Raw genomic sequence first — 72,089 nt, forward strand, 5'->3', positions numbered from 1 at the left:
GATGTAAATATACCACAACTAAAGAAATTCTTTCTCCAGTGAATGAATATTTATAATACCCCCAAATTGCCTCCGATTTGGGAGTCTTATAAATAATGCTGCTATGAACATTAACATGCAATTTTGAACACAGGTTTTTATTTCTCTTGGATGAATTCCTGGGTTATATGGTTAAAGTGTGTTTAGTATTTTAAGACACTGCCATTTTGTTTTCCACAACAACCATAACATTTTTCATTTCCACCAGCAATATATGAAAACTCCATTTGATCTGTATTCTTGTCAACACTGGTACTGGTAGTTTGTTAATTTTAGCTCTTTAGCAGGTTGTGAAATGGTAGCCCAAAATACTTTTAATTTTTATTTCTCTGATGACTAGTGATATTAAACATCTTTTCATGTATTATTGGCTAATTCATATAACTTCTTTTGTAAAGTGTCTGCTCAAATCATTTATACATTTTTACTGAGTTGTTTATTTTCTTATTAGAGTTGCAAAAGTTTTTTTATTTATTCTCAGTACAAGCTCTTTTCAACTGCATTTTGTTAAAGTTTTCTCCCAATTCTATGGATTGCTTTTTTATTTTTCGATGATTGCTTTGAAGAGCAAAAGCTTTTAATATTGGTAGAGCCCACTTTATCAATATTTTCTTTCACAGTTTGTTTTTACTGCCCTATTTAAAAATTTTTGCCTTATTCAGTGTCATATTTTTTTTTTCTTTGTTTCTTTGAAAAGTTTAATGGCCTTAGCTATTGATTCCACAGAATTTTAAAAAGCAAAGCCTTTGCATTCACAAAGATACCACTTCACATCCACAAGGATAGCTAAAATGGAAAAAATGAGGAATAATGCAGGACAGTGTTGTATAAAATGAAGAATAATGCAGGACAGTGTTACATATTGCTGATACTAATGCTTCTTCAGGGAATTCCTATGGTCCTACACTACTTGCACATTTCTCCTGTCCCTCTTCCTGTATCCTGAGGGGTGGCTTGACAGCTTTGAAGAACAGAGATTTACAAAGAGAAAATGCTGTCACCACACTGCTTTCTCAGGGTTTCCCCCACTGTAGCAATGGGAAAGCCAAGCCCTCTCTTTGTCTCCCCCGCCACCTGGGTTTCTTCAGACTTGGGGGTGTGGATGAGGTCTGAGAAGACTTTGTTGGTGGATGTCAAAGTTTCCTTGGAGACCAGGTAGCTGCAATGAGTTTACAAATCTTTCACAAGTTTTCTAAGCTGCTTTGTACCATGACCTGGGGGTGGATTGTTGTTGCTGTTGAGTCATTAAGTCATGTCCGACTCTTTGCTACCCCACGGACTGCTGCACAGCCAGGCTTCCCTGTTGTTCTCCATCTCCTGGATCTGGCTCAAACTCATGTCCATTAAGTCGGTGATGCCATCAACCCATCTCGTCCTCTTCTGTCTTCTTCTCTTCCTGCCTTTAATCTTTCCCATAATCAGGGTCTTTTCTAATGATTTGGCTCTTTGCATCAGGTGGCCAAAGTATTGAAGCTTCAACTTCAGCTTCAGCATCAGTCCTTCCAAAGAATATTCAGGGTTGACTTACTTTAGGATTGACTAGTCTGATTTCCTTGCAGTCCAAGGGACTCCCAGGAGTCTTCTCCAACACCACAGTTCAAAAGCATTAATTCTTTGGAGCTCAGCTTTCTTTATGGAGGCTTCCCTGGTGGCTCAGAGGTTAAAGGATCTGCCTGCAATGCGGGAGACCCAGGTTCGATCCCTGGATCGGAAAGATCCTGGAGAAGGAAATGGCAACCCACTCCAGTATTCTTGCCTGGAGAATCCCATGGATGGAGGAGCCTGGTAGGCTATAGTCCACGGGGTCGCAGAGTCGGACACGACTGAGCGACTTCACTTTCTTTCACTTTCAGCTTTCTTTATGGTCCAATTCTCACATCCATACATGACTACTGGAAAAACCATAGCTTTGACTAGATGGACTTTTGTTGGCAAAATAATGTCTCTGTTTTTTAATATGCTGTCTAGGTTTGTCATAGCTTTTCTTCCAAAGAGCAAGCGTCTTTTAATTTCATGGCTGCAGTCACTGTCTGCAGTGATTTTGGAACTCAAGGAAATAAAGTCTCTCACTATTTCCATTGTTTCCCCATCTTTGCCATGGAGTGGTAGGACCAGGTGCTATGATCTTCATTTTTTAAATGTTAAATGTTAAGTGAGCTTTTTCACCTTCTTCTTTCACCTTCATCAAGAGGCTCTTTAGTTCCTCTTTGCTCTCTGCCATAAGGGTGGTGTCATCTTCATATCTGAGGTTATTGATATTTCTCCCTGCCATCTTGATTCCAGATTGCGCTTCATCCAGCCTGGCCTTTCACATGATGTACTCTGCATATAAGTAAAATGAGCAGGGTGACAATATACAGCCTTGATGTACTCCTTTCCCAATTTTGAACCAGTCCTTTGTTCCATGTCCAGTTCTAACTGTTGCGTCTTGACCTGCATACTGGTTTCTCAGGAGGCAGGAAAGGTGGTCTAGTATAACCATTTGTTTTAGAATTTTCCAGGGGTTTTTTGGCTCCATGAAGTCAAAGGCTTTAGTGTAGTCAATGAAGAAGTAGATGTTTTTCTGGAATTCTCTTGCTTATTCTATGATCCGATGGATGGTGGCAATTTGATATCTGGTTCCTCTGTCTTTTCAAAATCCAGCCTGTACATCTGGGTATTCTTGATTCACGTACTATTGAAGCCTACCTTGGAGGATTTTGAACATGACCTTGCTAGAATGTGAAATGAGTGTAATTGTGTGGTAGTTTGAACATTCTTTGGCATTGCCCTTCTTTGGGATTGGAATGAAAATGGCCTTTTCCAGTCCTGTGGCCACTGCTGAGTTTTCCATATTTGCTGGCATTTTGAGTGCAGCACTTTCACAGCATCATCTGTTAGGGTTTAAAATAGCTCAGTTGGCCTTCCATAACCTCCACTAGCTTTGTTCATAGTGGTGCTTCCTAAAGGCCGCTTGACTTCACACTCCTGGATGTCTGGTTCTAAGAGAGTGATAACACCATAATGGTTATCGTGTCATTAAGATCTTTTTTGTACAGTTCTATATATTCTTGCCACCTCTTTTTAATATTTTATGCTTCTGTTAGGTCCATACTATTTCTGTCCTTTATTGTGCTCAACTTTGCATGAAATGTTCCCTTGGTATCTCTAATTTTCTTCAAGAGATCTCTAGCCTTTCCACTCTATTGTTTTCCTCTGTTTCTTTGCATTGTTCCCTTGGGAAGGCTTTCTTATCTATCCTTGCTCTTATTTGGAACTGTGTATTTAGATAGGTGTATCTTTCCTTTTCTCCTTTTCCTTTCACTTCTCTTCTTTTCTCAGCTGTTTGTAAGCCCTCCTCAGACAACCATTTTGCATTTTTGCATTTCTTCCTGTTGGGGATGGTCTTGATCACTGCCTCTTATACAATGTTATGCACCTCTGCCCATAGTTTATCAGGCACTCTGTCTATCAGATCTAATCCCTTGAATCTATTTGTCTTCCACTTCATAAGGGATTTGATTTATGTCATACCTGAATGGTCTAGTGGTTTTCCCTACTTTCTTCCATTTAAGTCTGAATTTTTAATAAGGAGTTCATGATCTGAGCCACAGTCAGCTCCCAGTCTTATTTTAGCTAACTGTATAGGGTTTCTCCATCTTTGGCTGTGAAGAATATAATCAATCTGATTTTGGTATGGACCATCTGGTAATGTCCATGTGTAGAGTTGTCTCTTGTGTTGTTGAAAAGGGGTGTTTGCTATGACCAATGTGTTCTCTTGGCAAAATTCTGTTAGCTTTTGCCCGGCTTCATTTTGTACTCCAAGGTCAAACTTGCTTGTTACTCCAGGTATCTTTTGACTTCCTACTTTTGCATTCCAGTCCCCTATGATGAAAAGAACATCTTTATTGGGTGTTAGTCCTAGAAGATCTTGTAGGTCTTCATAGAACCATTCAACTTCAGCTTCTTCAGCATTAGTGGTTGGGGCATAGACTTGGATTACTGTGATATTGAATGATTTGCCTTGGAAACAAACAGAGATCATTCTGTCATTTTTGAGACTGCACCCAAGTATTGCATTTCAGACTCTTTTGTTGATTATGAGGGCTACTCCATTTCTTCCAGGGGATTCTTGCCCACAGCAGTAGATATAATGGCCATCTGAATTATATTTGCCTATTCCCATCCATTTTAGTTCACTAATTGCTAAAATGTTGATATTCACTCTTGCCATCTCCTGTTTGACCACTGACCTTGATTCATGGACCTAACAGTCTAGGTTCCTATGCAGTATTATTCTTTACAGCTTTGGGCTTTACTTTCACCACCAGACATGTCCACAGCTGGGGTTATTTCCACTTTGGCTCAGCCTTTTCTTTCCTTCTGGTGCTATTTCTCCACTTGTCTCCAGTGGCATATTGGGCACCTATTGACCTGGAGAGTTCATCCTTCAGTGTCATATATTTTTGCCTTTTCATACGGTTCATGGGGTTCTCAAGGCAAGAATGCTGAAGTTGTTTGCCATTCAGATAACATTGACCCAGTTTACACATAAGAAAAGTCACAAGACCTTGCTATACAGCTGTCTAGAAAGTGTCATAACTAAGATTTCAACTTCTGTCTTTTAGCTCAAATCCACTCTTCTATCGTGTGTGTGTACGCACGCAGTCATGTCCCACTCTTTGTGACCCCATGGCCTGTATGTAGCTCACTAGGCCCCCCTGTTCATGGAATTTTTCAGGGAAGAATACTGGAGTGAGATGCCATTTCCTACTCCGGGAGGTCTTCCTGATCCAGGGATCGAACCCTCATCTCTTTTATCTTCTGCATTGGCAGGTGGATTCTTTACCACTAGTGCCACCTGGGAAGCCCCTATTCTAACATACTATTCTGTAAAGTATTACTAACATCCTTTCCCATATATTTAGCTTTAAAATGCCCACATCTTTTATTCACAAATGTTCTGTGAAGGAGGCAGGCTGAATGCATATTATATGTCACTCCATCTAGAGCCAGCTCTGGTGAAAATACTCATTACATCCTAGGACATGGTCATTATCTCTAAATAAGCTTAAATAGGCATCTCAGGTTGCAATTGCACCCAAATGTAGATAGCCATAATATTGTAAACAGGGCATTTGGATAGTAAAAGAGACACTATTATTAATGATAGTGGGACAAGGGATATAAACTAGGACCGTCCAGGAAAATTAGGACATAGGGTCATTCTCCCCATTAGAAAAGAGGAAGGAAGAAAAGAGGAAAGAAAATTAACAAATTTAAAGCCCCAATACATGCTAGATTTTGTACTAAGCATTTAACATAGCTTAGCTTAACAGATACATATGGTTGTGTACACTGTACAGATTTGGAGAAATCAAGACACTTCTGGCAGACAGTACAGGTTAGTGGTTAAGAGCACAATGAGAAAAAAGGTTTCTAGCACATTCATTCATCAATCAAATACTTACTGAATGCATATATGCTGTGTACAGTTTTAGTTTCTGGGGACAGAGCAACAACAAGTAAGAAGTTTCTATTTTATTAAGGGGAGGATAAAATTAAATAAATAAAAATATAAGTATATGTATCTGTATATACAGATGTATTTTTTCATAACCAGGTGATATTGAATGTGATGAAAGAGCATAAAGCAAGGTAATGGGCTAGAGAGTAATTGGGGTGCCATTGTAAAACTGACTGGGAAAAGTTATTTGAACAAGTCATGGAACAGAGTCCTGCAGGAAATAAGAAACTGGACTACGTGGGCATTTGGGCAAGAGTGTTTGGGCAGAAAGAAAAGCAAAAGCAATAGCCGTGAGCAGGAGTGTGCTTAATGTGCATGAGGACAACTAGGAGGCCATGGTAAAAAGAGAAGAAGGAGGGTGGTGGGGAGGGGTGAGATTTGAGAGGTTACAAACGGCTAGATCATGGTTTGATTTGTGTGTTTCGAGAATCTCTAGAGGTGTGTGGTAATCAGTGGTTAGATTCTGGATGTATTTTGATGTTAAAACCAATACGTTTTGGTGGTCCAGTGGCTAAGACTCTGCGCTCCCAAATGCAGGGGGCCCAGCTTTGATCCCTGGTCAGAGAACTAGATCCCACATGCCGCAACTAAAAGATCCCATAGCTGCAACTAAGACCCAGTGCAGCCAAATAAGTAAATGTTTTTTTTAAAAAATAAGTTTTCCTAATGGATTGGGTATTAAATAAAAGTGAAACATATGAATGAGGCTTCCCATGTGGCGCCTGTGGTAAAGAGCCCGCTGCCAATGCAGGATATGTAAGAAACACAGGTTTGATCCCTGGGTTGGGAAGACTCCCCTGGAGGAAGGCATGGCAACCCACTCCAGTATTCTTGCCTGGAGAATCCCATGGATAGAGGAGCCTGGCGGGCTACAGTCCACGGGCATGACTAAAGCAATTTAGTAAGCACACACACACACATGCATGAAGCATGGGAATATATGCTACTATGATTTTTAACATGAGCAACTTGAAGACTGGAATTGCTATTTTCTGAGGGAGAGAAGATAGAGCAGAGTTAGGGACCAATATCAAGAATTCTGTTTGGGGCATGACAGGTCTAGGATTCCTGTTAGACTTCCAAATGGAGATGTCAAGTACTGTGTCCTTCATATTTATTCTTTCAACTGTATTTGTACATATTAGTCCCTCTTCCTTATGTCCAATATACTTTCGATGAAACCAACAAACAACACTTCGAAAGGAGAGGAGCAGACTAGGAGATGACTATAGATAATGCTTTCAAAAGTTTTGCTCCAAGGTGAAACAGAAAAATGGGTGGCTAATTGGAAGGGCTTGTGGGTGGCAAAGGAGGGTTTTATCTTAAAGATGGAGAGTATGTTTGTGGACTATTAGGCATTACTGAGCAGACAGGAAAAAAATGGTTAATGCAGAAGCAAGAGGGATGAAGTGATAGAGAAATGTTCTTGTGTAGGCAAGCAGGATTGGGTTCCAGTGTGCAAATGACTAGCTGGCCTTTGCCAGGAACTCATGGAAAATTAACTCATGGTGAGAAGAGGAAAGGCACAGAATATGGATACAGATTCGGATAGGTGAGTAGATATTTTAGGGGAAATTTCCAGAAATTCTATTTTGACTGCTTTAGTTGCCTCAATGAAATAAAAAGCAAGGTTATCAGCTGACTTGAAGAGCAGGGAGGAAATATAAGTTAGAGGAGAGTGGAAGATATGAAATAGAAATTTAGGAGAGTAGGGAAATGAATGGACTGGGTCCACATAGAAGCCCAGCTGTGATTTGTTGTCATGAATTAATGCAAGATTACTCTGTATGCCTATGCATTTTTCTCTAATCATGTGCTCGGAGTGCTGCAAAATAAACAGAGAGCTGGATTTGCCAAATTAGAAGCTTTGCTAGGAGATGGAGTTGCCAGGAAATTAATATATTCTGTAGAGTGAGTATAACAGCATGTTAAGGAGGGGAGTGAATTTACGAAGTGGGTATGAGATGGCAGTGGTAAAAATGCTATAGATGTGGTGGATTAGAGCTCTCAGTGGAGTCACAGCACTGTTGGAAGCAGGGAATTAGTGAAAGAGAGCACATAGATTGAGTGTAGGCTGCATGAAATTAAGATCACTGAGAGACTGTAGTTATTACTAAAGACAAAGTTTATGGTGTCACTGAGAAAGGTGATAAGTGAGGTGAGGTGAAAGACAAGATAATTAAAAGAGAAGCAAACTAAAGAATTAAGAGGTCAGGGTTTTGGAAAGACTGTTTATATGTACATTAAAATAACAAAGAGTGATGACAGGAGTGGTGTTGGATAAAAATCAAATTATCAGGAAATGAGGGAGAGTGGTTCAGAGACCTGTAGGTTTTTGCTACAAGAACATTATTGGGCCAGCAACAACTGCGTCACTGGAAGCTGGTTGGAAGTGCAGAATCTGGGACTGCCCTGGTGGTCCAGCGGTAAAGACTCTGTGCTTCCGCTTCAGTGGCTCAGGTTGACCCTTGGTCAGGGAACTAAGATCCTGCATGCTGTGTGCTCCCCCTCCCCCACAAAAATGCAGAGTCTCTTCATTTCAGATCCACTGAAGCAGAATCTTCAGACAACTCATATGCCCATTAAAGTTGAGGAGCACGTCTGTAGATGGCTCCAGCAATGAGAAGAAGCAGTAGGTCTGATGAGCTTCAGAACAGCTGAGAATATTAAGAAGGAGAGAGAAACTGTTGCCTGATCATATTGGTGAGGAACAAGGACACGTACCCCAATCCAGAGGCAGAGTTTGGAAGAGATGTTGGAGAGAAAAAACAGCTGCTACTTGAGAGGGTTGTGGGAATTCGTGTCCTCAGTGGGGAGAGCTGGGTCTCTGTCAAGCAGATGCTGAATATGTAGGCCATTTTGCTACTGAAGAACCATGAGTTCCACATGCCCCAGTGGGAGGATCTGGGGGTCAAGGAGGGTGGGGTATGGGGGTGAGGTTTGGTGATAAATAGAGTCACATGCAGGTAGAGGGCAGGAATGAGAGATAATTCATGGTCTTGGGCCTACCCAGAGTGACCGAGGGCAACAGGAATAGAGCGCATGACTGGATTAAAGCTGACACTCTCTTAGGCAGTTGTGAGCATTAGGGTGGAAAGATGCATCTGGAGTCTTGCCAGCACAAAGTGGGACTCCATGGACTTCTCATGTTCAGAGCTCAATGGATGGTGATTTCCTTTCTTCCTACTGCAAAACTGCTCACCAAGTAAATGGTGGAGTCAGGGTTCCAGTTCAGATGAGCCTCACCATGGAATCTGTGCTCTCCCCACCACACTCGTGGTCCTTAAACTTTAGTCTTCATCACAATCACCTGGAGGACTTGGTCAGCCACAGAGTGCTTGTCTCCACCCCCCGAGTGGAGGTACTGATCAGTAGGTCTGGGGTGGCAGGAGCATTTGCATTTCTAATGTGTTCCTGGGTGATATTGATGCTGTTGGTCCAAGGACCATATATTGGGAACCACTGCCCTACTCCACACTGCCTCCCAGAACACGTTACTGTCTTTCAGAGCCAGGCTGTATCAAAGAGCAAGTGTTTATTTGTCAAAGGAGAAACTGAGGGCCTCAGATTACCCATGGGTTTAGAATCCTCTTCTATGGAATTTCCATCAGTGTTCAATGTTCAGAGTTCTGACTGTCGGGAACTCTGCCACCACAGAGCAGAGCTCTTGACCTGTCAATGAAAGGGCAGTGTTTCAATGCCCTGTTCTTCCCTTCACTGCTACAAACTTCATTATCCACAACCAATTATTGGTTAAGTACATGATCCAAGTTTACTCACTCTTTTTTGTTTCCTATCTAATTTTAGCTCCTGGACAAGACCTGGGCTCTTCTTTCTGACTGGGGCACATGAACCTTGGCTGTGGTCAGGGTTCTTGGTGATTCTTAGAGCTGTAGCCAAGAGCTTGACGATCTTCATAATCCTGAAGGACAGTGTTAAGACTAACAGGAGACCTTGGGCAGACTTGGGGAAAGATGGATGGGAGGTACAGAGGAGGAGATGATGGAAGTCATTGCAGACTAAAAAGACCTGAGTTTAACTCCTGACCTCATCTCTTACTGGCTGTATAAACGTAGGCACCGACATTTCAGCTCTCTTGGCCCCAGTTGTCTCTACTATAAAATTATGATAATAAATAATTAAATTGTGATAATAATAGTTATGATAAAATAATCTTACACCTTCCCAGGTGGGGCAGTGGTAAAGAATACACCTGCCAATGCTGGAATCACAGGAGATGCAGGTTTGATCCCTGGGTCAGGGAGATCCCCTGGAGAAGGAAATGGCAACCCACTCCAGTATTCTTGCCTGGGAAATCCCATGGACATGGAGGGGTACAGTCCATAGCGTAGCAAAAGAGTCAGATACAACTTAGCAACTGAGCATACATGCGGTAATCTCACAAGTTTGTTCAATAGACATTGAATGTCTGTCTCATACTAGGTGTCATGAGATGGTAGAGCAAAACCTGTAAGATGCAGTCCTTTTAACAGCTATGATGGAGGAACATGGAGTGAAATATGTACATGTATTAATATTACACTGCATGATCATGAAGTGCAATAATTAATGGGAGGATGGGAAGAAAATAATGCAGAGACTGGGATTAGTGGAATACACTGAAGACTTTGTTAGTAGGCAATTACCTATCAAAATTACCTACTTTGTCAGTAGGCAATTACAACTACCTGGAGAGTCTTTTGAAAATATGAATACATGGACCTAAACTCCAGACATTTGAATTGGTATGAAGGTGCAAGGTGTGTCGTCTGGACCCCGTTGTTGTTTTTTAATTTTATGTATTTATTTATTTGGCTTCTCTGAGTCTTCGTTGCTGTGCTCAGACTTCTCCTAGTTGTGGTGAGCAGTTCAGTTCAGTTCAGTTCAGTTGCTCAGTCGTGTCCAACTCTTTGCGATCCCATGAACCGCAGCACACCAGGCCTCCCTGTCCATCACCAACTCCTGGAGTTCACTCAAACTCATGTCCATCGAGTCGGTGATGCCATCCAACCATCTCATCCTCTGTTGTCCCCTTCTCCTCCTGCCCTCTATCTTTCCCAGCATCAGGGTCTTTTCAAATGAGTCAGCTCTTCGCATCAGGTGGCCAAAATATCGGAATTTCAGCTTCAACATCAGTCCTTCCAATGAATACCCAGTACTGATCTCCCTTAGGATGGACTGGTTGGAACTCCTTGCAGTCCAAGGGACTCTCAAGAGTCTTCTCCAGCACCACAGTTAAAAAGCATCAATTCTTCAGTGCTCAGCTTTCTTTTTTTTTTTTTTTTTAACGGTATTACTTTTTTACCCCCTGTTTTCTTTTTTTGTTTGTTTCTTGTTTTTATTTTATTTTTTAACTTTACAATATTGTATCAGCTTTCTTTGTAGTCCAACTCTCACATCCATACATGACCACTGGAAAAACCATAGCCTTGACTAGATGGACCTTTGTTGGCAAAGTAATGTCTCTGCTTTTTAATATGCTATCTAGGTTGGTCATAACTTTCCTTCTAAGGAGTAAGTGTCTTTTAGTTTCATGGCTGCAATCACCAGCTGCAGTGATTTTGGAGCCCAGAAAAATAAAATCAGCCACTGTTTCCACTGTTTCCCCATCTATCTGCCATGAAGTGATGGGACCAGATGCCATGATCTTAGTTTTCTGAATGTTGAGTTTTAAGTCAACTTTTTCACTCTCCTCTTTCACTTTCATCAAGAAGCTGTTTAGTTCTTCTTCACTTTCTGCCATCAGGGTGGTGTCATCTGCATATCTGAGGTTATTGATATTTCTCCCAGCAATCTTGATTCCAGCTTGTGCTTCCTCCAGCCCAGCATTTCTCATGATGTACTCTGCATATAAGTTAAATAAGCAGGGTGACAATATACAGCCTTGATGTACTCCTTTTCCTATTTGGAGCCAGTCTGTTGTTCCATGTCCAATTCTAACTGTTGCTTCCTGACCTGCATACAGGTTTCTCAAGAGGCAGGTCAGGTAGTCTGGTATGCCCACCTGTTTCAGAATTTTCCAGTTTATTGTGATCCACACAGTCAAAGGCTTTGGCATAGTCAAGAAAGCAGAAATAGATGTTTTTCTATGTTCATCCATGATCCAGTGGATGTTGGCAATTTGATCTCTGGTTCCTCTGCCTTTTCTAAAACCAGCTTGAACATCTGGAAGTTCACGGTTCACGTATTGCTGAATCCTGGCTTGGAGAATTTTGAGCATTACTTTACTAGCGTGTGAGATGAGTGCAATTGTGTTGTAGTTGAGCATTCTTTGGCATTGCCTTTCTTTGGGATTGGAATGAAAACTGACCTTCTCCAGTCTGTGGCCACTGCTGAGTTTTCCAGATTTGCTGGCGTATTGACTTTCAACAGCGGGTACTTCTCTTCTCTGGAGTATGGGCTCTAGACTTCAGTAGTTGTGGTTCTTGGGCTTTAGAACGCAGTGTCTGTAGTTGTGATGTGTGGGCTCAGTTGCCCTGAAGCATATGGCATCTTCCTGGACCAGGGATGGAACTTGTGTCCCCTGCATTGGCAGGTGGATTCTTAATCACTGGACCACCAGGGAAGTCCCTGGACACAGGTTTTTAAAAAAACTATACCAGATGATTCTAAAGAGAGTCCAGGGTTAAGACCCACTTGCGTAGGGATGTGCCGTCTTGAAGGGGGAAGAGATTTTTTTGCTGAGTACTGGGGTTGGATTTAACCATAGCGAGCTCTCCTGGTCCCTTCTTACCTGGCCTTCCATCTCTGTCCTCAGCTCCCTGAAAGACTGGGAGATTTCTACTCCATGTGTGAATTAAAAGAAAGGTCCTTGAGATCAGGAGGTGATGAGAATGCCAGAGGAGTCAGCCTATTATTTATCACAATCCCAAGACAGATGGAGCGCTTCAGAGTAATTCTTGCAACAACTGAGCTGCCAAGGGAGGAAAATGAGCGAAATTAATCAGCAGCAGGGGAAGGATGTCCTGCAGGAAGGAAGCAGTTGGAGACTTGTTTCAGATGAAGAGCCGAGGCCCTCGGACCAGCACAGGGAGCAACAGGAAGGGGCTGCAGATCCAGCTAGAAGCAGCATCTCTCACTGGGACCTGGGGAGTATGAGATCTTGCTGGCCAGGGATCAAAGGCGTATTCTGAGCCATCTTCTGCCCTGGCATTGGTGGCCACCTCTGCTCACTCCAGTAAGAGATGCAGCTGCCCTATCAGAGCGGGCTCCCCCTGGGCTCTGTCCCCAGCCTCCCCTGTCCATGGCAGGAAGGAGAAAACAGCCAGCATGAGGCCAGGCAGAGCCAAGATGGCAGGTCACCTGTATGGTCCACCTGGCCCTCCTCCTCCTCCCTCTCAGCCCACTTTATAGGCTGTGGTGTCTCTCTTGGTTTCTCTTGGCCTAACTGTCCCGTGCTGGGGCTGGAGTCCTGTTCTGAACTTGGCTGTGATGCTATCCATGGGGGAGAGGGACCGTGCCTGTATCCAAGTCCTGAGAGTGGTTCCATTGTCATGGTAACACCACCCTTCACTCTGATGGCTACATCTACCTGCCTTCTTCAAGGTAATATAGCCACTACCTTGGACTCCTTGGATTGTAATATTTTCAGAGCTTCCTGTTGCCTGAAGCCCAGAGAGCAAAGGTTTGAAACAGGCTGACTGGAGATGTCAAGGATGAGCCTCAGGATGTAAGAATAAGAGTCAGCAATCGATGGATATACTCACTGGATCCCCACGGCTCCTGGGGTAGGAGTTGCACTCACCTGCAGCCAGGCGAGTGTTCCCAAGCCTACCTGCTCTATCTGGACCAGAATCCTTGTCTGGTAGAGTGGTTGAGGATGTGCACTGCATCTTCTACAGACATTACTCCAGGGCACCAGCATCTATGCCCAGAGCAGCATCTGTGCCTAGCCAGCCTCTGAATGCAGATGAGAACCTGAGAGTGCTTTGTCAACAGCACAGTGCTCCTGGCAGGCAAATCCTTGTTACAAATGGCACACATTCATTTGTTTCCCATGAACTTTCCTTATCCACCCAGCCTTACACTGAAATTCATCAACCTGATATCTCAAGTGGGATGACTCATCGCCAAAATGTTTTAAATGTCGTAGATTGTGCAGAGTGGGGGCCACCAAGCTCATCTCCCTCCCACCAAGTTCGCTCTCATCAGCTCTGCTCTCTGGCCACATTTTCTCTCTCACTCCTCCTCACTGTGAGTGAGGAAATGTGGAGGGTGAATTTTCAAATTTCCTTTTACATGCACATCATTTGACCAATTTGGCTTCTTCAGCCTCAGGTCCGCTTCCTTCCCTTTCTCTGGAGCTCTGTTGTTGTGACCAGGACTCTGCATCTGAAATTGGAATGTCCAGGGTTAATTAAATCTTAGCTGTGTGACCTCAAGTCAGTCTCAGATTTTTTTTTTTAATCTGAAAAGTACACATGGTGGTATCTTACAGGTGGTAGTGTAGTCAGTAACTGTAATACAAGGCTTACTTGTCTAAGGTGTTAGAACTGGACATGGAACAACGGACTGGTTCCAAATAGGAAAGTACATCAAGGCTGTATATTATCACCCTTCTTATTTAACTTATATGCAGAGTACATCATGAGAAACGTTGGGCTGGAAAGAAGCACAAGCTGGAATCAAGATTGCAGGGAGAAATATCAATAACCTCACATATGCAGATGACACCACCCTTATGGCAGAACGTGAAGAGGAACTCAAAAGCCTCTTGATGAAAGTGAAAGAGGAGAGTGAAAAAGTTGGCTTAAAGCTCAACATTCAGAAAACTAAGATCATGGCTTCTGGTCCCATCACTTGATGGGGAAACAATGGAAACAGTGTCAGACTTTTATTTTTCTGGGCTCCAAAATCACTGCAGATGGTGACTGCAGCCATGAAATTAAAAGACGCTTACTCCTTGGAAGGAAAGTTATGACCAACCTAGATAGCATATTCAAAAGCAGAGACATTACTTTGCCAACAAAAGTCTGTCTAGTTAAGGCTATGGTTTTTCCAGTGATTATGTATGGATGTGAGAATTGGACTGTGAAGAAAGCTGAGCGCCGAAGAATTGATGCTTTTGAACTGTGGTGTTGGAGAAGACTCTTGAGAGTCCCTTGGACTGCAAAGAGATCCAACTAGTCCATTCTAAAGGAGATCAGCCCTGGGTGTTCTTTGGAAGGACTGATGCTAAAGCTGAAACTCCAATACTTTGGCCACCTGATACAAAGAGTTGACTCATTGGAAAAAACTCTGATGCTGGGAGGGATAGGGGGCAGGAGGAGAAGGGGACGACAGAGGATGAGATGGTTGGATGGCATCACCAACTCGATGGACATGAGTTTGAGTGAACTCCGGGAGTTGGTGATGCACAGAGAGGCCTGGCGTGCTGCAATTCACGGGGTTGCAAAGAGTCGGACACGACTGAGTGACTGAACTGAACTGAACTGAACTTGTCTAATAAGCCTTACTCACTGGTTGTGGTAAAAATTACCAAAGTTCATCCATACAACAGTATTATTTCTGGGTCCCTGCCCCTTCCTGGACATTTGGAAGACTACATTTCTCAGCTCCCTGCATGAGCTAGAGGGGAGAGTGACAAGTGTCATTTATGGGCTGAATCACTAAGGAACAGGGACCCAAGTTCCTAAATGGCCATCATGGAGCACGTGTTTTGATAGGGGTGCCACAAGAGCCACCCCATGGGGGACAGCTGCCCTGAGAAGATACCCAGACCCACAGGAGACTTGGTATGGATGAGAAAAAGCCTTTTGTTAGACTAAGCAACTGAAATTTGGGGAAGGTGTTTGTTACACAGCATAGCCTATCTTATTCTGCTTCATCCATTTCTTGCCCTCACTATGACAGGGGTTTTCAATGAGCTTCATAGCCCTTTGGTTCCTTGAGGGTACGATGGGGATGCCATGATGGAGGGAGTGAGGAAAATAAGGGAATTGAGTAAGCAGGCTCCTAGTCAACCAGAGCTTCACACTGATCTCATCTATGTATCAGTGTTTCCAGAAAGATGACTTTTGAAAGAAGAATCCAGTTTCTAAAATGTTACTTGACTTGTGGACACAGGAGGGAAGGAGAGGGTGGAATGAATTGAGAGAGGAGCATTGAAACATATGCATTACCATATGTAAAGTTAGATAGCCAGAGGAAATTTGCTACTGTATGATGCAGGGAGCTCTAGTCCAGTGCTCTGTGAAGGGGTGGGATGGGGTGAGAGATGGGAGGTTCGAGAGGGAGGGGACATATGTATACCTATGGCTAATTCATGTTAATATATGCAGAAACCAGCACAATATTATAAAGCAATTGTCCTCCAATTAAAAATAAATAAATAAATTTAAAAAAACCTTAAGGAAAGCTTCTTGATAAGTCACTGCTCTGTTGCAATGATTCTGAACTCTGCTCTCTTCCAGCCATTACTGTTATCTTCTGTATTCTTTTTGAGTTCCACGTCTCATCTAGGTTTTGATTAGAACCAAGACTTGAGCTCTTCGCTGTGATGCCCACCCCTGCTACGGTGACTGTACTCACCTCATCTGCAATTCTCTGCCCTGCTCCTTGATCCAAAGCCGCCTCTGTAATTGCAGATGGTCTGGAGCCATTGTAGGGTGCTGGGCTGGAAAAAGGAAGGAGTGAAGACTGAGAACAGTCAGGAGATACCCAGGATCAAAACCTGGTCTTTGAGGAGGGAGACGAGGGGGAATGATGCTTTATGCATCAGGTTATATGATTTGGGAGTGTCTTGTTTATGGGGACCAGAAGATTGAACACAGGAAACGTGGGTACCATTCCCTGTTCCATCAGTGAGCAGCAGAGGACTCGCATAAGATTTATCTTTCCAAGGTCCTAGTTTCTTCTAAGCAAATGAAGGATCAAACTAAGTGTTTTACAAACAGGCCCACCGAACCCTAAGCATTAAGGTTTGTTGGGAAATGCAGGCGGATCTCCCTGGACAGGACTGAACTCTTCACCTCAACACAACCGAAGCTACTCCACATTTATCATATGATTATGGTATGGACTTTTAGGTAACATTTCACTAAAAGAAAGGTTTGCATTGATGTTAGACTTGAGGATAGTGAGATTAGATAATTGTCAAGGATTTTTTAAAGCTTGAATACTGTTTTTTTCCTCTTTTATACATCTATGTGTCCTTGGGAAGGTTACTTAATTGTTCTGAGCCTCACTTTCCTAATGTATAAAATGAGACTTACTTACCTCATGGGGTTTTTTTGAGAACTAAACATTAAATATATAATTTCTGTGCAAAATAGCTTATTAATACATAAAGATGATAATAATGATGATTTAAGATATATATGGTCATTCCATTTTATTGGACGAGCAGAAGGAAGTCCAGAGAAATTGTGACTTAACTAAAGTTATATCACTATGGGGTACCAGAGCCTAGATCAAAAGGCTGGTGATGCCCTCGTATCCCAGCCTCTTCACACCAGCTTACTGATCTGGACCTTCTTAAAGCTGTAGCCTCTGTTCTTTAGTCTTATCCTTCCCCCTTTTCTGCTTTGAGTTGTCTGCCCAACCTCCTAACAAAAGTTAAATCAAGTCTCTTCTGATTATATATGGATAATCAGGGCTTGACACCCAGGAGGTGGTGAACATTCCGTAAGTGACTGAAAGAGTGGATCCCATTTTACAGATGAGGAGACTGAGATTCAGAGTTTGCTTGCCTTGCCCAGGGTCACTGAGGGGTCAGAGACAACAGGCCCACAGCATGGCTCTGCCCTGGTAGGTACACCTCTGACCCTCTAGATTACCTGCTTCAGAATTTGTCCTGGGGCATGTGTATGGTCCCCACACATTCAAGCATTTGAAAAAACTTTTAGGCAGTGCCCCATAACATATGGGGCTTCCCAGGTGGCACTAGTGAAAAAGAATCGCCTGCCAATGCAGGAGACATAAGAGATGTAGGCTTGATCCATGGGTTGGAAAGATCCCCTGGAGGAAATGGCAACCCACTCCAGTATTCTTGCCTGGAGAATCCCATGGACAGAGGAGCCTGGCAGGCTGTAGTCCAAAGGGTCGCACAGAGTTGGACACGACTGAAGTGACTTAGCATGCACACGTGGCATATGGAACTAGGGATCAAACCTGAACCCTCTGCAGTGGAAATGCAGAGTCTTAACCACTGGACAGCTAGGGAAGTCCCAGTCATGTTGTTGATTGTTCTGGCTGGTGATGTGATGTGATGCCATTCCCCCAGAGCTGGCGTCTTTCCTGAGATCTGCTGCTATTCTCATTCACCTCATATTGTCATACTTCTTGCAAATAAAGTGTGAGTGTGCAGTAAATCCCATGTTCCAGCTCCTCCCTGGACTTCTTACTTTCTGCTTGGAGGCCTGGGCTTAGGAAGAAGGAAGGGAAGGGGTGGGGATGGTACCTTCATCCTTCTAATCGACTCTGGAATGGAGCAAGCTACAGTCCTGCCTTTGGGGAGTGAATAATAACCAGAAGGGAAGGATGATGGGCACTTTGGACTTTGGGATCCTGTGATGGCAGAGGTAGCTGTGATTTCCTTTCTTCCCTGGATGGCAGTGATATCATTGTTTGACCCAGAACCAGCTCTGATGCTGGGGTACCTGCCGTTACAGCCAGATCATCTCCTACTTACCCAAGTCTGCTGTTTAAGATTCACTGGGTGCCACTGAATCTTCTGATGAACAAAACAGGCTGAAGGGGAGGGGGATACTGTGGGAGTAAAATCAGACTTCTGGCGTAAATCACAAAATGCAGTCTTCTCACCAGCTGAGACTCACCCAGCACGGAAACCTTTACCAAAGGGTGATACAGATAATCAGAGCCCCGCCCCTGATCCAGCTCCTGGCAAGTTCATCGTTTACATCTGAGAACAATTTCTGCATCCAGGCAAAACTCCTGACTGCAGCAAGAAGCTATGATGAACACTTACCTGGAGAAGGCTGCAAAACCCAGCAGTTCGACTGTATTAAATGTTTGGTTTTGGTTTTTCTGCTTATAGGTCAGCTGTGGGGCCCGGAGCGTCTTCCAGTTTTCACACAGATGCAGACAGTCAAGACTCAAACAGCCATGACTAGGCAATGCTGTGTTTGTCTTAATAACTGCTCTCAGTCATTAAGACGCCTCTGTTGGATTTATCACCAACGATTGGATCGATTACTCGGTGCTCAACTGCAATCTGAGCCTTTCTGTGCTTCTTCTTCAGTCATTTCATTATGATGGATAGGCTGGTAATGCCACCCTCATGGGAAGTTGGGCTGGAGGGTTCTGTGTGAATGGAGCCTTCAAGATAAAAATACACCAGGCATATGAGGAGCAAAGGATCAGAGAACTAGGATGCTTTCCTCCTACCTCCTGGTGCCCGGGGATCCACCCAGACTGGCGAGCAGTCTGTCTGCAGCTGGTGGTAATAGCTCACAGAAGGGGACCTAGGGCACCGACAAGGATGCCCCCTTAGAGGTGTTTGTCTTGGCCAGACGTGAACACAGGTTCATGGAGCTCTTCAGGGATCTCTTTTCCAGGCCTGGCCTACCCATCCCATGCAAAAAGAGGTCTTAGCTACTGGGTCTCTGTCAATACCGGGAGGCCTCCTAGGTCATGACTGGGAGCAGACTTTGTTGGAGAAACTAAGATGTCCTTCAGGCCTTGGAGATTGCCCATAGGTCCTGGTGGGTCTCCTGAAGCACCTACGACAACACAAAACAAAAGTGCAAGGAATAAACCGTTTCTGGTCTATTTGCTACTGATTGAAATTCACCAGCCTGGTCTTCTAGAGAGGTCCTTGTCAACTGCCCATTTTGTGATGCTCTAACTCCACCCTGTAGAGCCAACCTGCTCACCTGGGACATCCCACAGACCCTACTGCCCACCAGCTCATGTCAGCACTGCCCTCACCCTGCAGGACATCGGGGCCCCCGGAAACTCCACGCTCCCAAATCAAACACAGTCCCAGCCTTGTGTGCATTCCACGTGACACTGAGTGTGCCCTGCACGGTCACTTATTTCATATCTCCTATCTGCCTGTTGGCAGTTTTGGGGGACTTGGCTGCCAGAAGGAGATTCAAGTAGAGCTTGGAGTTGGTGCAAACGTTTCCTGCTGCTGCTTCTCAGGCCTTCTTCACTCAAGGGCAGCCCCGTGTCCTTGGCTCCATTCTGGGCCTTCACTCCACGCCACCCTTCTTGACCTGTGCTGCGCTCTGCAAGGTCAGTGCAGCTGGTCATCTGGAATTTTGAATCTGGAGGCAGACTTTTATTCACAATATCATTTCAAACTTCCTCTGCATTTTATATTTCCCTTTTCTCTTCACTGGGCTCCATATGTTGGCAACTCCAGGTAAATAATCTGCTTGGACCTGCCAGGTGCCCATGTGTTATCCCTGCCTTAGCTGAGGGCCTGTGGGAGGTGAACTAACCAGTGTGTTGCACTCTCCAAGGGAAGAGGAAGCTGGTTACTCCTATGTGTTTCTTGACTCCTTAGCGCTTTCTATTCAGTTAGACAGATTTCTTTCTTTTCTTTTTTAAAGAAATGGTGTGTTCAATCTTCATGATTCCACGTTTCACTCCAGGGGATAAAGATATTGATTGCAAAAAACCATTTGATGTTCATGAAGACTTTGGAACTTTTTAATGAGCTTTTGAAAGTTCTTTAGATCATAAAGACTATGTTTTGCTGAATCTGAACAGCCTCATTTGAAAGAGGTTGGGAGGTTGTTTAGACTGAAGTTTTCTTCAGGCTGAGGAGGCCATCGCCTTGTGTGTGAAGGAGCAAAACTCCCTGTACCTGGGGTCCCAGTTTGTTGCTGTTGTTCAGTCGCTAAGTTGTGTCTGACTCTTGGTGACCCCATGCCCTGCAGCACACCAAGCTCCTCTGTCCTGCACTATCTCCTGGAGTTTGCTCAAATTCATGTCCTTTGAGTGGGTGATGCTCTTAATATTTAGCCGTCTTGTCCTCTGCTGCCCCTTCTCCTCCTGCCTTTAATCTTTTCCAGCATCAGGGTATTTTGAGTTGGTTCTTTGCATCAGGTGGCCAAAGTATTGGAGCTTCAGCTTCAGCACCAGTCTTTCCAATGAATATTCAGGGTTGAGTTCCTTTAGGATTGACTGGTTTTATCTCCTTGCAGTCCAAGGGACTTTCAAGAATCTTCTCTAGCACCACAGTTTGAAAGCATCAATTCTTTGGCATTCAGCCTTCATTATGGTCCATCTCTTACATCCATACATGACTACTGAAAAAACCAGAGCTTTGACTATACAGACCTTTGTCGACAAACTGATGTCTCTGCTTTTTAATATGCTCTCTAGCTTTGTCATAGCTTTTTTTCTAAGGAGCAAGAGTCTTTTAATTTCATGGCTGCAGTCACCATCCAAAGTGATTTTGGAGCCCAAGAAAATAAAATCTGTCACTGCTTCCACTTTTCCCCCTGCCATGGGGTAGTATTAATTGTGGAATGGTGTATACTTGCTATGTCCTGGCACTATTCTCAGTACTTTACATGTATATCATCTTACACAACTTTTCTGACACCACCAACCAAGAGTGGGTCTTAGGAGATGGAGAACTGACCCCTTATCACATGTGCAATTCCTACTTCTTTCTCTCTCTTTTTTAAAGTTTGAAGCTTGGGGAATATTATTTATTTATAGTTGATGTACAGTATTGCATAAGTTATAGATGTACAGTATAGTGATTCACATCTTAAAAAATTAACTTATTTATTTTAATTGGAGGATAATTACTTTATAATATGGTGGTGGTTTTTGCCATACATCGATTGAATCAGCCATGGGTGCACATGTGTCCCCCCCATCCTGAACCCTCCTCCCACCTCCCTCCCCACCCCAGCCCACCGCTGAGTGTTGTCTCAGAACACTGATTTTGAGTGCCCTGCTGCATGCATCGAAGGTGCATGATCATCTATTTTACACATGGTAATATACATGTTTCAGTGCTATTCTCTCATATCATCCCGCTCTCACCTTTGCTCACATAGTCCAAAAAGTCTGTTCTTTACATTTGTGTCTCTTTTGCAGTCTTGCATATAGGATCGTTGTTACTGTCTTACTGTATTGCCTACTACACTGTATTTCTCTTTGACTTATTTCACTCTTTTTAAAGATTATACTTCATTTATAGTTATTACAAAATATTGGGTATATTCCCTGTATTGTAAAATATATCTTTGTAGCTTACTTTAAAAAAAAAATTATTTATTTTAATTAGAGGCTAATTACTTTACAATATTGTATTGGTTTTGCCATACATCAACATGAATCTGCCGTGGGTGTACACGTGTTCCCCACTCTGAACCCCCCCCTACCACCTCTCTCCCTATATCATCCCTCTGGGTCATCCCAGTGCACCAGCCCCAAGCTTCCTGTATCCTGCATCAAACCCGGACTGGCGACACATTTCTTATATGATATTATACATGTTTCAATGCCATTTTTTATACATACGTTTGTTTTTCTTGACCCCCTACCCTTACCTTACTCTTACCTTACTCCTCTCCCCTTCCTCCTCCCAGCTGGTAACCACTAGTTTCTTCTGTATAACTGTGAGTCTGGTTTATTTATTTATATTTTTTGTTATATTCACTAGTTCATCATATTTTTTAGATTCTGCACATTAGTGATATCATACGGTATGTCTTTGTCTGACTTATTTCACTTTGAACAATGCCTTCTAAGTTCATCCACATTGTTGCAAGTGACAAAATTTCATAACTGGAGTGGTGAAGGAACTCTCCCAGTTTCTCTTGTCTCTCAGTTTAAGCCTTATAAATAACTATTTTTTCTAAAAGTCCCAGAAAACATAGTTTTAGAGAAGACAGACCACAGAGATGGCTTGGGTTCAAATACCAGCCTTGACATTTACCAGCCAGGGCAAGGCAGTTAGCATTTCTGTGGCTTGTTCATTCGCCATGCGTGGGTGCGTGTGAAGTTGCTTCAGTCGTGTCTGACTACTTGCAACCCCATACTGTTACTATTGTCGTTGTTTAGTTGCTAAGTTGCGTCTGACTCTTTTGAGATCCCATGACTGTAGCCGGCCAGTCTCCTCTGTCCATGGGATTTCCCAGGCAAAAATATTGGAGTGGGTTGCCATACCCTCCTCCAGGGGATCTTCCTGACCCAGGGTTGGACTCCACGTTTCCTGCATTCTTTACCTCTTAGCCATTAGGGAAGCCCATGCACTATGAACACCCACTAGCTATGACTGAATGTCCATTATTTAAGGAACTGTGCCACGTTCTGTGCAGATGGTGGTGATGACAGTTTCAACAGCAGTTATCGCTTATAAGCTTAGATTATGTGGTAGGCCCTGGACCAGGTGATTTTCATGCTGCTTTTCACTTAGTTCTTCCATAAACCATGATAAGCAGGATCCACATGGGGAAGCTAGGGTGAAGAGGCTTTAATTAACTGGCTTAAAAGCTACATAGCTTGTAAATGACAGAGAGAATCAACCTCAGTTGTTGGACATCAAAGCCCATGTTTCCAACCAGCAAGTCACCAAGATGACTCATACAGTAATCCTGAATTCAAGGCTTTAGAGCTGCAGAGGGGGAATTAAATGGTATATGACTAAGACTAGGTTATCAGATGACAGATGTAAGGTACTAAGAGTTCAGGCATCAGAGAGAGGGTTTTCATCTGTGGGGATCAAAGAATACTTTGCAGAAAAATGGTTATTTTAACGCGGAGCCCAGTTACAATTTGAGTATGAGATATGCATGTGGGTGGTGCTTAGAAAGGGGCCTCTTCCATTCCAGGTGCTATAGTAAGTGTGCTATGCTAGAAGTTTTTGAGAAGGAGAGATAGGTTCTGTATGGCACAGCACAGTCTTAAATAAGTATATTGATTAAATATACATGTATTTACCTTTGCAATCTGTATCTACCTATACTTTCATATCTCTATTGTGTTTTATAGAAACTATTATCACTCCTAGGAATATGTCCCTAAAAATATAGTCATCCAGATCCATAAAGAAATATGTACCATGATGTTTTCCACAACACTGTGTGTATGGAGCAGAGGTCATGGTGCAGGGTGAGAAAACCAAGGGGCACGAGGCAAGGGATACGTATTGATGCTGCTGATGAACCTAACCCCAGTCAGGATCCTCTAAACCCTCAAGGCCTCAACCTTAGGTTCTGACCTTGGCCCACCTATCCTTGTCAGTTTTAACAAGAATCCTGCTGGCTTAATTTAGCAAGAATCCCCCCCACCTCAGTATCTTATTGAAGAGAAGATTGAAGGCAACTGAAGGAAGAAAGGTTTCCGTGGTGGCTCAGATGGTAAAAGCGTCTGCCCGCAATGCGGGGGATACAGGTTCTATCCCTGGGTTGGGAAGATCCCTTGGAGAAGGAAATGGCAACCTACTCCAGTGCTCTTGTCTGGAAAATCCCATGGATGAAGGAGCCTGGCGGGCTACAGTTCATGGGGTCGCAAAGAGTTGGACACGACTGAGCGACTTCACTTTCTTTTTTCTTTCTTAAAGGCAAAGGAGAAGGAGGTGGCGGGGGATGAGATGAATAGATGGCATCACTGACTCAATGGACATGAATTTGAGCAAACTCTGGGATAGTGGAGGACAGAGGAGCCTGGTGTGCTGCAGTCCATGGGCACAACTTAGCGACTGAACAACAACGACAGTATCTCATCACCTTGTCAGCTTCAGCAAGAATCCTGTCCAGTTGGTTTAACCAGAATCCCCTTGTCTCTTATGTCTCCTCCTCTTGAATTATCATCCCAGCCCTCCATCCTGCCCCTTGGCTATAAATCCACTTTGTTCTTGTTGTATTTGGAATGGAGTCCATTTCCTTTTTTTTTTTTTGGCTGCACTGTGTGGCATACAGAACTTCCCTTACCAGGGATCAAACCTGCTCCCCCTGGGGTGGAAACGCCCCTATGGCAGGAGTCTTAACCACTGGATCACCAGGAAAGTCCATGGAGTCCATTTTTATTCTGAGGTCTCTCTTCCCCTATCAAAATAGTTCCTGAATAGAATTTGCCTTTACTACTGTAACTTTGCCTGGCTCCGATGTTCCTTGACACCTACCTGGCCACAGTTTGGAGCACACATACCAGCATGCACATATCTTAAAGGCAAAAAGAATGAAACATAGAAGTCCATAGAGTTTTTTTTTTAACATAGATAGTATCTATGTAAATTATAAATAGATGTACAAAATAACAATATGTTTTTACCAAGACACAAATAAAAAGTAGACATTAAACACATGAAAAAGGTAAATTGGAAGTGGTCAAACAGGAGATGGCAAGCGTGAGCATTGACATTTTAAGAATCAGTGAACTAAAAGGGACTGGAATTTAATTCAGATGACCATTGTATCTACTACTGTGGGCAAAAATACTTTAGAAGAAATGGAGTAGCCCTCATAGTCAACAAAAGAGTCCAAAATGCAGTATTTGGGAACAATCTGAAAAACAACAGAAGGATCTTTGTTCATTTCCAAGGCAAACCATTCAGTATCACAGTAATCCAAGTCTATGCCCCAACCACTAATGCTGAAGAAGCTGAAGTTGAACAGTTTTATGATGACCTACAAGACCTTCTATAACAAACACAAAAAAAAAAAAAAGATATCCTTTTCATCATAGGGGGCTGGAATGTAAAAGTAGGAAGTCAAGAGATACCTGGAGTAACAGGCAAGTTTGGCCTTGGAGTACAAAATGAAGCAGGGCAAAGGCTAACAGAGTTTTGCCAAGAGAATGCACTGGTCATAGCAAACACCCTCTTTCAACAACACAAGGGATGACTCTACACCATCATCAGATGGTTCATACTGAGATCAGATTCATTATATTATTTGCAGCTGAAAATGGAGAAGCTCTATACAGTCAGCAAAAACAAGACCGGGAGCTGACTGTGGTTCATATCATGAACTCCTTAATGCAAAATTCAGACTTAAATTGAAGAAAGTAGGGAAAACCATTAGGACATTCAGGCATGACTTAAATGAAATCCCTTATTATCAGTGGAAGTGACAGATCCAAGGGATTAGATCTGAGACAGAGTGCCCAAAGAACTATGGATAGAGGCTCGTGACGTTGTATAGGAGGCGGTAATCAAAACCATCCACAAGAAAAAGAAGTTCAAAAAGGCAAAATGGTTGTTTGAGGAGTCATTTCAAATAGAAGAGAAAATAAGAGATGCTAATGGAAAAAAGGAAAAGGAAAGATATACTCATCTGAATGCAGAGTTCCAAAGAATAGCAAGGAGAAAAAAAGAAAGCCTTCCTCAGTGATCAGTGCAAAGAAATAGAGGAAAACAATAGAATGGGAAAGACTGGAGATCACTTCAAGAAAATTAGAGATACCAAGGGAACATTTCATGCAAAGATGGGCTCAATAAAGGACAGAAATGTTTTGGACCTAACAGAAGCAGAAGATACTAAGAAGAGGTGGCAAGAATACACAGAAGAACTGTACAAAAAAGATCTTAATGACCTAGATAACCACAATGGTGTGATCAGTCAGTCGCCTAGAGCCAGACATCCTGGAATGTGAAGTCAAGTGGGCCTTAGGAAACATCACTACGAACAAAGCTAGTGCAGGTGATGGAATTCCAGTTGAGCTATCTCAAATCCTAAAAGATGATGCTATGAAAGTGTTGCACTCAAAATGCCAGCAAATTTGAAAAACTCAGCAGTGGCCACAGAACTGGAAAAGGTCAGTTTTCATTCCAATCCCAAAGAAAGGCAATGCCAAAGAATGTTTAAACCACCACACAATTGTGCTCATCTCACACGCTAACAAAGTAATGCTCAAAATTCTCTAAGCTAGGCTTCAATAGTACGTCATGAACCGAGAACTTTCAGGTGTTCACCATGGATTTAGAAAAAGCAGAGGAACCAGAGATCAAATTCCCAATATCTGTTGGTTCATAGAAAAAGCAAGAGAATTCCAGAAAAATATCTACTTCTGCTTTACTGACTATGCTGAAGTCTGTGTGGATCACAACAAACTGTGGAAAATTGTTAAAGGGATGGGTATACCAGGCCACCTTACCTGCTTCCTGAGAAATGTGTATGCAGATCAATAAGCAACAGTTACAGCTGGACATGGAACACCAGACTAGTTCCAAATTGGAAAAGAAGTATGTCAAAGCTGTTTATTGTCACCTGCTTATTTAACTTATATGCAGAGTACATTATGCAAAATGCTGGGCTTGGTGAAACATAAGCTGAAATCAAGATTGCCAGGAGAAATATCATAACTTCAGATATGCAGATGACACCACCCTTACAGCAGGAAGCAAAGAGGAACTAAAAAGCCTCTTGATGAAAGTGAAAAAACTGGTTTAAAACTCAATATTCAAAAGACAAAGATCATGGCATCTGGTCCCATCACTTCATGCATGGCAAATAGATGGGAAAACAATGGAAACAGTGAGAGACTTTATTTTCTTGGGCTCTAAAATCACTGTAGATGGTGAATGCAGCCATGAAATTAAAAGACAATTTCTCCTTGGAAGAAAAGCTATGACCAACCTAGACAGCATATTAGAAAGCAGAGACATTACTTTGCCAACAAAGGTCTGTTTAGTCAAAGCTATGGTTTTTCCAGTAGTCATGTATGGATGTGAGAGTTGGACCAGAAAGATAGCTGAGTGCCAAATAACTGAGGCTTTTGAACTGTGGCATTGAAGAAAACTCTTGAGAGTCCCTTGGACTGAAAGGAGATCAAACCAGTCCATCCTAAAGGAAATCAGTCCTGAATATTCACTGGAAGCACTGATGTTGAAGCTGAAACTCCAATACTTTGGCCACCTGATGCAAAGAGCTGACTCATTGGAAAAGCCCCTGATGCTGGGAAAGATTAAAGGCAGGAAGAGAAGGGGACCACAGAGGATGAGCTGGTTGGATGGCATCACTGACTTGATGGACATGAGTTTGAGCAAGCACCGGGAGTTAGTGATGGACAAGGAAGCCTGGTGTGCTGCAGTCTGTGGGGTAGCAAAGACTGGACACAACTGAGTGACTGAACTGAAACATGTAGCTATAATGGTTATTGGGTGGTTGGGAATGGAGAATGGAAATAAAAAGGAATAGGTGAGTAAGTCAAGGATAAAGAAGATGTGGTGCATATACAGCATGGAATACTACTTAGTTATGGAAAAGAGTGACATACACGCCATTAGTAGCAACACAGAAGCAGCTAGAGATTGTCCTGCTAAGTGAAGTAAGTCAGAAAGAGAAAGACAAATATATGATATCACTTTTATGTGGAATTTAAAATATGATGCAAATGAACCTATCTAGCAAACAGAAATAGAATCAGTGTCGTAGGGAATAGACTGGTGGTTGCCAAGGGGGAAGGAAGTGGGAGAGGGTTGGATTGGGAGTTTGGGATTAGCAGATGCAAGCTATCATATATAGGATGAATAAACAACAAGGTCCTAGTGTATAGCACAGGGAACAATATTCAATATCCTGTGATAAAGCATAATGGAAAAGATTATGAAAAACAATATATATATGTATAACTGCATCATTTTGCTATATAGGAATAATTAACACAACATTGTAGTTGAAATATAATTCAATAAAAAATTTTAAAAAAGGATTTACCCAATCAAGGATGATAATGTGTTAAGAATTAAGGAACACAATTGCCTCACACTTCTGATCTGAGATCACCTCCTAACCATCCACCCTTGATCCCCACCGCCCACATAAACACATCTGGCTGGGGCGAGAGAGGCACCAGGAAAGGCTGGACCTGTACACTGATGGCAAGTTAGGTGTTCATCAGGTATGCTAGGGATTCCATGATCCTCGGTCATGGATCTGCCCCCAAGATCTGGACAGTATGAGCAACAAATAGGCCTAGAATCTTAGGGACTGAATGTTGCATTCACAGTACAGGAGGATGGAAGAGAAAGCAGGGGATGTGGGTAGGACATCAATCCATACTGATGTGTGGGAGATGCAATTTCTATGCAGAGCTTTGGGTATATTGCTCAGGCAGGGGTGACCCCTTAGAAATGTTTCTCCAGCATAAACACCGTCTCTCCAAGATATTCCTCTCCCTCACCTAACCCCCTGCTTGGCATCACATACTTGGATTTTCTTGTGTTTTTGCTGTGGGGCAAGATACAACCCTTTTGAGGCTGACATACACCATGGTGGTTTCTAAGTGGATTGCCTGGACTCCAGTCTCCCACCTGGATCCTGAAACTGTCCCCCCCCGCCCCCAACTCTGCTTTTGGGAGACTGGAACTGTCTTTCCAGAGTCCTAGAGCTCCTTCTCCCTTATTTTCAAGAGGGTTCATGGGCATGGGACCAGGCCAACTGGATGAAGCATGACTGAGTGGAACATGTGATAGATACTGGACGAGTATTCTTGTGTCTGCTATCCCAGGATCCAGATCATACAATTGTCCAGGAGTCTTGAATGTGTCATCATTTAACTTGAAGTTAGTTTCCATGTTTTGGAAGTTAGTTTCCACACTGACTTAGAGGCAGTTATAACAGTGCTGAAACTAAGATCAGTTATAGCTATAATCGGCTTTCCTGATGGCTCTGATGGTAAAGAATCTGCCTGCAATACAGAAGACCTGGGTTTGATCACTGGGTCAGGAATATCCCCTGGAGAAGGGAATGGCTACCCACTCCAGTATTCTTGCCTGGAGAATTCTATAGGCAGAGGAGCCTGATGGGTTACAGTCCATGGGGTTGCACAGAGTTGGACAAGATTGAGTGATTAACACTTTCACTTTCTTTTCATAGGTGTAATAGAGTGATTATGCTCTGTCCTAATGACTCCAGATTTTTAATAAATCAAAGCATTTCTTGGTTGCAGGGCTGGGTTCCCTTGCACCATCACCAGCTTCTGCACATCAGAGACAGGCTGAACTCGCTGGCATCATGCAGGATGAAAGTGCATAGTGGGGGCATAGAAGGCACAGTGCCCTTCAGTGGCATCTTGCACTGCCATGAGCATGACCAGGCTTTCCCTCCAGGGAATCGAGACACCAGAGCAGGTGGTTCAGCTCAGATGGTGAAGCCAGCTCATAATACACTACCTGGGCTATTCACCTCATGAACACTCAGAGGAAGCTTCCGATTGGCAGATTGCTAGGTCAAATTCTGAGTTTTCCTTCTCCATAACTGAATTGACACGTGTACATGTCAATCCTGATCTCCCAATTGTCCCTCCTGAAAGCCCATTCACTCAACAAAGGCAGGAGGATGCCTGACGCATTCAGTGTCAGCAAGATAACAGGAGTATTGGAAGGAGTCAGACAGTCACCCTGTCTGACTCAGTGTCTAACCTGAGTCAGACAGGGTGGTAGGTGACCAAGTCAATGGGCAAAAGCTGGGGAGCTCAGAGCACAATGCTGCAGAGACTTAGGCTTCTGTATGGGTGATCTGGAGACAGTGCAGAGATTAGAGCAGAGGATTGTCATGATTTGATCCAGAACTGAAACAATTTTTAAAAATTATTTTTATTTTTTATTTTAATTTCTTAAAATTGGAGTATGATTATTTTAAAATATTGTGTTAGTTTCTGCTGCATGATAAAGTGAATCAATTATATGTATACTTACCTCCCCACGTTTGGACCTCCTTCCTAGTCCCATCCCACCCCTCTAGGTCGTCACCGAGCCTGAGCTGAGCTCCCTGTGCTAGACAGCAGCTTCCCAACTCGCTGTCTGTTTTGGACATAGTAGTGTATATATGTCAATTTGAATCTCTCAATTCGTCTACCAATAATACACTGTGTCCACATGTCTGTGCTCTACGTCTGCATTTCTATTCCTGCGCTGAAAATAGATTCATCTGTACCATTTTTCTAGACTCTACATACATGCGCTAATATTTGATATTTGTTTTTCTCTTTCTGACTTACTTTTCTCACATTACTTCTCTTTCTGACATACTCTGTACGACCAGACTCTAGGTCCATCCACATCTCCGTGATAGAAAATAGAGACCCTCTCTTACTTACCTCTGATTTGCTAGTGCCAGCACTTTCCCTGGGACATGGTAAATGCTTAATCAGTTTGAACAAAATTGTAGTACATTATGAAAAATAGGCAAGAAAAAAATACGGCGCCATCCCAAGTCGTCGATAAAAGCACGAGTTCTACATATTAAAATTCATATTTTAAAGTCTCAATGTTCTCACGCTATCCAAAATTTACATGCCCACATTCCTCTAGCCCATTCCCCAAATGGTATCTGATGAAAATCAGCTTTTTCTAGAATATTGATACTTATCATCAACACTATCCTATTGTTTTGGAGCCTCTGAGTCTACTTGGCATCTCTGTCTGGCCATGACTGATTGGCTTTCATCAGTTTTGTTTCCAATACTCAAGTTGTGAAAAATATTAGGCATATTCAGATGTGAACTGTATTGGTAACCTGGACCATAATTATTGTAATCCCTAGGAAATCATGAAGCCAAACTTGGCTTTGTATTCAGGGGGAAAAAAAAACAAAACAAACAGCTTCATCCTCTGTCCCAACTGACATGCATAGTTTCATGGAGGACTCATTTTTGCTCTGCTCTCTTTATTATTTTTGGTTTGTTTGGGATGAGTTTGTTCCCTCATCGAGGCTGGAAGACCACTAGAGACGAACTTCAGGAAAAAGGGTAGGTGAAGTTCTGGCTGTGAGTTCCCCTAGTCTTTCGAGACAATTCCAGAATGACCTTCTTTCAGAAGATAATAGTGTGATGGATGGAAGCCTGACTGGGAGGCCCCAAGAGGAGCAGGCTTCTTATGACTGGAGCTCAGGGCTTCAAGTCTGACAATAGGGTTTGTGCTGCAGCACTGCTTTCCATCAGCTGTCTGACCTTGGGCAAGTCACTTCCCTTCTTCATGCAAAGGGAGCATTGAGTGCATTGTGCAGAAGAAGCATTCACTGAGCCCTTTTCACAGCCTCAGCACTGGGTCAGAAGAACCTAATCCCTAGAACAACTCCATGAGCTGAATATTTTCCCATTCTGATAGGAAAGGAATAGAGGTTCAAAGAGCTTCACTAAGTGACTCAAAGATCAAGGGCAGAACTGAGTTTTGAAACCGGAATCAGTGTGTCTCCAAAGGTCACACATTTGCATCACCTCCTTCTTGGCCTGGGCTTGTTCCTCTGTAGGATGAGTTCACTGCTTATTCTCCAGAGTGCTTCCAGCTCCAACAATTTATAACTGAGTGGAGTTGGATTCTCCTAGGGCAAGAAGTCCCGCACAGCACTGTACCGCTATTGCATGCATAGCAAATCCCACCCCTTCCTCTGACCCAGACTTTCCAGCCATAAAAGCTGATCCCCCAGTTCCCACTTAGCATCTCACCCTCACCTCCCATCATTCCTCTCTCCTTTGTCCCAGTACTTTTTGCTTTTGTCTCCCACGATTCACTCATTTATTTCCTGTGTGAGTGTGTGCTCAGTTGCGTCTGACTCATCGCGATACTATGGATAGCAGCCCACCAGGCTCCTCTGTCCATGGGATTCTCCAGGCAAGAATACTGGAGTGGGTTGTCATTCTCTTCTTCAGTGGATCTTCTTGACCCAGGAATCAAACCCACATATCCTACATTGGCAGGCAGATTTACCTATGAGCCACCTGGGAAGCTACATTCATCTCTTATCCCTCCCTTAAAGCCTCTATCTTCTCCTCCACCCTCCTATGCTTTTTCCTTCTCCAAAGTAATCCCTGTGTAAAACTCACCTTCTCTTTTTCCAGGCTTATCTCACAATTACCTGAGAGCTTTCTTGATTAAACAAATTATTGGAATGTCTTTGGAGAAGTCCCCTCTGTATTTGGTTTTCATTTGTCAAAGGAAAGTATTGCATTAGACAGTCTCCCCAGCCCTTTCCACTGCCAACATCCTGTGACTGCAAACCTGATCTCTTCCTCTCCCCTGTGTTCCCTTAGCAGCTGTGGACTTTGTTTTCATAGAAGATTGATTTGCAGTTTCCACCATTTTACTTTGTTTTTATCCTTGGATATTTGCCACATGTGCCATTTACGTGGTTCAACCGATACTGTAAACTCTTGGAAAGGAGGGACCCTGTGACCTCCTCCTCCTCCTCATTCCCTTCCTTTCTGTCTCTGGGCCACAGGACAAATTCATGAACTCAGGGGTTATTCAAACAATGCTATCAACTGTCAGACTGAAGACAGATGACGTCTTGTCTGAGCCTTGTTTTTTTTTTTTTTTTGTGTGTGTGTGTTTTGTTGTTGTTCTTGCCACACAAGATTTTAAAAACATATATATATAATTATACATTTGGCTCAGCTGGTAAGGAACCTGCCTGCCAGTGCAGGAGATGCACAGGACTCAGGCTCAATCCCTGGGTTGGGAGGACCACCTGAAAAAGGAAATGGCAACCTGCTCCAGTATTATTGCCTGAAAAATTCCATGGACAGAGGAGCCTGGAGGGTTATAGTCTATGGGGTTGCAAAGAGTTGGACATGACTGAGCATACACACACACACACACACACACACATACACACAGTTATACACTGGTGTGAGAATACTTACACATTGATGTGAGTTAGGCCTTAGCTTTTGGCTTTTCTATGGTTGACTCTGTTAACATAAACTAGCTGACTCTGCCTATGCTCTTGGTTATGAAGAATGATCTGGATATAATTGTGGTATATTAATTATACCACAATATATAATATTATGGATTACATATTGGATATATATATATTATACATATATATATATCTGGATATAATAATAACTGGTGGTCTCTGGATTCCAGAAATGGAATTGGGGTCCTTTTGGTTTGATGGAATGACACCTTCAGATTCATCAGGGAGCTATCAGCACCGTTATGTTTATTTTGAAGTGTGTTCTCTATGTTGCTGTGCGTGTGCTCCTGGTATCATGGTGGGAGATGGGGCAATCTGTTTACTCAGTCATTCATTCAAATATCATTTTATTGAGCACTTATTAAGTTTCAGAAAATGAGGGTAAATAGGTCTGTAAAACCTGATTCTTGTCCTTTAGAAGTACCTGACTTAATAAAGGAAATCAGTGCCCAGTGACTATAATGCAGCTAGATACCATTGTCATGAAGGTATCATAGAAGGTTCTGAGGGACTGGGGACTGGGTATAATCAGTGGCATCATGAAAAATATCACAGAGGAAGTGGATTTAGGGCTTAAGCTCTAGTGAAGTTTGGCAGCAAAAAGGCAGGGGACATTCCAGACACGAGGAAGGCTGTATAAGGCATGGGGTGAAGGGACTGGTAAAAATAAGATTAAAAAGGTCAGAGGCCAGATGGTAAAAGGTCTATCTGGCCCATGGAGAAGCCTGTAGGCCAGAGACTCTCAAATTTTACTGGGCTGAAGGCTCATCCATGGAGCTGGCTGAATATATCGACTTCTGGGACATACTTTGATTCAGCTGGCTTGAAGTGAGGTTCAAAAATCTATATTAGAAGGCTGACTTTTAATATTCTGATGGAGGCAGTCTGTTAATCATCTTATGCAAATATTGCTGTTTTGAACTTGGCAGTAGGAAATACCAAAGTGTAACATCATCATATTGGGGTTTTAGGACAATAAGTCTAACAAAGTATGGTAAGTAGACTGAAGAAGAAGCATTTTATTGTGAAGGTTTGAATGAGAAACCTCTGAGGCCTGACCTATGGCAGCTGGTGTTGGTGATGCAGAGATCCCAGGCAGGATTTAGTGAACAAATGGAAATTAGAGGGCTTCCCTGGAGGCTCAGTGGTAAACCATTCACTTGCCAATGGTAGAGACATGAGTTCAGTCCCTGATCTGGGATGATCCCACCCACATGCTGTAGAGCAGCTCAACCCTTGTGCCACAACTACTGAGACTGTGCTGAGAGCCTGGGGGCTGAAATTACTGACCCCATGTGCTGCAACTACCGAAGCCCGAGTGCCCTAGAGTCCATCCTCTGCGGCAACAGAAGCCACCACAATGAGAGACCCCCAATCACAAGTAGAGAGGAGCCCCTGCTCTCTGTGCAGGGAAAGCCTGCACAACAACAAAGACCCTGAGCAGCCCAAGATACAGAAATAAATACGATTTGTGAAAAATGGAAACTGGGGAGAGGGAGGAATCACAGGTGCCTGAGGATATCTCACAGGATTAAGTAGTATCTAGTAGTGCCATTAACAGAAAGTAAAATGTGCTTGACCCAGAAAAAAATGTGTGGTGTGGGACTTGTGAGGTTTTCAGTGTCTGTAGAATCTACAAATAGAGGTTTAATTCCCAATCTGAATTTGGGAATTAGAAGTATGTAGAGATGGGATTTTTTTTTTCTAAATTTTATTTTTTTAACTTTACAATATTGTATTGGTTTTGCCATATATCAACATGAATCTGCCACAGGTATACACGTGATTTTAAGAGAGAACTCTGGAAGCAAGACTAGAGTAGGCCAAAGATGTACATTTATTAAAAAAAAATTTTTTTTTTTTGGGTGGTTATTTTTGCTTTGTTTTTACTTTTGTTTTTATTTACTTTTTTTTTTTTTGGAGTATTGTTGCTTTACGATGCTGTGTTAGTTTCTGCTGTATGGCAAAGTGAATCAGCCACATGTATACATATATCCTCTCTTTCTTCGATTTCCTTTCCATTCGTGTCACCACAGAGCGCTGAGTAGAGTTCCATGTGCTATATAGTGGGTTCTCATTAGTTATGTATTTTATACATAATAGTGTATATATTTCAACTCAATCTCCCAAATCATCATATCCCCCTTCCTCCATTTGGTATCCATGTTTTTTTTCTCTGCTTCTCTGTCTCTATTTATTGTTTGAAAAAAAGTTCATCTATACCTTCCCCCCCACCCCACCAGATTGCACATACATGTGTTAATATATGATACCTTTGAGAGAAAAGCGGAGAAGGGGAGCCCTATAACCAAGACTGTAAAAGCAAGCAAGTGGAGGCTCACAGAACTCAGGAGAGGGGAGGATTTTTATGAAGGGCTCTTTTAGCGTCATCCTGGGACTGAGGCACAGTTCTCCCCCTGGAGGCAAAGAGGAGCATTTCAGTAAAGAGAGCTTGGGCTGGTGCTGGAAGGCAGGCAGGCAGGCATCCACAGGGCTGTGTCCTAAGGGCTGGGTGAGACAAAGGGTGTGTTGACTTGTGTGTGTAAGTGTGCACGTGAGTGTGTGTGTGGCTAAGAAACATGTGTTCACTTATGCCATGTACATCTATCTAACAGGCACCTTCTATGTGCCAACATCTGAAAATTCCATGCACGAGACGGAGGAATGACAGCCAAACTGTGGAGCATACCTGGGGGTTAAGAGTCAGAGAGCAGGGAGGTTGAGAGCCAAGGGCTGCAGAGCGGGCAGTGGCCTGGAGGAATTCCAGAGGAGGGATGCTGTTCCACACCGCCGGTCTGGATGAGACTAGCAGCAGAATACAGCAGTGACATATGCCGCAGAGAGAGGAGAAAGACTGTGAAGTGGTTTAGAGATTGACATTTGGAAGGAAGGTCACTGGTGTTTTCACTAAAGCCCGCCTGAAGAGTGAATGGATATAAGGAAAGAAGGAAAGAGGAAGGATTTTCGAGTAGGAAGCAGGATAAGATACGATTAGGCAATTTTGTCCATGAAACTTATTGGTACAACTTGAGGACTTAAAAAGATTTGTTTTTGACAGTTTGCCTTTCAAAAGTTAGTCTTTCTCCTAAGAGCGTATTAAAACTTAAAAGCACCATTCCAGGCTTTTCTACATGTTGAAATAGATTCTTAGCCTGTCAGTTATTAATACTTCTTTTCCAGGAGTTTTAAGTCTTTGGCAATATACCAAGTAAATATTCTAACATAGAAAATAAAACTGTCCGTTGGATCCCAAAAAGCACATGAAAAGATGCTCAACCTCACTAATTCCTAGAGAAATGCAGCTCAAGACTACAATGAAGTTGCCCACACATGGGTCAGAATGGCCATCATCAAAAAACTCTACAAACAAGACATGCTGGAGAGGATGTAGGAGGGAATCCTCCTACACTGCTCGTGGGAATGTAAATTGGTACAGCCACTAGGGCAAACAGTAAGGACGTTATATAAAAAACTAAAAATAGACCTACCACATGACCCTATAATTTCACTCCTGGGCATATATCCAGAGAAAAACATAATTTGAAATGACACATGCATGCACCCCAGTGTTCATTGCAGCACCATTTACAATAGCCAGGACATGGAAGCAACCTAGATGTCCCTCAGCAGAGGAATGGATAAAGAAGTTGTGGTACATATATACAATGGAATATTACTCAGACACAAAAAAGAACAAAATAATCCCACTTACAGCAGCGTGGATGGACCTAGAGATTGTCATATTGAGTGAAGTAAGTCAGACAGAGGAAGACAGGTGTCACATGACACCGCTTATAAGTGGAATCTAAAAAAAAAGGACAGATGAACTTATTTACAAAGCAGAAATAGAGTCACGGATGTAGAAAACAAACTTACAGTTACCAGAGGGGAAAACCGGTGGGGAAGAGATCAATTGGGAATTTGAGATTAACATGTACATGCTAGTATATATAAAATAGATAACTAAAAAGAACCTCCTGTATAGCATAGGGAATTCTTCTCAGTACTCTGTAATGACTTTTATGGGAAAATAATCTGAAAAAGAGTGGATATATGTGTGTGTATAATTGATACATTTTGCTGTCCTGCAGAAACGAATACATCATTGTAAATCAACTATGCCCTAATGAAATTTGTTAAAAAGAGGCATAAAAAAATAAAATTGTCCTTTATTACTAAGTATTTTTAAAATAAATGTCTCTCATGTTAACTTATATTCAGGTGTATGTATGTGTGAGTATGTGCAGGAGCGTTCATACCAACAGTACATATATAGATGTGGGAAGTGTCTATTTAACCGATGAAGATATTTTGTATGCTATATTTCAGGCAATGTAGGTGCTGGAATATACCAGTAAGCAGGAAAGACATGGCAAGGCTAGTTGTTACAGTTAGTTGAGATATGTATCTGTGCCATCAAATTCTTTGATGTCGTATTGGCAAAGGAGGAAGCATAATCAAGAGGACTCATCAGGAAGACAGCATAATTCAATGGGCCATAAGATAAAAAAATTTGACCTCATGCAGGGGCACACTAGTAAACTGGTTCTCCGTGGGTTGCAGGAGGAAGCTCTGGTAAATAGTATTTGCCAATTATCATGGTGTAAATATCCTACCATGTAAATAATAGTTGATTTCAAACTACCAACCTGATGTCACTGATTGTGGAGCTGGGGCAAGAAATATACATAGTTTGCCACTGCAAGCCACTACCAGCCTGCTCCAGTACGGTACTGACCCTTTACGCAGACAGAGAAATACTAATGATATAAGTAACTCCTACTTTTTGAAAAGTTTGCTTTATACTACTTTGCTGTTAGGGAAGACCTACGTTAGTACCTGTTTTTGGTAACCGAAAGAAATCTAAAGTGGTTTTGCTTTTGTTAAAAAGGCAGAAAATGAAAGCAGCATTCAATGTTTGTTTTGCACTGAGTGGTTATAGATGTGACTTCGCAGGTGGCTCAGCGATGAAGTCTGCTTGTGATGAAAGAGACACGCAGGAGATGCAGGTTTGATCCCTGGGTGGGGAAGAGCCCCTGGAGTGGGAAATGGCAACCTGCGTCATTATTCCTGCCCACACGACGGTGCATGCGTGCACGCCCACCCCAGCCATGAGAGTGGCAACTTCATGGCAACTTCACTCAGTATCTCAAGATCCAGCTGCCAGAGCTTTGACCCATGTCTGTGAGAGTCTTGTGCTTTATCTTGCAAGATGTGTCCTAAGGTAATTGCTTCTTTGCCATACATCATTTTAGTTTTCTTTTTCTTTTTTTTAAAAATTTATTTATTTATTATTATTTTTTTTACTTTACAATATTGTATTGGTTTTGCCATACATCAACACGCATCCGCCATGGGTGTACACGTGTTCCCCATCCTGAACTCCTCTCCCACTTCCCTCCCCATACCATCCCTCTGGGTCATCCCAGTGCACCAGCCCCAAGCTTCCTGTATCCTGCATTGAACCTGGACTGGCAATTCGTTTCTTATATGATATTATACATGTTTTAATGCCATTCTCCCAAATCATCACCCCCCCGCACAGAGTCCAAAAGACTGTTCTATACATCTGTGTCTCATACAGGGTTGTCATTACCATCTTTCTAAATTCCATATATATGTGTTAGTATACTGTATTGGTGTTTTTCTTTCTGGCTTACTTCACTCTGTATAATAGGCTCCAGTTTCATCCACCTCATTAGAACTGATCCAAATGTATTCTTTTTAATGGCTGAGTAATACTCAATTGTGAATATGTACCACAGCTTTCTTATCCATTCATCTGCTGATGGACATCTAGGTTGCTTCCATGTCCTGGCTATTATAAACAGTGCTGCAATTAACATTGGGGTTCACGTGTACCCCAGTGTTCATCATTTCAGTTTTTACAGAAGGTTTCATAGCAAACCTCTACTTGTTGAGACACCTGTAGTAATAATCCTTTCATTTATGGAGCTGCTTGTGGTTCACCAGGCATTTTGATATATTTTTCCTTAGTTGCACAATACCTTGAGTATGATAGGAGAGGATGTGATTTGAAGGATAGGAACAATCTCTTTGGCCAGCCATACACCTTAAATTATCATCAAGGAAACTCTCTTTGTTTTAATATTCATGAACAGAGTCTTTTAAGGAATAGAATACAGGATACATATACATATTAATAACTGTTGATAGCACAGAATAAGACAAGAAAGATCTTGATTGTAGGATATTATTCAAGAGCGAAGATCTGAAAGAGGCCACAGAGAGGGAAGATTTGGCAGCCAGGTAAGGAAATGGTTCAAAAAAGAGATCCAAGGATATTGAAGACATATTTTTTCCTGCTTCATAATTTTGCTTAGGGCTTGGTCTACTCCTAGATCATAGATCTTGCCAAATATAGTTCATGCTCCATTATCCACCCTAATGGAGGAGAGTTGGACAACATAACTCAAAACAATGGACAACCTTGAAAGGTATATACAATTGGATTTGCAGAGAATATAATGCTTGTTTCTTAGTATCTGTACTATATACTGTGAATGGCTTACCCATTCTTCTTGGAGAAAAGGAACTTAACCTTTTCATGGCAAGTATAGAGAGTTGAGAAACGTAGCATGAATAGTACTAATCAAAACTTTTTTGTAATTGTGGAGCTGAGGTGGTTGTGTCTCCTTATAAGCAATTTGATAAAGTTTTACTTGAGTTACTTCTAATCAGAGGATGAAAAATCTCTTGTCCTGGAAAATGAAAATACTTTTTCCAAAAGGAATATATTTAATTCACTTGGATGTAAAGCTGTAAAGTGTATTCTGGGGTGAGTGTGTGTGTGTGTGTGTGTGTGTGTGTGTGTGTACACACATGTGCGCACAACATCAACTACTGCTGGCTACAAGAGAAATCAATATCTTGACACTGGCAGTTGTGGGCTTTTATCACTTGGTAAGATGGATGTGAGTTTGAGTAAACTCCGGAAGATGGTGATGGACAGAGAGGCCTGGTGTGCTGAGATTCATGGGGTCGCAAGGAGTCGGACACGACTGAGTGACTGAACTGAAGAGGTGATGTATCGATGGCCAGCAAAGAGGACAATGGTGGGTGTGCATCTTGTCAATTTCTAGAGCATATTTTATCTGGACAAGAAAGAGTGGCTCAGCATCGCATTTGTCATTTCTGCCCTTTGAAAGCAGGAGTTGATAAATGACAATAACTTTCAGTCTACCAAAGCACATGGTCCCCTCCGTCCCATAGCTCGGTTTCAGGTTGTGCTGTGCTGTGCTAGCTTGCTCAGTTGTGTTCGACTCTTTGTGACTCCATTGACTGTAGCCCACCAGGATCCTCTGGGGATTCCAGGATCCATGGGGATTCTCCAGGCAAGAACACTGAAGTGGGTTTCGGTGCCCTCCTCCAGGGAATCTTCCCAACCCAGGGATCGAACCCAGGTCTCCTGCATTGTAGGCAGATTCTTTACCTTCTGAGCCACCAGGGAAGCCCTCTGAGCCACCAGGTAAGCTTTCGGGGAGAGAAAAAGATAATATCTAACCCCCAGTGGATGTTGTTGGTACTGACAATATTGAGAGGAAAATTGTCAATCAGAAAAATACTGTAATCTCTATCATGAACATCCATTCTCCTTTGTGATGAAAACTGACATATCCTTCAAGGCTTATTTCAAATGTCATTTTTTTCATGAAACATTTTTCTGATTCTTTAATCAAACATGATCTATCTTTTGTTACTTGCTCTATGTAATTATTTTTATTGTTTGTCTCATGCTTTCTCCTAAGCCTGGTAATCCTTGCAGTCAGTGACAATGAGAGTTTCACAAATAGGAGATGCTTAGTAAATATGTGTTGAATTATAGTGTTGAATTCAATCGAAATGAATTAATTTGAAGGCACTCCAAGTATAACAGAAGCCCTTTTATCCAATGTGATTGCTAACCAGTTATTTGGTTAATCAGAAAAAGGTAGGAGTAGACCCCAGAGGGCTTTGAGCAGCCCCACTGCTACCACTGGTCTGGTTACCATCACACCCTTGGAAGAAATCACAGCTGGGCAGCAGCAGCAGGTGACCTCATACTGGTGGTACCTGCCAGTGGGAACAAAGAGATCTTCACAACAAATGTTTTAGAAACAGTAAAATGGTTCAATGTTACAGGCTTCCCTGGTGTCTCAGTGGTAAAGAATCCACCTGCCAATTCAGGAGACCAGGGTTGGATCCCTGGGTGGGGAAAATCCCCTGGAGAAAGAAATGGCAACCCATTCCAGTATTCCTGCCTGGGAAATCTCATGGATAGAAGAGCCTGAAGGGTTACAGTGCATGGGGTGCCAAAGAATGGACCCCACTAAACAACAGGAAGAAATGGTTATGGTTTTATCAACAGGAATGGCATTAAGGATGATACATTTTTGTACACCAAATGCCCTGAAGAGAATATCCCCAGGAAGGACCTTCACAGTTAGGAAATGGAGAGGTCTTGGAATTTGGTGGTAAAGGAGTAGAGCGTGTGGAGGTAGCAAATGTTCCCACTGTGGCTCTGGTCTGGGCAGTAAATAAGTAGCAGACCGGAACCATCATAGAGCCACCCATGTGGCAGGGTCCTCCTTACGATTACCTGCAGAAGGACTACAACTGTGAGAGCAGAGTGGGGAGAAGAGTGAGGGATGGGAGAGGCTCCCAAAGGGTTTCAGCCCTCCTGACAGGGAGAAGAGAGAAGGTGCTGACCTACAGGGTGCTGGAGGGCAAGGTGGACCCGTGAGACAGATCAGGCTCCCTAGGAGCCCTCCTCACCCAGGGCAGGCAGAGAGGACTGTAAGGAACAAGGTAAGGACAGTGAAAGAGAGGAGACCCAAAGGCACCTCAGGTGTGGTACCCCTGCATTTTCAATTACGGATGTGGATGCTGTGGAAGCCCAAAACATCACATGTCAAGGAGACAAAGCAGCTGAGAATTCCTCCATGTGAGGCTTGGCAGGGTAATGCTGAAACAATGCCAGTTTCTCATTTCTACCATCTTCCTGTCTAGCCATATAACAAGAAGAAATGAATATGAAATTCCAGCAATAAGAAAGGTGCAGAAGATTGGGGTTGAAGACCCCAAGTGCTTACTTTTTTGCCCATTAGAACGGATAACTAGAACCTTCTTCATTACTGACACAACATAATATTTATTATTATTATATTTTTATTTATTAAAAGGCTGGTTTGTCAACATCCACTTTTAAAGATTTTTAAATTGTTTCATATCAAGTTAAGATTTTTAAGAACCTAATTTTAAATTTGTAATAAAAATTTACAACTTGATCAAGAGAAATCAGCAAACTGCAAGCAACTGTTAATAAAAGTCAATTTTTAAAATATGGGTTAGCATGAACAATTCGGAGAAGGCAATGGCACCCCACTCCAGTACTCTTGCCTGGAAAATCCCATGGATGGAGGAGCCTGGTAGGCTGCAGTCCATGGGGTCGCTAAGAGTGGGACATGACTGAGTGTCTTCACTTTCACTTTCATGCACTGGAGAAGGAAATGGCAACCCACTCCAGTGTTCTTGCCTGGAGAATCCCAGGGATGGGGGAGCCTGGTGGGCTGCCGTCTACGGGGTCGCACAGAGTCGGACATGACTGAAGAGACTTAGCAGCAGCAGCAACAGCAGCAGCAGCATGAACAATTATTTTAAAAATCCTATTTGTATACCATTCACCATTTTACTCAAATTCATTTGCCAAGTTTTTTGATGTGGCACCAAAGATACTTTTTTGAATATGTTTTCACTGATTTGACTCCCTGGTTTTCTTTCTTGCATTCATCCTACTCATAATGAAAAATTTCAAATTTCCAATGTCGGGTTTTTTAGTATGGAGGGAGAGCTTACAGATACTTGCTGTAAATCTGAGTTCAGTAACTATGAAGAATCCTCCCCAGTCTGTAATAGTTGTCTCTAGTCATTGAATTGGGATTTTTCCAAGTCTGGTCCAGTAGACCAGACTCTTGACACGGCAGCCACTGAGCACTTGAACTGTGGTTGATTAGAAGGAAGATATGCCAGAAGCACGGGATAGACACTGGAGTTCCAAGACTAAGTACCAAAAAAGAGCATAAAATAGCTTATTAATAATTTTATTTTCTCCTTGGGATGGTTTTGGTCACTGCCCAGTCCATCCTAAAGGAAATTAACTCTGAATATTCATTGGAAAGACTGATGCTGAAGCAGAAGCTCCAGTACTTTGGTCACTTGCTGTGAAGAACTGACTCATTGGAAAAGACCCTGATACTGGGGAAGATTGAGGGGAGAAGAAGAAGGGGGTGACAGAGGATGAGATGGTTGGATAGCATCATTGACTCAGTGGACATGAGTTTGAGTAAACTCCAGGAGATAGTGAAGGACAGGAAAGCCTGGAATGCTGCAGTCCATGGGATCGCAGAGTTGGACATGGCTTCATGACTGAACAACAACAGTAATTTTATACAATTATAGGTTGAAATGAAAATGGTCTGGATATATTGGGTTAAATAAAACATATTAAAATGAATTTTACTCATTCTTTTAAGATGTGACTGTAAGAAAATGTAAACTTACATATGTGGTTTGCATGATATTTCTATTGGTCAGCACTGCTTTAGAGAGTCATATTTATTGATTCATTATAAAATGCTCAGTGTCACTTTCCTAGAAACATGACTCTTCGGTTTTAGACCCAGGGATCAAACCTAGGTTTCTTGCACTGCAGGCAGATTCTTTACCATCTGAGCTACTTGGGAAGCCCTCAAGTTTCTTAAATGTACTTAAATTATATAATTATAGTAAGACAAACAATTAGCACAATCAGGTTTGGGAGCAAGTACTGCTAATTTTTGGCATGCTCTCTTTCCAGTTTGTAGGAGGAGAAATCCATGAACAATTTAAAGCCACGTGCTTATGTGTTTTGGGCTTCCCTGGTGGCTCAGATGATAAAGAATCTGCCTGCAATGCAGGAGACATGGGTTCAATCCCTGGGTTGGGAAGATCTCCTGGAGAAGGGAATGGTTACCCACTCCAGCATTTTTGCCTGGAAAATTCCATGGACAGAGGAATCTGGTCAGCTACAGTCTACTGGGTCCCAAAGAGTTAGACACAACTGAGTGACTAACACACAGACACCTGAACCTTATATGTTTAGGTGCCACGGCCTCAGTCAGTATATTAAACAGAGCAGAAGATGAGTCTGGCTTATGATTCTGGTGAAGCAGTGAGGACTGGTAAAGAGAACTTCTACTACACTCTTAATTCTGAACAGAGCTTGGAGACGTTCCCTTTTGGATATGCTGTTCAAAAGTTTTTTTTTTTTTTTGATGTGGACCACTTTTAAAGTCTTTATTGAATTTGTACAATATTGTTTCTCTTTTATGTTTAGGTTTTTTGGCCTCAAGGCATGCGAGATCTTAGCTTCCCAGCCAGGGATTGAACCTTCACCCCCTGCATTGGAACACAAAGTCTTAACCACTGGACTGCCAGGGAAGTCTGGGATATGCTGTTTTAAAATGACAACATCACAGCTCTCTTTACTGTTGTTGTTCAGTCACTAAGTTGTGTCTGACTCTACAACCTCATGAACTGCAGTATGCCAAACTTCTCTGTCCCACACTGTCTCCTAGAGTTTGCTCAAATTCATGTCCATAGAGCCAGTGATGCCCATCTCATCCTCTGCTGCCCCTTCTAATTTCTACTAACTTCTTTGACACCCTCAGAATGGTAGGCTTAAGAGATAAAGATCAGGAATATCCTGATTAAGTTAAGAAAGGATTCATTTCATTAAGGGAAAATGAAAGATCCAACCAAGTGAATCATGATTGTTTCAGTGAAAATGGCTACAGAGAGGTAAGGCATTTGGTATAAGAAGTGGTCCATATCCTACTAATGAATCAGTAGATTTGCTAGTAAGATCGTAGGCTGTTGGGGTGTTGGTTTTCTCTCAGGTTACAAGGGTAATGAACAGGGCATTAGCTCTCTTAAGGAAGAATTTGCTCTTGGACGGGAGCTGGCCTGCAGTGAAAACTCATCCTCCATCCCTCTGACTTCATCGAGGTCTGCAGGAGTCATGATGAAGTGCTCACTTCCATAGAAGACAGCTCTCCTCACCCACAGCCTTGTTTGTTTAGAAGAGGTACATATTTTGCCAGTTACATTATGTCTGTAAGGCAGGATTGTGGAATCTGTTTCTGCATCCCAGCTGTGACCAGGGCAAGCACTGTGAATTGTCTTCTCTGTACTGGGGGTGAGGATGGATTGCATGGAGAATATGGAGAATAAAGAGGGTTCATACTCACTGATCCATCCATCCAGACTTACTCGCCGGTGTCTGGCGCAACTCAGAATGTTTGTGACTCTGCATAGAAGCAATGCAGTTCTAGTGTCCCAAGAGCCTGGCTTATGAAAACAAATCTCACCTAATGGCTCACCAGTCATTGTGGATAGTGGAGGCAAGACAATTGCTATTATTTTCCATGACCCTCTCCAATGAGTATGCTTCCTGAGTATCCGGAGCTATGGGAATGGGTGATGTAAAACTAGATGAGATGTGAGTCATGTAGATCAAACTCTGATCTAAGCAAGTGGCAAGACTGGATCACGTGACCCACTTCATCCACTAAACTGAGCAGGGTTAGGAACACTCATCAAAAGCTGATTTCATTTTATAGCTGAATAATATTCCATTGAATATAAGTACCACATCTTCTTTATCCATTTATCAGTGGATATTTTGGTTGCACAGTTGACTCATTGGTTAGAGTTAGATGTGGATGGACCTAGTCTGTCATACAGAGTGATGTCAGAAAGAGTAAAACAAATATCATATATTAACACATGTATATGGGATCTAGAAAAATGGTACAGGTGAACCTATTTTTAGGGTAGGAATAGAGAAGCAGATGTAGAGAATGGATGCATGGACATGAAGATGGGACAAGGGGGTGGGATGAATTGGGAGATGGAGATTGACATTTATACACTACCCTGTGTAAAGTAGATAGCTAGTGGGAACCTGCTATATAGCACAAGGAGCTCAGCTTGGTGCTCTCCAGTGACAGATGGTTGTGATGGTAGGGAAGAATATCTAAGAGGAAGGGGATATAGGTATATACATAGCTGATTCACTTCATTGTATAACAGAAGCTAGCGCAATATTATAAAACAACTATACTCTGATAAATAATTTTTTTAAAAAAGCTGATTTCAGAGAGAGAATATTTATTAGGAGATAATTTTTGTTTTGAGTATTGTAGGTTTGCTCGCAAATGACAACAAAGAAAATAATGATCAGAAGAGAAAGTAGCTATCTTTTGACTTCCTCTGGTGTGTGTTGAATAAATGAACCAAGCATATTAAATTTCTGGGATACTGTTTATTTTATAGTCGTTCTGCTTCATAGGTTCCCTCCTGGAAGATGTGTGAGACACCAGGCTACAGATTGGAATAGGCTGTCTTCTGGGGAAGACGATCAGGCTCATTAGAGCTTTGCAGAGATCAGAAATGAAGTGATCAGCCTCCAGCTTGCCCTCAGCATCCTCAGAATTTAACTATCTTCTCCGAGGAGCCCAGGGAACCAACCTCCTTCTCCTTGCAGCCCAGCTCTGGCCCTGTAGTTTGAGAATCGCAGGCTATGTGCACTGTGGCAGAATCTTGGTTTTATGGCTCTCACCTGATTTTTCCATGATGTGTGGATGAAAACACCTGTGCATAATGGGGGTCTCAATGTATGAGAAGCTTGTGAGAAGCTGGAGTCTATGAGATGGCTTGCTTCTTGGCTGTAATCAGAAATGGATCAGGGAAAATGAAATATCTTGGAAGAATCAGTGAAACATTAAAAGGGAAGTGATGCTCAATACTGAAATAAGCTGCTTTCTTTAAGGGTGTGAGAAATATCTTGTGGTTTATTGCTGTATTCTAAGCCTGAAAAGGGGGAAGCAATTATCTCTATGTTGCTATTCATAAATAGCCTTTTTTTTCTGCAGAAAGCTGAAACACAATTCTCAAACTTGAGAATTGTGGCCAAATGAGATACTAAGACTACTGGGAAGAGGTGTGTTATAAATGGCCAAATAATGAATGTAAATGAAAGTATGCTGTAAACATTTGCAAACTATTTGTGATATTTACTACTACAGTCATGAGTTTTCAGTGGCTAAAGAATTTGAGGCAGTGTTTCTAATCCCAATCTATTTTCCTCCTTATGGTGGAGGAAGGATTGGGGAAGATGCAGCATTCTAAGATACTGCCCCCAAAGGAGCACTAACAATATTTCTTTTCTCTCGTGTATATAATGTGTATTTCCTATCCTCAGCCTAAAGCATTGACTAGTCCAATCCAGACCACAACACATTTGAGAAAAGAGCTCAGTGAAATTACCCAGCATGATTATTAACAATAAAAATAGTACTAATGGTAACTTTATCATTATTATTATTGCAATTGTTTATTCAACCATTTGCCAGGTCATCTGACGGAGAGCAAATGCTAAGTCACTCCAGTCATGTCCGACCCTATGGACTCCTCTGTCCATGGGATTCTCCAGGCAAGAATTACTGGAGTGGGTTGCCATGCCCTCCTCCAGGGCATCTTCCCAACCCAGGAATCAAACCCACATTTTTTATGTCTCCTGCATTGGCAAGTGGATTATTTACCAATAGTACCACCTGGGAAGCTTTTCTCATAATTCCAAATTAAAAACACAACAATGAAAATGCTCTCAGGTTTGGAAATCTCCGTGAAGTACACAGGTGCAAGAAAGTGACAGATTCCTCTCATCACTTATACAAATTTAATGTTCTAAAATTTCATCTCAATTGTAAATTGTTCTGTGTTTTTGTTTTACTGGTAGGTGGTGGTTGGAGGGAAAGTGGGAAATGTAAGTTTGTTGTCTTGAGGAAATGGGTCAGACCTTTAGCAGGAGCAAGTGACTCTGATTGACAGGGCATTCCACAGTGACATAAACACCTGGATGACCAAATCCCTTTAAATAATTATGAAGGTTTTAATTCTGTATTAATCATTCCTATTTATATGAAGTTGTATTCATATACAAAATGTGTATAAGTTTATATACAAAATTTAAGTTCATTTAATCCTTACAACCATCCAAAGAAGGAGGTATTGTCATGCCTGTTATTCAGATGAAGACACCAAGGTGTAGACAGCTAAGGTTAATTTGCCCTTGGTCAACTTTGAAAATGATGAACCTGAAATTTTAATCTGCTTTTACATTAAAAGTACTGGAAGCAATTTTTCTTCTTTAAAACCAATATTTCAAACAAAAGTTGAAATGAAACCAGAAAAGTCTAAAGGCCGATTTACAACCTGATTTCTTCTTGGCCTTGGAACTGGAGAGTGAAAATTGCTGAGTCTTTAGTGTGGAAGGAGCGTTTGAAGTTCAATACAGGAGAAAATCCTGGTGCCAGAGTTGTCTCATGTTTGCCTTTAAACTCTAATGGCCCAGAGCTCCAGCACTGGAGTCAGATTTATTAATTGCCCATTATGTGCCAGGTACCGCAGTCCTTTGCTTTGATGGAAAATGCTGGCTTTACAGTTGACAAAGCACACTTGCTTACATAAATCCCCACACTGAATCTTGGATCCAACTCAGCGGGAGAACAGGAAACTAGGGCTCAGAGAACTGAAGATCTCAACTTAGAAAGTGGACAAGAAAGACTCATGTGAGACATTCGCCTCGCTGCCTGAGGGTTAGCTTTACTCCTCAAGCTCTATCATGAAGGATGCACAGAGTTCATTATACCGCAAAACTTTTCCTATCTCATTTTCATCCACAAAACTCTGTCTTTTTTTTCTTTTTCTCGTGCTTTCTGATACTTCTTTTGAATTGAGTTCTTCAGCATGGATGGGGTTAGAACTAAACCTATGGTATCAGATCAGATCAGATCAGTCGCTCAGTCGCGTCCGACTCTTTGCAACCCCGGGAATCGCAGCACACCAGGCCTCCCTGTCCATCACCAACTCCCAGAGTTCACTCAGACTCACATCCATCGAGTCAGTGATGCCATCCAGCCATCTCATCCTCTGGCATCCCCTTTTCTTCCTGCCCTCAATCCCTCCCAGCATCAGTCTTTTCCAATGAGTCAACTCTTCACATGAGGTGGCCAAAGTACTGGAGTTTCAGCTTTAGCAACATTCCTTCCAAAGAAATCCCAGGGCTGATCTGCTTCAGAATGGACTGGCTGGATCTCCTTGCAGTCCAAGGGACTCTCAAGAGTCTTCTCCAACACCACAGTTCAAAAGCATCAATTCTTCAGCGCTCAGCTTTCTTCACAGTCCAACTCTCACATCCGTACATGACCACAGGAAAAACCATAGCCTTGATTAGATGAACCTTTGTTGGCAAAGTAATGTCTCTGCTTTTGAATATGCTATCTAGGTTGGACATAACTTTCCTTCCAAGGAGTAAGCGTCTTTTAATTTCATGGCTTCATTCACCATCTGTAGTGATTTTGGAGCCCAAAAAATAAAGTCTGACACTGTTTCCACTCTTTCCCCATCTATTTCCCATGAAGTAGTGGGACTGGATGCCATGATCTTCGTTTTCTGAATGTTGAGCTTTAAGCCAACTTTTTCACTCTCTACTTTCACTTTCATCAAGAGGCTTTTGAGTTCCTCTTCACTTTCTGCCATAAGGGTGGTGCCATCTGCATATCTGAGGTTATAGAGAATACCATAAGGAAGCCAACATACCCACCTTCAAAAATGATCATTACATGGACACCCTTCCTTTATCTGTACTCCCATAAAGGGGATTATTTTGAAGTAAATTCCAAATATCATAGCAATTTACCTCTAAAGATTTCATATGTATCTCTAGAAAATGAGGGCTACTTTGGAAAGCATAACCACAATATTATTACCACAAATCTATAGTAATTATTTAATGCAATTAACTATCCATTTATAGTTCATATTTCATTGGCTGTATTTTTTCTTTTTAAATTTTAGTTTATTTATTTGAATTGGATTCCAAAACGTTTCCAGCTATGCCATAGGTTGATTTATCTCTTTGTCTCATTTACTTTATATATTTCCTCTCCATTTCCTCTTTTTTCTTGTGGTCAGTATTAAGAAACTGTCTGCTTTTGCTGCAGAGATTCCATAATGAATTGGATTCCACAGAAATCACTTCTAGTTTGACAGCTGTTCAGATTGGCTTGTTATGGTTTCTGCTTTCCAGTGAGCACCCTAAGTGGTTTTGAATTCTGTTTTCAAGGCTGTCTAAAGCCCAGTTACCTTCCTTTCATTTTGTCTTATGTAAGTGCTAGATGGGAAAACAGTGGAAACAGTGTCAGACTTTATTTTTTTGGGCTCCAAAGTCACTGCAGATGGTGCCTGCAGCCATGAAATTAAAAGACGCTTACTTCTTGGAAGGAAAGTTATGACCAACCTAGATAGCATATTCAAAAGCAGAGACATTACTTTGTCAACAAAGGTCCGTCTAGTCAAGGCTATGGTTTTTCCTGTGGTCATGTACGGATGTGAGAGTTGGACTGTGAAGAAAGCTGAGCGCTGAAGAATTGATGCTTTTGAACTGTGGTGTTGGAGAAGACTCTTGAGAGTCCCTTGGACTGCAAGGAGATCCAGCCAGTCCATTCTGAAGCAGATCAGCCCTGGGATTTCTTTGGAAGGAATGATGCTAAAGCTGAAACTCCAGTACTTTGGTCACCTCATGCGAAGAGTTGACTCATTGGAAAAGACTCTGATGCTGAGGGATTGGGGTCAGGAGGAGAAGGGGATGCCAGAGGATGAGATGGCTGGATGGCATCACTGACTCGATGGACATGAGTCTGAGTGAACTCTGGGAGTTGGTGATGGACAGGGAGGCCTGGTGTGCTGCAATTCATGGGGTCGCAAAGAGTCGGACACAACTGAGTGACTGAATTGAACTGAACTGAACTGAAGTGCTGACACTTTGTGTGTCTCAGAACTTGGGTCTTGAATTTGTCTCCACATCAATTTTGTTTGAGTGTTTCTAGAAATACATTTTTTTAATCTTGTTTTGCTGTAGCAGTTTTTATAAAACTGAAATATACTTGATTTATAATGTTGTGTTAGTTTCAATGTACAGCAAAGTGGTTCAGTTATATGTATTTTTTCTTTATCAGATTCCTTTCCTTTATAGGCTATTACAAGATACTGAATATAGTTCCCTAGGCTATATAATAGGTCCTTGTTGTTTATATATTTTATATATAGTAATATGTATCTGTTAATCACAAACTTCTAATTTATCCCTCCCTCACTTCCCCTTTGTTTTCTACATCTGTCTGTTTCTGTCTTGTAAATAAGTTGATTTGTATCAATTTTTTAGATTCCACATGTAAGTGATATCATATGATATTTCTCTTTCTCTCACCTACTTAATATGATAAAATCTCTAAGTCCATCTGTGTTGCTGTCAATGACATGGCTAAATAATATTCTACTGTGTATTATACCACATCTTCTTTATTCATTCCTCTGGTGGTGGGCATTTAGGTGGCTTCCATGTCCTGGCTATTGTACATAGTGCTGCTATGAACATAGGGGTGCATATATCTTTTTCAAATTATATTTTTCTCCAGATATATACCCAATATGTGGATGAAATATTTGGTAACTTTATTTTCAGTTTTTAAAGGAACCTCTATACTGTTCTCCATAATGGATGTACCAATTTATATTCTCACCAACAGTGTAGGAGTGTTTCCTCTCAACACTCTTCCCAGCATTTGTTATTTGTGAACTTTTTAAATGATGTCCATTATATGGGACTGGAATGCAAAAGTAGAATGAAGCAGGGCAAAGGCTAATAGAGTTCTGCCAAGAGAACACACTGGTTATAGCAAACACCCACTTCAAAAAACATAAGAGAAGACTCTACATATGAACATCACCAGATGGTCAACACTGAAATCAGACTGATTATATTCTTTGCAGCCAAAGATGGAGAAGCTCTATACAGTCAGCAAAAACAAGACTGGGAGCTGACTGTGGCACAGACCATGAACTCTTTATTGCCATATTCAGACAGAAATTAAAGAAAGTGGAGAAAACCACTAGACCATTCAGGTATGACCTAAATCAAATCCCTTATGACTATTATAGTGGAAGTGAGAAATAGATTTAAGGGACTGGATCTGATAGAGTGCCCGATGAACTATAGATGGAGGTTCGTGACATTGTACAGGAGACAGGAATCAAGACCATCCTCAAGAAAAAGAAATGCAAAAAAGCAAAATGGCTGTCTGAGGAAGCTTTACAAATAGCTGTGAAAAGATGGGAAGTGAAAAGTAAAGGAGAAAAAGAAAGATATACCCATTTGAATGCAGAGTTCCAAAGAATAGCAAGGAGAGATAAGAAAACCTTGTCAGTGATCAATGCAAAGAAATAGAGGAAAACAACAGAATGGGAAAGACTAGAAATCTCTTCAATAAAATTAGAGATACCAAGGAAACATTTCATGCAAAGATGGGCTCAGTAAAGGACAGAAACGGTATGGACCTAACAGAAGCAGAAAATATTAAGAAGAGGTGGCAAGAATACACAGAAGAATGGTACAAAAAAGATCTTCACGACCCAGATAATCACGATGGTGTGATCACTCACCTAGAGCCAGACATCCTGGAATGTGAAGTCAAGTGGGCCTTAGAAAGCATCACTACAAACAAAGCTAGTGGAAGTGATGGACTTCCAGTTGAGCTAGTTCAAATCCTAAAAGTGCTGCACTCAATATGCCAGCAAATATGGAAAACTCAGCAGTGGCCACAGGACTGGAAAAGGTCAGTTTTCATTCCAATCCCAAAGAAAGGCAATGCCAAAGAATGCTCAAACTACCGCACAATTGCACTCATCTCACATGCTAGTAAAGTAATGCTCAAAATTCTCCAAGTCAGGCTTCAGCAGTATGTGAACCGTGAACTTCCAGATGTTCAAGCTGGTTTTAGAAAGGGCAGAGGAACCAGAGATCAAATTGCCAACATCTGCTGGATCATGGAAAAAGCAAGAGAGTTCCAGAAAAACATCTATTTCTGCTTTTTTGACTATGCCAAAGCCTTTGACTGTGTGGATCAGAATAAACTGTGGAAAATTCTGAAAGAGATGGGCATACCAGGCCACCTGACCTGCCTCTTGAGAAACCTGTATGCAGGTCAGGAAGCAACAGTTAGAACTGGACATGGAACAACAGACTGGTTCCAAATAGGAAAAGGAGTACGTCAAGGCTGTATATTGTCACCTTGCTTATTTAACTTATAGGCAGAATACATCATGAAAAATGCTGGGCTGGATGAAGCACAAGCTGGAATCAAGATTGCTGAGAAATATCAACAACCTCAGATATGCAGATGACACCACCCTTACGGCCGAAAGTGAAGAAGAACTAAAGAGTCACTTGATGAGAGTGAAAGAGGAGAGTGAAAAAGTTGGCTTAAAGTTCAACATTCAGAAAAATAAAATCATGATATCTGGTCCCATCACTTCATGGGAAATAGATGGGGAAACAGTGGAAACAGTGTCAGACTTTATTTTTCTGGGTTCCAAAATCACTACAGATTGCAGCCATGAAATTAAAAGACGTTTACTCCTTGGAAGGAAAGTTATGACCAACCTAGACAGTATATTCAAAAGTAGAGACATTGCTCTGTCAACAAAGGTCCATCTAGTCAAGGCTATGGTTTTCCCAGTGGTCATGTATGGATGTGAGATTTGGACTATAAAGAAAGCTGAGCACTGAAGAATTGATGCTTTTGAACTGTGGTGTTGGAGAAGACTCTTGAGAGTCCCTTGGACTGCAAGGAGATCCAACCAGCCCATCCTAAAGGAGATCAGTCCTGGGTGTTCATTGGGAGGACTGATGTTGAAGCTGAAACTCCAATACTTTGGCCACCTGATGCAAAGAGTTGATTCATTGGAAAAGACCCTGATGCTGGGAAAGATAGAGGGCAGGAGGAGAAGGGGACGATGGAGGATGAGATGGTTAGATGGCATCACCGACTCAATGGACATGAGTTTGGGTAAAGTCCGGGAGTTGGTGATGGACAGGGAGGCCTGGTGTTCTGCGGTTCATGGAGTCTCAAAGAGTCAGACACGACCGAATGACTGAACTGAACTGGAAAGGATATATCTAAATTCTCACCCCTTAGTATCTGTGGATATGACATGATTTGCATATAAGATCTTTACAGGTATAATTAAGTTAAAAATGTTGGCATAACATCATCTTGGGCTTGGAGTGGGTCCTAAGTCAATGACTAGTGTTCTAATAATAGGAGAGGGAGATTTTAGGCACACAGACAAAGAAGAAAAGGCCATGTGAACACAGAGGCAGAGATGGGAGGGCAGCTCCAGGCCAAGGAATTCCAGTGATTGCCAGCAGCCCCCAGAGGCAAGGAGAGAGGGTAGAGTGAATTCTCCCTTGGAGCTTTTGGAAGAAACCAACCCTGCCAACATTTTGATTTTAAGCTTCTGGACTCTAAAACTGTGAGAGAGCAAACTTCTGTTGCGTAAGGTACCATAACAAATTATGGCAGCTGTAGGAAACTAATAGACGTGGGTATATCAAGAAATAAAAAGAAATGATGACCACATATGTCAGAATTATTTCCTTGGACAGTGAGGAGGCAGGAATTAGAATAGGTGCATGGAGGCCTTATCCAGAGGCTGAAAAATTCTGTTCTTGACTTTGGTGGTAGAGACAATGGTGTCTACCTTACAAGACTTCCTTGAGTGCTACCATTGTTTTCTGTGCTTTTCTATTTCTGAGTCCTAGTTCCAATTAAAAAAAGTTTTCAAAGTCCATGTACAATCCATCTGTGGCTCCACTCCCACATAGAATTCCTGTCATTCTTTCTAGAAGGAAATGACATGTGTCTGATCATTTATTCTTGACAAAAACATTTCTTTTTTTTTAACTTTACAATATTGTATTGGTTTTGCCATACATCAACATGCACCCACCACGGGTGTACACGTGTTCCCCATCCTGAACCCCCCTCCCACCTCCCTCCCTATACCATCCCTCTGGGTCATCCCAGTGCACCAGCCCCAAGCTTCCTGTATCCTGCATCAAATCTAGACTGGCGATTCATTTCTTATATGATATTATACATGTTTTAATGCCATTCTCCCAAATCATCCCCCCTCCCTCTGTTTTCTATTTTTCTGCCATTTTTTCCAAGTAGTATTTTGTCATTAATATCAATAACTGACTTTATTTTTCAGTTGTATATTCATCTTGACCTCTTCTTTAAAAAAAATGCCTTTCACTGCTTGTTTTGAAGCAAATCATCCACTCCCAAATGCATGTCATCGCTCTTTGCTGATTTGAACACATCATTTTAAGAAACAATCTTGAACTATTTCCTTCCTCAGTCTAATTTAGTTTTTCACCTTCACATCATAAATGATGAATATTCCATATCATAGTTGATCTTTGAAAATATGTTATCAAAATGGAGACTAAAAATAGCATCAAGTATTTCTCCTTGGGCTTTCAATATTATCTTGTATCTGCTTTTCATTTTCTGTCTCTCTGGGATGGAAGAATTCCTTCTTGACCCACCTCCACTCTTCTTTTGGATGATAAAAAAACAAACGTTTCTTCATTTCCTTCCTGTTTCTTATTATATATACTGTCTATTGTTTGTCCACACCAAAGCACATGAATTACAACAAAAATCACATTCCATTTCCCAGGAAGCTCATGACTGATCTGTCAGTCTTCTGAAATAAAAAGTCTGTGTGCGTTGTGGAACTTTCTTTGCTCACTTACTAGTTTTCTATAACTTTTTTTTTTTCTCCTTTGGAGGACCTTATGAAGACTGGTATAAAATAAAATGGGAAAGAGTCAATATAAGCCCCCAAATTTCAGGACCAGAGACACTGGGCATATGCAGTGACCTACCTTTGATTTCTCTCACTGTGTGTCTCTCAGTCTCTCCTTCCCCTTCTCTGTCTTCCCCTTCTCTCTGACTGTCGGTAGTACAGAAATAGCAGATTGGATTGATCTTGGATTCTAGCTCTGGTTCTCCTCTACTTCGCTATATGTGTGTGTGTGTGTGTGTGTGTGTGTGTGCTAGTTGCTGAGTCATGTCTGACTCTTTGTGGCCCCATGGGCTGTAGACCACCAGGCTCCTATATTCATGGAATTTTCCCAGGCTATTACTGGAGTAGCTAGCCATTCTCTTCATTAGAGGATCTTTCCAACCTGAGGATTGAACCTAGGTCTCCTGAAGTGCAGGCAGATTCTTTACCATCTGAGCCACCAGGGAAGCCCACTTGGCTATCTACATTTGGATAATTTGTTTCAACACTCTTGGTCTCCCCTTTCTCGGATATGTTCTGGACAAAGAAACTTTTCTTCAAATTAACCCTCTTCAGAAATCCAACAACCAAAACAGATGTAAGCAGAAATGATTTGATGTATATGTGCGTATATATTTGTTGAAAGTGAATCAGTTCTAGTGAGGTCTGATGTTGTTCTCTGTCCCATGTCCTTGGAACAGTATAGGGCCAGCCCTTGTGCTGAGTTCTTGGGTCCTTTCTACTCAAGTATTTCCGAGTCAGTTCATGAGCTTAGTCATGGATCTGATTAGAGAACTACTCAGGGAAATACTAGTCTGATTCTGTTTTTGTTTTAAACACATATTTTAGAATCTTTTATTGTTAGAAATATGGGAGATAGGAATACAGATATGATGACTTAGTGTATTTCATATATACATATATATATGTGTGTATATATATAATCTCACTTACAGTTTCATTATTTTTTCTAGGCTATCAAATTGTTGCAATAGTAGTGGTTTGCAGGAACTTTTAATAAAGAAATATCAACAAGTCATAATCTTTTTTTATGAAACATAGAATTCTTGAAATTCTTCCTGTGATGGATCCTGGGCTAGGTGCTATGTTGGGATTTAATTAGTAAACTTTAGTACAAATCTCAATGGTTTGTTATAATAAACATTTATTTCTCATTCATATTACATGCCAGCTGGCTGGCTGTTGTGCCTACAGTCCATATAACTCTTTTTTTTTTCTTTTTAAGTTATTTTTTATTTCTTTATTGAAGGATAATTACTTAACAGAATTTTGTTATTTTCTGTCAAACCTCAACATGAATCAGCCATATGTATACATATATCCCCTCCCTTTTGAACCCCCTGCCCATCTCCCTCCCTGATGTGCAGTTTTTAAATTTATTTTTATTTTTAAAAATTTTAATTGGAAGCTAATTACTTTACAATATTGTGGTGGTTTTTGCCATACATTCACATGAATCATCCATGGGTGTACATGTGTTCCCCATCCTGACCCATCTTCCCACCTCCCTCCCCATCCCATCCCTCAGGGTCATCCCAGTGCACCAGCCCTGAGCACCCTGCCTCATGCATCGAACCTGGACTGGTGATCTATTTCACATATGATAATGTACATGTTTCAATGCTATTCTCTCAAATTATCCCACACTCGCCTTTTCCCACAGAGTCCAAAAGACTGTTCTATACATCTGTGTCTCTTTTGCTGTCTCGCATATAGGGTTATCGTTACCATCTTTATAAATTCCATATATATGCATTAATATACTATATTGGTGTTTTTCTTTCTGACTTACTTCACTCTGTATAATACGCTCCAGTTTCATTCACCTCATTAGAACTGATTCAAACACATTGTTTTCCATGTGTAGTTCTATTTCCAGTTTTTTAAGGAATCTCCACACTGTTCTCCATAGTGGCTGTTCTAGTTTGCATTCCCACCAACAGTGTAAGAGGGTTCCCTTTTTTCCACACCCTCTCCAGCATTTATTGCTTGTAGACTTTTGGATCGCAGCCATTCTGACTGGCGTGAAATGGTACCTCATTGTGGTTTTGATTTGCATTTCTCTGATAATAAGTGATGTTGAGCATCTTTTCATGTGTTTGTTAGCCATCTGTATGTCTTCTTTGGAGAAATGTCTGTTCAGTTCTTTGGCCCATATTTTGATTGAGTCATTTATTTTTCTGGAATTGAGCTGCAGGAGTTGCTTGTATATTTTTGAGATTAGTTGTTTGTCCGTTGCTTCATTTGCTATTATCTTCTCCCAGTCTGAAGGCTGTCTTTTCACCTTGCTGATAGTTTCCTTCATTGTGCAAAAGCTTTTAAGTTTAATTAGGCCCCATTTGTTTATTTTTCCTCTTATTTCCATTGTTCTGGGAGGTGGGTTATAGAGAATCCTGCTATGATTTATGTCAGAAAGTGTTTTGCCTATGTTTTCCTCTAGGAGTTTTATAGTTTCTGGTCTTACATTTAGATCTTTAATTCATTTTGAGTTTATTTTTGTGTATGGTGTTAGAAAGTGTTCTGGTTTCATTCTTTTACAAGTGGTTGACCAGTTTTCCCAGCACCACTTGTTAAAGAGATTGTCTTTTCTCCATTGATATTCTTGCCATATACCTCTTCATTCCAGGATGCAGGGCAAAGAAGCAGGCTTTATTTGCCATCCTTTTGATAGAAGAAATGATCAAAAGAACTGGGAAAAATTCACCATGCTCTTAAAGCTTCTGCTTTGGTGAGGCATATATCATATTTGCTTATATTCCATTTCCTAAAGGAATTGCTTGACCAAGCTCACCATCAATGGAATGGGAAAATACATTGCTCCTTCTTCCAGGAGACATTACATGTCTTGTGGTCATGGATGAGCTATAAATTCTTCTTATAGTACAGGGTAGAGAATAAATAGTTGGAAAAAATGCTACAATCTTCCATAGTTATTAAGTTAATCAGACAAAAATCCTACCTTTTAGGTGCTTATAATTTAGTAGGGGAGAGAAAAAATACACACAGTCAGCCAGAACATAGAGATGACTGTGACAAGAGCCACAGTAAAGATAGATAGTCACAGTGAAAATGCTGCGTATGTTCAGAGAGAGAGAGAGATAAGGATCATTTGAGGGTGATCGGAGAAGGGTTTATTCATTTATTGAAAATAGTATAGTTTGAACATGGAGGCAAAAGTCATAGCCTAGGAAGAGAAAACAATGTGAATAAGAGCATAATAGTGGGAAAACACGGGGAAATAGAGACTTATGGGAAATGGAATAGAAATTTTCCCTAAAATGTGGAAGGAAGGGTGGTGAAAAAATTAGAAATCAATGTTAGGTCATTTTGTGATCCAGTGGTTAAGACTCTGTGCTTCCAAAGCAGGGGGCACAGGTTGAATTCCTGTTGAGGGAAGTTTGGAATGCCACGTGGTGCAGCCAAAATGAAAAAGAACCAGAAATTTAAATTGGAAATTTAAAAGTTTTGACTAAGGCAACAAGGAGCTGCTGATCCCTTTTATGGGGAGCAGTGACATAACTGAAATTGTCCTTTGGGAAGATGAATCAACCAATATTGTGAAGAGGGCATGATTTATGATGAAAGTGGTCAGGGAGAAGCAGAGCCAGTTAGTAACAATGCTAGTTAGAAAGCTTCAGACATGAGACGATGGAAGCCGGAAGTACAGAGAGATGGGGATGGGAAAGAAAAGAGGATAGACCTTTACTATTTGATAGAGAGGAATGGATAGGATTTGACAATCTGCTGGATGCAAGCGGCTGGGATCCAAGATGGTGTCAAGGTTCACAGATGAAATACCTGGGATTGTGGGAGTATCATATATAGACATAGGGAACCTTGGAAATTAACTGTTAAAGTTTACTTTGAAGTTCATGAGTATCTAGAATTAGTAGCAGTTACTAATTCTAGCAGTTACTAATTTAGCAGTAGACTAAAGCAGTCAAAATAGTGTTATTGCTTAACTACAAGGAGGTTGCTAAAGGATATATGGGGTCTATCTCTTTCTGTATTTCAATGGTGACTTCTACCCAGAATCCAGTGGGTTTTCAACCATTATATTGCTATGCATTCACAGAGCTCATGCCTTTTTCAGAGCTTTCATGCTTTCCAAAGAATTAAAAGTAATTTCTTTTTAGGTGCCACTAGGTAGAGAAACAGCAATTAAGACTCTATGTTGTCAGATCCAAAATGAGGTAGAGAAGACTTGAACTTGCACAAAATCACTCAAGGGATTGATGCTAATATGATAAAGGGCTTCTCTGAAGGGCTGATGCTAGATCAGATATAATCCAAGGGAATTTCAGCATTACTACATCCCAGAAAGAATAGTGATTTTTAGAGCTTCATATTTCTTGTTGCAAGTCCAACTCTGCCACTTAATTGCTATATGACTGAGCAAATCACTTAACCTCTCTGTATGTCAGTTCTGTTACATGTAGAAGAAAAATAGTATTTCACTTAAAGATAATTAAGAGGGATAAATTAGATAAAGGATGTACAATATCTACTGCAGTGCTTTGTTCTTGCGGACTCATTTCAGAATACTATTTACCTTTTCCTGTAGCAAAGGGCTGAATAAATTAAGCACTAGGTAAATGTTAGTTTCCTTTCCAAGATGTAAAAAGCATATTTTTTTCCATTTAATTTTTTAAGATGTCAGTGGAATTATCTGCTCCATAGAAACTGAAATTACTAATTCTTTAAGGCTGGAGACTTGCCCTTTTTTTAAGTTTGGTTGTTGGTGGTGATTTTGTTGCTAAGTTATGTCTGACTTTTGCTACCCAATGGACTGCAGTCAGCCAGGTTCCTCTGTCCACGGGATTTACCAGGCAAGAATACTGAAGTGGATTGCCATTTCCTTCTCCAGGGGATCTTCCCAACCCAGGGATTGAAACTGGGTCTCCAGTATTAGAGGCAGTCTCCTGCAGTGCAGGTGGATTCTTTACAGATTAAGCCACCAGGGAATCCTTTTATAAATCTTGAGTGCCTGTAAATAGTCATTTTAGGGAGTAGGGTGAGAACATGCATCACAAATAACAACTGGTGGAACTTTTTCAACATACTAAGATTCTGTGGTTTGCAGAAAAAATACTGATAAATGAGTAGTCAGAAATGTGATTTTGAGATGGAGGTCTGTACATCAACTCTGAGGGATACCACTTAAGTAGATAGTGATGGGAGAGCTGCCTCCTGTGTGATGCAACTCAGGGGTTCCAGCTAGATCTCTCTCACCTTATCACCTAGTAACTGACTGAGCCTATTTATCACCTGTCAACTGGGAGTGATGATAACTACTTTGTTTACTTCATTGGGTGATTAATCATAGTGTAATCCTCCTTACACTTGATTCCATATTTGCCAATGTGTCTCCTTGCTAAAATGTATTTGCAGCCCCTAAGTCAGTACACCCTGTGCTTTCTTCATATCCTCAGATTGTGCAGAGCAATCAATGAGAGGTGTGAAGCCCTGATGTTCATGTTCTCACTGCACTGGAGCAAGGTGACTCTACCTTTTCGTTTCAACTCTGATACTGTAAACAGGTGCCCATTCTGCCATCTACTTGGTGTCACATTTTCCTCATTGTTTTGCTTCTTGTTGGTAATGTCACTGTGGCAATGGCACTCAAATGGAGTGCTGAAGTGCCCTGTAGTGATCCCAAGTGCAAGAAGGCTGTGATGCCTGTGGAGAAAATAGACGTCTTTTTAAGCTTCATTCTGGCATGAGTTACAGCACTGGTGGCATGAGTTCAATGCCAGTGAATCATCAGTGTATTAAATACGGAATCTTTAAATGGAAACTCTGATAAAATATGGCTATGTATTGATTGAGTGTCCCAGGTGGCTCACTTGTAAAGAACCTGCCCGCCAATGCAGGAGACCTGGGTTCGACACCTGATCTGGGAAGATCTCCTGGAGAAGGAAATGGCTACCCATTCCAATATTCTTGCCTGGAAAACTCCTGGCAGGCTACAGTCCATGGGGTTGCAGAAAGAGTTGGACATGACTCAGCAACTAAACAATAACAACATGTATTGATGAAAATGTCACCGAAAGGCAGGAACCCACCTAAGAGCAATGGTTCAGTTATTCGTTAATCCATTTTCTGTGGCAACTTCCTAGAACATAACCTCTGTGAATAGCAAGAATCCACTGTATACTTGGGAGGAAGGGGAGAGGGAAATTAGGAGTTTGTGGTTAACATATACACTTTATTATATATAATATAATAATTATATATAATATAAATAACAAGGACCTATTGTATAGCACTGTATAGCACAGGGAACTCTACTCAATATTCTGCAATAATCTAAAATGGAAAAGAATCTGAAAATGACTGTATATATACATATATAAAACTGAATCACTTTACTGTATACCTGAAACTAACAGAACATTGTAATTTAACTCTACTCAATTAAAAAAAATGTTATTTGTCTCAGGATGCTAAAAGAAAAAAAGAAGAAAAAATACACTGTATGCATCCCTTCTTTTTGAGCACTGTACTAAGAACTTTACAGATTTTGTCACTTAGCTATAGCAACAAAGAAACAATGAGGTAGGTACATCATTATCTGCCCATTTTACAGTGGGCAGAAAACTGACATACAAAGACCTTAAACAACTGTTCTCATGTCAAACAGCAGAGGGGGAGGACCCAGGGCTGGATTCAGTACTAGACAGTTTGTCTGTGAAAGCTTTAAAAAAAAATATATATATATATAATGTTTTATTAATAGTGAGTGACAGGGAGGCCTGGCATGTTGCAGTCCATGGGGTCGCAAAGAGTTGGATGTGACTTAGCGACTGAACAACAGCAACAACAATGTTTTATTAAACATGATTTATCATTACTGTTATTAATTTAGGGATGGCCAGTTCATCTCGTATGAACTGGCATTAGAAAGAATCTTTGACACAGATGTATAGAACAGTCTTTTGGGCTCTGTGGGAGAGGGAGAGGTTGGGATGATTTGGGAGAATGACATTGAAACATGTATAGTATCATATAAGAAATGAATCGCCAGTCCAGGTTCAATGCAGAATACAGGATGCTTGGGGCTGGTGCGCTGGGATGACCCAGAGGGATGGTACGGGGAGGGACATGGAAGGGGGTTTCAGGATGGGGAACACGTGTACACCCGTGGCAGATTCATGTTGATGTATGGCAAAACCAATACAATATTGTAAAGTAATTAGTCTCCAATTAAAATAAATAAATTTAAATTAAAAAAAAAAGAAAGAATCTTTGATGAATGAAGAGTAGCCATGAAGGTCTATCCAGCCTAGTCACTGAGATGATACAGTGTCATCATCACAATTAGAATCATCCAGACCAGCAAGATGCTCAGGACTCATACCCTCTCTTGGTCTTTGATCCTTGAAATGCCAATACCATGAGAGATGGTCTGAAATTTAGTTATAAAATGGCTGCCTTGTAAGAAAAAGAAACCACTATACTGAAAAAACCCTAATCCTGACTACAGGGTTCCTCACTCCCAGCGCATGTCCCTCCTTCCCCCAACCTGTTCCACCAAGAGGTTTTCTCATCCAAGGCTTTACAAAGGCCACATGTTGTCAGCAATTTATGAATACGAATAATGTGATTTACATTCCTTTGATTTAATATAATGATTAAACTTCTTTGTACTCTGTTCCAACTCACTGAAATGAAACAATACATTTCCTTTAAAATCCTTTGTCCTTTATTAGTAATTTTTCCCTTTCCAAATTTGCTTGGCTTTGGCAAATGAAAGATAAATTTTGCTTTGATTTGGTGGCACAGAGTGATCAAAAGAGAATTAAAACATTAGTTAAAAGGCACAAGGGAATTGAACAGGACAGGAATTAAGTTAGTTGAAGAAAATTACCCTATGGTTGTAAATCAGCAGGGGTTCAGATAGATGTAAGGAATTCATTTCTGCATCCAAATAATTATTTTTGCTTTTCAACAATAGCACAGGACTGTGTTCCTATGGGTGTTTAGGGACACCATAGCCAATCCTTAATTAAATGGAGGGGCCCTTCTGACTATAAGGATAACATGATCAATGTATTGTGGGCTGGGATTTGGGCATGATCATGGCCTTCCCTTTCGTTCCTAACCTTTGATGACCCAGGATTCAGTCCTCAGTGAATTTCTCATTTAAGAAAATATGAAAGAAAAGAGATGTAAAGAGAGGCTTTAGAACAGTCTAATAAAAAGATTTTGAATGGCCTTATTGCAAAGAATTCTTTGAAATGGAGAATGACAAGACTGAATTGGGAAGCTGGAAAAAAAGGAACTGGAATATTTCTCTTGTTGAGACCTCTTGTATTCTAGGTGGAAGGGCAATGGAAAGTTGTGGGGGCTGAGAATGGTGAGGGGATGCTTCAGGAACAGTCACACTGTACAAACTGGATTTATCAAGGGAAGTAGGGCCCCTCTATGTCTCGATTTCTGTCCTTCCCACCTGATACACCGGAAAGAAGCTGGGCAGGGCTGCAGATCTGAGTTCTAGCTGGGGTTCTATGAATTTGGGCAAAGAGCTTTTTAATTCCCTTGTCTGCAAAATGGGATTAGTGTATTTTGTGCTCTGTACATCTCAAAGGATTTTGGTGAGGATCAAATGGACAGCATGTGTGAAAATGCTTTGCAAAATTTAAGACGGTTACAAAAATAACCTTCCTTGAATGTAAGAACTGAGCTCTTGAACTTGGCTTTGCATCATATTCACCCCATATGAGCTTTTAAAAATCATATCTCATCTTCTCAGACTCCATGCTCAAATCATAAGAGATAGGGTCAGAGATCATTAAAAAAAAAATAAAAAAGACACAAAACCTCCCCATAGAACTATAGAAACAAAAGAATAAAACCAGAAATCCTTTGGATGATGATGTTGTTGTTGAATATTAACAATTACTATGGACTTTGAGACAGAAGAAATTTAAGATCTTGCTTGTGCTAATCCAGTGGTGTATGATTGGAACCTGGTCTCTCTCAGGTTCCTGGTGTTAAGGAGCTTTAGGTGATAGGTTTTTTGGGGACAGACCTTGGCTACTGATGGCTAATCCTGCTTTCATAAAAGGGAAAGTCATAAGATCCATATAATAAATTTAAGGGTTTTCTCTGTGCCAGGAATGGTGTTGGGTAAATTTTAAGCATTCAAGTGACCCCTGTGAACTCCAAGAACACTGGACGAATGCCTGGCTGGTTCCAGAATATAGTTAGAACCTTGCTGGAAGAAAGAAGCTGTCTTTCTGAGCAGAGCTGGGTATTCCATTGAGGGACTGCAGTTTCTGTTAGATTGTCTTCTTACACTTTCATGTTGAGTTTGTCTACCATCTTGCAAGGGCAGTTCAATACCCCTCCTTTTTTTGAGTGACATGGTACTTAATCAACTAATTCTCTTGAAAACTGGAAAGAGGAGATGAGGTATTATGATTGAAGTCTCTGCACCCCAAGGAGAAAAAGAAACAGAAATGTGTAGCCTCTAATTTAGTGTAAAGATCAATGCAGTGTTAAAGAGAATAGCCCTGCCAAACACACTCTCACAGCACGCAGGGCTGAGCTTGCAAATCAGCTTCCACTTAAAATGTAAAGATCAGAGCAGCCTGGAAATTTTTGGTCTCTACTTCTGCTCACTTATTCCTCAAGGATCACAGCTGACTGTTTCAAAGGAGCTGCAAACAGCTGCCTATTCATTTGCTCATTTGCTCTCTGATAGGTTCATATTAGGCATCCTTCCAAAACCACTACTTCTATTAAGGTCGCAGGGTCACAGCAGGACATTTCCAAACAGAGTGCTCTGAGAACATTTAGAAACAGGTTGCAAATGCATATTGATTATTTCCAGTTGCTTAAAAAAATGGGATTTTAGCCTTATTACTAATAACTGCTGGTTGAAAAACATCCCTTGGTTAAAAAAAAAAAAACAAAAAAACCTCAAACCAAATTACACATCCTTTCTTCTAGTCATGAAAGAATGTGTAGGAAATGGGCCAATTTTAACAGTCAAATTTAAAGAGCCAGGGTCTCCATGAGGATATGAAAATGAAGGGATAGTTTGAATGTAAGAGATAGTGACTGTTTGATGAGACACAGAGTCTTGCCCTGTTTATTTGTAATCTCACCTGAGTCTGAGAATTCTCAGTGGTTGCATATATTTCAACTCGATAATATGTCTTTTCTTGTAATATATTGTTAGGTTAATTACTGTATTTGTTATCTGGGTCAACATGCTCAGTTTGTGGTGTTTATGGTGCAATTCAGTTTCTCTCTGCTTGTTGTCTTTTCTAACTGCCAAATAACTTCTGAATCTGTTCCTGCCCCTTTAATTCCCATCACCCAAAGCTTTGTGATGAGGCTCTCATTTCTCACTTGGCTTAAAATTACAGCCTCATAGCCACTTTCTCCTTATCTCTTTTGCCTTGGCTTGAATCTCCTCATCATGCCAGACTAATTGCTGTGGACCGAATGTGTGTGTCCCCCTCAAAATTTATATATTGAAATCCCAGTCCCCAGTGTGATAGTATTTGGAGATGTAGCCTTAGAGAGGTAATTAAAGCATGAGGGTGGAGTCCTCAGGAATTGGATTAGTGCCCTAATAAAAGGGGCTCATGGAGAAGGCAATGGCACCCCACTCCAGTACTCTTGCCTGGAAAATCCCATGGACGGAGAGGCCTGGTGGGCTGCAGTCCATGGGGTCGCTAGGAGTCAGACACAACTGAGTGACTTCACTTTCACTTTTCACTTTCATGCATTGGAGAAGGAACTGGCAACCCACTCCAGTGTTCTTGCCTGGAGAATCCCAGGGATCGGGGAGCGTGGTGGGCTGCCGTCTCTGGGGTCGCACAGACTCGGACCCGACTGAAGCGACTTAACAGAAGCAAAAGGGGCTCAGAGAGCTCTGGAGCCTTCTTTCTGCCATGTGAGGGTATGATAAGGAGTCAGCAGTCTGCAACTTGGCAGAGGGCTCCTATGGGCACCCTGGTCTTGAACTCTCAGCTTCCAGAACTGTAAGAAACACAATTCTGTTGTTTATAAGCCAATCTGTTTATGGTATTTTGTTACAGCAGCCTGGACTGACTAAGACACTTCAAACCACAAATCCTCCTTGGAACACTTCTGAGTCTTCCCCTCCTGCTCTCAGATCCCAGATAGTTCAGTTCTGCATACAGGAGGCATTATGCACAGATAACTACCTGTGTCTCAAGTTTAATCTCCCAATACGCTCCTCTCAAACAAAATACTTATCATTTCCAAATTTGCTTTCGGTTCCATAACAAAGCTCTTTTCCCCCTAAGTTGTCCCATATTTTTATCCAATTTTATAGAAAGAGTTATCAGACTTTCTCTTTAAGATGGCCACCCACCTAAGACTTTTGTCCTTTCCTTCAACTTTGAAAGATTTATTTTTTCAGCTGTTTATTTGCTTTCTGATGGTTTGCTCCTATCAGCTTCTTGTGTTGCCAAGTAGGTACACAGTCTCCTTAATCTTGGGGAAGAAAAGGATCCCTCATTGTTTGTATCCCTATATCCCTTATCTTTTGGTTTTTCATCCACATCTGTCATCTCAAATGAGTCATCTGCATGTATGTGCACAGTTCCCACCTGGTGTGCCTTGGCACCCTAGTATTTTATCAGGCAGGATTTCAGGAACCCCAAATCCTGGTGCCTTCAGCCCTTGAGGTGGCCAGAGGTCTCCTTGGTTCATCTTACCTGGCCGCAAAAGACCTGTGTCTATGTACCCCCAAAAGTGAAAAGTTAAAGTGAAGTTGCTCAGTCATGTCTGACTCTTTGCGACTCCATGGACTGTAGCCTACCAGGTTCCTCTATCCATAGGATTTTCCAGGCAAGAATACTGGAGTGGGTTGCCATTTCCTTCTCCAGGAGATCTTCCCAACCCAGGGATTGAACTTGGGTCTCCCACGTTGTAGCCAGACGCTTCACCGTCTGAGCCACCAGTGAAGTCCCCTAATATATATATGTACCCCAGTATATATACAAAACCAAAATGTCTTATGTGTGCCATGATGTGGGAAAGTTTGGGAAACATATCTGAATCCTTCCCCACTGCTCAGGTGTTTCTTAAGCCCATTTCATACCTTCTTGAAAGTCCTCTGGAATGTCATCCTTATGATGGAATCCAAGGGATCATTTCAGACTTCACCCTTCACAAATTTTTCATCATCTGCAATATGCATGTTCTTGACCTTTGCCCCTCCTGTGGTTGCTGTGACTTCTTCTCTGACTCTTCTCTACAACGTAGTTTAAACCAATCTTCCACTCCCACACAGGTGTTGACCCCCAAAAGTACACCTTGGTAAAGTTCTTCATGCAGACCTTTCATGCAGACCTTCTCAGGGAACCCAATTAGTAATGGTAGCCTTCCTTGAATTTTATAAGGTGAGTTATTAAGATCTTTTCTGAGATTCTAGAGGGTTTGTTTATCTGAGTAGAATAGGATTTATCCCATTAAAATCAAGTTTATTTCAAACTTCTATCACTACACTAGGAGAAGGCAATGGCAACCCACTCCAGTACTCTTGCCTGGCAAATCCCATGGACGGAGGAGCCTGGTAGGCTGCAATACATGGGGTCACTAGGAGTCGGACATGACTGAGCGACTTCACTTTCACTTTTCACTTTCATGCATTGGAGAAGGAAATGGCAACCCACTCCAGTGTTCTTGCCTAGAGAATCCCAGGGACGGGGGAGCCTGGTGGGCTGCCATCTATGGGGTTGCACAGAGTCAGACATGACTGAAGTGACTTAGCAGCAGAAGCAGCATCACTACATTGGATTAGCAGCTCCTGGAGGGTGAAGAATACTTCTTCTGTATCCTAACCTAGTAATATTTCCTCACCAATGGACACATTCCTGTTGGCCAAGTAGGATCACTCTTTGCAACAACTTCCTATAAGAAATAGGTTCCCTCTCCATCCCTCACACCTTCTCTTACTGATCTCACATATCAGTGTGATTGGACTGGATTATCCATTGGTAACAACTCAAAGTCCATTTTTGAATCAGCAAAGGTTTATTTCTGATTCATGTATTTGCTGATATTGAGCTGGACATTTCATTCTGCCTTGTTCTCCTTTCAGGGGTTAGCCTAACAGAAAGGTCACTAAAATATACCTAATCTCCATATCAGGGGAAAGAGACCTTTGAATGGCCTTACATCATCAATTAACTGCTCCAGCTCTGAGTGGTCATGTGTCACTTCTCTTCACAATTCATTTGTTGAAAGTAGTCACATGGTCCCTCCAGATCATAAGAAACCCAAGTGTAATCATATGGCTGAAGACAGAGAGCTGAAAACTTTTGGTGAAGAGCTCCAAGACTACCACCCATAACTATAAAGCAGGATGTGGTAGGCCTTTAGCATTTCCCCTTTTCACTAAGAGTTCAGTCACACGCTCATGAGAATTGTTACATCTATAGACGTAGTTTCAGACTCCAGCAGCCTGGGATTGGTAAGAAGCTCAGAGTGGGAGACCACCTTGGTGGTCTAGTGGTTAAGAATGTGCCTGGTAATGCAGGGGATTAAGGTTTAGTCCCTGGTTTGGGAATTACCTAACAGAAGCAGAAGATATTAAGAAGAGGTGGCAAGAATACACAGAAGAACTGTATACAAAAGATCTTCACGACCAAGATAATCAGGATGGTGTGATCACTCACCTAGAGCCAGACATCCTGCAATGTGAAGTCAAGTGGGCCTTAGAAAGCATCACTACCAACAAAGCTAGTGGAGGTGATGGAATTCCAGTTGAGCTATTTCAGATCCTGAAAGATGATGCTGTGAAAGTGCTGTACTCAATATGCCAGCAAACTTGGAAAACTCAGCAGTGGCCACAGGACTGGGAAATGTCAGTTTTCCTTCCAATCCCAAAGAAAGGCAATGCCAAAGAATGCTCAAACTGCCGCACAATTGCACTCTTCTCACACACTAGTAAAGTAATGCTCAAAATTCTCCAAGCCAAGCTTCAGCAATACATGAATCGTGAACTTCCAGATGTTCAATCTGGTTTTAGAAAAGGCAGAGGAACCAGAGACCAAATTGCCGACATCTGCTGGATCATCGAAAAAGCAAGAGAGTTCCAGAAAAACATCTGTTTCTGCTTTATTGACTATGCCAAAGCCTTTGACTGTGTGGATCACAATAAACTGTGGAAAATTCTGAAAGAGATGGGCATACCAGACCACCTGACCTGCCTCTTGAGAAACCTGTATGCAGGTCAGGAAGCAACAGTTAGAACTGGATGTAGAACAATAGACTGGTTCCAAATAGGAAAAGGAGTACATCAGGGCTGTATATTGTCACCCTGCTTATTTAGCTTATATGCAGAGTACATCATGAGAAACGCTGGGCTGGAAGAAGCACAAGCTGTACTCAAGATGGCTGGGAGAAATATCAATAACCTCAGATATGCAGGTGACATCACCCTTATGGCAGAAAGTGAGGAGGAACTAAAAAGCCTCTTGATGAAAGTGAAAGAGGAGAGCGAAAAAGTTGGCTTAAAATCCAACATTCAGAAAACTAAGATCATGGCATCTGATCCCATCACTTCATGGGAAATAGATGGGGAAAGAGTGGAAACAGTGTCAGACTTTATTTTTTTGGGCTCCAAAATCACTGTAGATGGTGATTTCAGCCATGAAATTAAAAGACGCTTACTCCCTGGAAGGAAAGTTATGACCAACCTAGATAGCATATTAAAAAGCAGAGACATTACTTTGCCAACAAAGGTCCATCTAGTCAAGGCTATGGTTTTTCCAGTGGTCATGTATGGATGTGAGAGTTGAACTGTGAAGAAAGCTGAGTGCCGAAGAATTGATGCTTTTGAAGTGTGGTGTTGGAGAAGACTCTTGAGAGTCCCTTGGCCTGCAAGGAGATCCAACCAGTCCATTCTAAAGGAGATCAGTCCTGGGTGTTCTTTGGAAGAACTGATGCTAAAGCTGAAACTCCAATACTTTGGCCACCTGATGCAAAGAGTTGACTCATTGGAAAAGATTCTGATGCTGGGAGGGATAGGGGGCAGGAGGAGAAGGGGATGAGAGGATGAGATGGCTGGATGGCATCACTGACTCGATGGATGTGAGTTTGAGTGAACTCTGGGAGTTGGTCATGGACAGGGAGGCCTGGCGTACTGCAATTCATGGGGTTGCAAAGAGTCGGACATGACTGAGCAACTGAACTGAACTGAACTTGGGAACTAAGATCCTACATGCTATCTGGCAGCTGAACTCAGGATGCAACTAGAGAAAGTCTCTGCACGGCAGTGATGAGCCCATGTGCTACAAGGAAGAACCAGTGCAGTCAAAATTTAAATAAAAATAAACGAAACAATAAATAAAGAAGCCCAGAGCAGAGGTATAGGAAGCAGAGCCCTGGAGAAGGAAGGCTGCCTTGCCCTGCACACCTTCTAAGGGAAAATCTAAGGGAAACCCTGGTCAGAGACTTCGCACTCTTGAAAAAATATCATGTGAGTAGAATGAACGAAATTAACTCCCACTGAAAATTTGGTTTGATCCAACTGACAATTTGGTTTGATCCAGGGACAGAATAGACTTTTGATGTGCACACATAAACACACAAACCTACATGTGGATATATATGAAGCAGTTCTAAAGCAATATTTTTGAGTACATTCTGAACTCAAATCGGTCTAAGTAGCCCAACAAGGCCCTTCAGGTATCTGTGACAGTAGCAGGCAGTTAGCACACTGCTTGTTTTCTTAAAATTTTTCCTTTTCAGGTTGTTGAGATCAGATTTTTAAAATTTGCCTCCTTGAGCTAATTTATGTGTAAATTTCCACTACTTATAAAGAAAAGATTTGCTAGTCAAAGTTTTGCAGTGTTACATGCTTGAGTGTCATATGATGTGTGGGTTTCCTTACTTTTCCCCTTAAAAAGGAAACCGCATGTACAAAAGAAATTAAGGCATTTTCTCCTGTACATCTTGAAATACTTCTAGGTTGTCCACAGAGGAAGAACAAATCCTGTTTATCTTTAATTGCTTTGATTAATTGTTTGAAAGCCTAAATAGGGAGTTTCAGTCTGGAAATAGCATTCTGTAAAGGATCAGAGGGTTCCTGGACTTTCATGTGTATTTTTGTGCTTTAGACCAGCGCTGTCCAACAAAACTTTTGTGATGATGGG

Source organism: Bos mutus, chromosome 16 (genome assembly GCF_027580195.1).
Source record: "Bos mutus isolate GX-2022 chromosome 16, NWIPB_WYAK_1.1, whole genome shotgun sequence".
In the NCBI taxonomy this organism is placed as follows: domain Eukaryota; kingdom Metazoa; phylum Chordata; class Mammalia; order Artiodactyla; family Bovidae; genus Bos; species Bos mutus.